At 38.6% G+C, this 72,089-nt stretch overlaps 2 non-coding genes across 2 annotated transcripts; both read right to left on the bottom strand.

Moving 5' to 3' along the window:
- Positions 1-33,468: 33,468 nt before the first annotated feature.
- Positions 33,469-33,576, bottom strand: LOC112787261 (small nucleolar RNA R71). Its single transcript, XR_003194682.1, has one exon. It is a non-coding gene; the product is annotated as a small nucleolar RNA R71 (small nucleolar RNA).
- Positions 33,577-50,107: 16,531 nt separating this feature from the next.
- LOC112787248 (small nucleolar RNA R71) lies at positions 50,108-50,214 on the bottom strand. The gene has a single exon (XR_003194670.1). It is a non-coding gene; the product is annotated as a small nucleolar RNA R71 (small nucleolar RNA).
- Positions 50,215-72,089: the final 21,875 nt, after the last annotated feature.

Genomic DNA, 72,089 nt, shown 5'->3' with positions numbered 1-72,089 from the left:
CATATTAAGGAAGACTCCGCTCCTATCAATGATACTTTCCCATTTGATAGTTTGCAAGCAGTATCCGAAGTAGTTCCTTGGTATGCACTTGTAGCTAATTATCTGGTTAGCCATACTTTCCCTCCCAATTTTACTAAGCATCAAAGGGACAAGCTAAAAAGCGAGTCTAAATACTATATATGGGATGACCCATATTTGTGGAGGTGTGGTGCTGACCAGGTAATCAGAAGGTGTGTGCCCCAATCAGAATTTCAGTCCATTTTAGAGGCCTGCCACTCTTCTGAGAGTGGAGGACACTTTGGCCCTCAAAGAACAGCTAGAAAAATTTTAGAATGTGGATTCTGGTGGCCTACTCTTTTTAAAAATGCTACTGCTTTTTGTAAATCTTGTTCACCATGCCAAAGATTTGGTAATATATCCAAGAGGGATGAGATGCCTCAATAGATCATGATTTTCTGTAAAATTTTTCATGTTTGGGGCATTAACTTTATGGGTCCATTTCCAAACTCTAATGGTTACTTTTATATACTGTTAGCTGTAGATTATGATTCTAAATGGGTGGAAGCAATTCCTACCCGTACTGATGATGCTAACACTGTTGTTTCCTTTGTTAAAAACCATATTATTTGTCGCTTTGGATCACCACGAGCAATCGTGAGTGATCCAAGCACTCACTTTTGTAATAGGAGACTGACAGGATTACTGAAGAAGCATGGGATTGTTCATAAAGTAGAAACAGCTTATCATCCCCAAACCAATGGACAAGCAGAAGTGTCTAACAGGGAGATTAAACGCATTTTGGAGAAGATAGTAAAGCCTCATAGAAAGGACTAGAGTGCTAGGCTACAGTATGCACTCTAGGCATATAGAACAACATACAAGACACCCATTGGGATGAGCCCCTTCCGCTTAGTATACGAAAAGGCTTGCCACCTTCCAGTAGAGGTGGAACACAAGGCTTTCTGGGCTATAAGGGAATGCAACATGAATTTTGAAGAAGCTGGTGCTGAAAGGAAGCTACAACTAGCAGAATTGGAGAATATTTGCCTAGAAGCATATGACAACTCCAGGTGATACAAAGAGAAGATGAAGGCTGTCCATGACAAGCATATAAAAAGGAGAGAATTCAGACCAGGGGAGTTAGTTTTTCTTTATAATTCCAGACTGAGGCTTATGCCAAGCAAACTAAGATCAAGATGGGAAGGTCCCTACAGAGTAGAAAAGGCAGAGCCATACGGAGTTTTTCACCTGCGTCATCCTTCTAGCTCCAAATTCATCAAGGTCAACGGACATTGCCTAAAGCTTTATCATGGATAGAAGATTAAGGATCACAAAGAACTAGAGGTCTTCCTCTTGGAAGACCCACCAACAGAAGCAGAATGAGCTTAAAGAACGTCCAACTTAAGGACGTAAAAGCAAAGTGCTAGGTGGGAAACAATCCACCATGGTATGATCGTTCCGTTTCAGTCTTAATTTTGTTTTGTTTTATTTTACTTTATTTTCTTAAGTGACTCTTCTCATAATCTCTGCATATAGTCTGCATTTGCATTTGCATTCTGCATAAAAAAAAATTTTGCACGCGACGCGCAAGCATCGCTAACGCGTCCGCGTTGTAGGTGCATTCGAAACAAGGAAGAAAAGAAGCAGAGAGTCACGCGGGAGCGTGGCTGGAGGCGTGTCTTAGGCACAAACATGCCCACACGGGACGCGTCCGCGTCATTTGAAAAATAGCCTACCCATGTGCACGCGTGACCCTGCAAAATCGACGTAAAGAGGTATATGGCAGAGAGTTATGATGGAGTGGGGCTGGAATGGTGCTGGAAGCACAAGCCCTATCACGTGAACACGTCACCCACGCATCCGCGTCATTTTTCAAAAAGATGCCATTCACACGTGCGCAGCACCCACGCGCACGCGTCACCCAGAATTTTTGCAATATGCGAACGAAACAGAGAGTTGCGCGTGCACGTCACCTATGCATCCGCGTCATCTGAAAACTGTGCCAACCGCGCGAACGCGTGCTCCATGCGTCCGCGTCACCTGTGCCGCACAGCCTATCCAGATCAGCATCAGATATCTTATCTTTTCTTCCCCAATCCTAATCTTTTCTTTTCCTTCTTATTTCTTTCTTCTTCCTTCTTTCTTCTTTATTCGTTCTTACTTTTTACCTTTTTTCTCCCCTCTCTTTCACATTCATTCTCAAGGTTCTTTTCTTTTATTCTTCCCTTTTTACTTTTCCATTATTATTATTATTATTATTTATGTTTTCTTCTTCTTTTAATTTTTACTTTCATACTCTATGTTTCTTTTTTCTTTATTTTTCTTTTTCCATTATTTTAATTGGTGTTAGAAATTTATTTTTGTGATTGTTTTCTTCTATATTTTGCTTATGAGTTATTAAGGAAATGTTTAACAATTAATATTACTTCTTAAGGGTTGTTTTCATGTTCAAATTCAATACTTTTAATAACATATTTACCATGCATGCTAAGTGTTTGTAAAAAAGCCCGTATGGCATTGTGCACTATTTTTAATTAATTCTACTACTCTAATGCCTGTTTTTCACAAAATCACTTTTCATATATTATTGATTGAATATAATTGTCAATACAAATAGATTGTTAGTTTGAAAGAGTTAATAATCAAATTGGGCAATTAATGCTTGATCTATGCTACTCATGCCTTTGCCAGCATGACAATAAACATCTTGCATCTACTTGCCATAACATGCACTTGCTATATTTCCATTGATGAACTTCTCACATGTAGTCGCGACCATGTGTTAACGACATCCTTCTTTACCGTGCATTGATTATCACTTATACTATCCTCTTCCTTGCTTGAACCCTTAGTTTTACATATTACTTTCCTTTTCCTTTTTTAGGATGGCCACCAAGAAAGGTAAAGAGAAAGCTACTCCCAAACCATCAGCAAGGAAAGGAACAAAAAGAGCACTAGCGGCAGAGCCATCTTCAATAGCCGTAAAACCCTCAACAAAGAGAATTAAGAGGATCACCAAGGTTGATGAAAAAGAGAAAGCCTTTCCAGCAAAGGACACTGCGCGGTTCACTAACCGCTACTGTGAGCAGATGTCCCCCATCCTGGCTGACCGAAACTATAATAATGAGTACCTTCTCCTCCTCCCGACCAACATTATTGAATTTGTTGAGCCCCAAATTAAACGAAGACAATGGGGATTCCTACGGAAACAGCCACGGCAGGTTAACCTTTCATGGGTAGTTGATTTCTACTCCAATCTTCACATGCCAACTATGCATTCTGTCTATGTCCGTCAGAAGCAAGTCCCCATAACTGAAGAAGCCATTCAGCGAGCTTTAGATCTTCCCCCTGCTCCAGAAGGATTGGACGCATTCCAAAAAGTCTCTTTCAAGTGCCAGACATACCAATTTGACTGGGACGCAGTTCTCCGAGTTATAGCACAACATGGCAGCAAATGGATCTATGGATACCATCGATCCCGACCTAAGAGCATATTGGCTTCAGAACTCACCTTGGAGGCTCGAGTATGGGCACAGATTATGTCCCATTACGTCTTTCCGAGCACTCACGAGTCTTCCTTCACTGCAGACATGGCTGTTTTACTTTGGGGTATCCTTACAGACCAACCTCTCAATTTACCAAGACACATCCGGAATGCTCTGAGACACGTACAGATTATGGACAACCTATCTTTTCCCGCCTTGGTTTCAGATCTAGTCTCAGCAGCCGAAGTCTCCTACAGAGTTGGGGACACCAAGACCATGCTTCTACGGGATGATCAGTACGTCCCCAACGGGAAGTATATCAGACCTCCAGTAGCCACTATCAACCGGAGCACAGAACCAACAGAAGATATCCCTTCTCCTACCACATCACAAGCACCTTCAACAAACCAACTGCTTCATTAGATACTTGAGAGATTGGACCGGTTTGACCGGCAAGGAAAGCAAAGAGAGCGCCGTAACAAGCACAGATTTACATACCTCAAGGAGCTACTTGTTGGTAACCATCCACATGAAGAAAATCCAGACACCCCGGACTCCACTTTATTTACAAGCACAGGTAGCCATAACAGTCCCGATTGTGGAGATGCTGCTACCAGTCCCCCTTTTTTTTTACTGATGGCACCGAGGACGGTGCCAAGCTTTAAGTGTGGGGAGGTCGGTCAGTACCTGACTTTTGGAGGTAACTGCTCTTTCTTAATACCAATAGGTTATTTTTTTCTTTTGTTAGGATAGGATAAATTACATAATAATAGGTTATTTGCATGCATGTTCTATTTGGTTGAAAAGCAATAAGTTTCCTTTCAAGACCCTATTTTTTAAAATTTCACTAATTTAAATCAAAATTTTTTGTGTTAAACTTGTTTGAAGATTGTAATTTGGAACATAGTTTAAAACTAAGAACACATAACCTGTGAGAATTGAGCTTAATTACATGGTTACATTATTTAACCATAATATTTTATTCTTGTGTTTTTGCTTCTTTATGATTGTAATCTATATTTTGTTCCATCCTATATGTCCAATATTTAATGTGTTATATGCATGCATATGATTGAGGCCATTACTTGATTATTAGCTCACTTATCCCAAATAGCCTACCCTTTCGTTTACCTTTGTTAGCCACCTTGAGCTTTTTAAATCCCATTTGTTCTATATTTTACCACATCACTAGCCTTAAGCAGAAAAACAAGTAATACCCCAAATTGAATCTTTGGTTAGCTTAAGATAGAGATTGTGTGTCAATAAAATGTGGGAAAGCTGTGGGAACATGGGTTAACAAGGAAATATGTTATGTTTCTACATTGATGAATTAACTAGGAATTTGGGTACCTACTCATGTTAGACCAGAAAATAAAAAATTCAGGTGCATTGATAATGTTATGTATATTTTTACGCTTCAAAAAAAAATTAAAAAAAAATCCAAAAATATTCAAGTAATTAAGTAATTAAATAAATGAATAAGGGGACAAAATTACCCCAATGTTAAGTTTAATGAAAAATTAATGCATATGTGATACAAGTTAAAGGGAAAAGTTGATGCATGAGTATGTAATGTAAAAGTAAAAATTTTGGGTAGCTGGGCATGATTCTAAAAGTATAAAGAGTGTATGTAGAGGTAAGAGCTTAGGTTAATCAAGGATTCAATTTATAGCCCACTTAGCCATATATATACCATCACCTTTACCTTGGCTCCATTACAACCTTGAAAAGACCTCATGATGTTTACATTAGTACATTAAATACTTGTTAATTGGTTAGGTGAAGAACAAAATCTAGAAAGCATGACTAGAGAAGAGTAGAGTGATTACCCTATACACTTGAGTGATTAGAGTGTACATATACTATTAGTGAGGGTTCAATGCTTAATTCTATGTTCCCTGCTTTCATGAGTTGTCTTCCTACAAGTTTACTTGTTTCTACTGTATAGTTTGAATTAGTGGAATTTGAGTTATTTTTGTCTTGAAGAACTTATCTATTTTTAACCAAGTAGGCAAAATCATCTTAGCATATAGCTGCATTCATATACATAGGTTGCATTGCATTGCATGAGTCTTAATTTTCCCTATTCATTTATTTTATCTCTTTAAGCTAAGCATGAGGACATGCTAATGTTTAAGTGTGGGGAGGTTGATAAACCACTATTTTATTGTTTATCTTGTGTTTAATTCAGTGGTTTTCATCAAGCCTTTACCCACTTATTCATATGATTTGCATGATTTTATAATCCCTTCCTAATGTTGTTTTATGATTGAAAACTTGCTTCCTAGAGATCTTTAATTAGTATATTTTAATTCTCCTTTATACCATTCGATGCCGTGATCCGTGTGTTAAGTGTTTCAGGCTTTATAGGGTAGGAATGACATAGAAAATGGAGAGGAAACTTGCAAAAAAGGAGGAACACAAGAAACTAAGGAGATGACTAGCGAGCACCAACGCGCACGCATGGCTCACGCGAGCGCGCAGAATGGAGAAATTTACATTGACGCGTGCGCGAGCCTGATGCGTATGCGTGGATTAGAGTCTCCATAAAAGATGCACACGCGTGGATGACGCATACGCGTGACAAGCGCGATCTGTAGAATTAACAGAAAATGCTGGCGGCGATTTTGGGCCACGTTTCGACCAAGTTTTCGGCCCAGAAACCCAGTTTTCAAGAGACATACGGAGACACATTCACATATTCTCATTAGGATAGTTTTTAGGTTTTTAGATCTGAATCTAGAGAGAGAATTACTCTTCCTCTAATTTTTCTTTACATTCATAGTTTATTAGTTTTATGCTTTTGCTTTTGGATATTGAAGAGTCATCACCTTCGTTGAAGATACTATTCTAGTTTGTTTCATTCTTGCTCTTTTATTTTCCATATTCTTAATTCTTGTTTAAAGTGGTAATTGGATTATTTTCATGGATTGTTAATGCAAAGGATTACTTTCACTTTTAATTAATTTTTAATCGCTACTTTATTTAAATTATTATGTCTTTTTTCTATTCCAAACTCCCAATAACGAAGATGGTATCCATGTCAATAGAGTATATTCCCTACTTGACATGGGGGTTAATTAAGAGGAGACACTTGAGTTAGAATGCTCAAGTAATTAGTTAAATTGGAAGTTGTTGGCTAGTTCTGTATTTACTAACGCTAGACCTTCCTAAAGGAGAGGACTAGGATTTGCGAATAAGAGTTAGCTCAATCACTTGACTTTCCTTTATTTAGTAAGGGTTAACTAAGTGAAAATAACAACCTCTTTATACTACACTTGAGAAAATTCCAACAAGGATAGAACTTCCAATTAATCATTCCCCCATTCAAGGCTTTTTATTTTCAATAATATAAAATTCCTTTTTATTTTCGTTGCACTAAATTACAATTGTCTATTTTCTGTTATTCAACTCTCAAAAATCTCTCGGAAACTCCTGATTGATAACTTAGCACCTTTTTCTAGCAACTCATTGGGAGACGACCTGTGACTCATACCCCCAGTATTTTTATTCTAAACTTTTTATGACAACCTTACTAAATTGATGAGGCAGATTTTTGCTTGTTAAGGGCTATACTCGCAACGCTATTCTATTATATTATAATCTCTTAATTGGTCTAACTTCTGCCGTGTATCAAGAACCAACAAGGAGTTGAATTCCAACCAAATCTCCTAAACTTCATTTATATCTTTTCATATCACATTTTTTTATTCACCCGAAAAATTCTCAATTATTTAAATCTCTCTACATCCCTATTATTTCCATAACATATCTTCACATATTCTGCTCTTATCTTTTAACCTCATCTACCCATCAATCAAATATTTACTCCATTTTTTTTTTCAAAACCCCCCATGACCAAAATTGCCACTTTTCCACCCCTATAATACCACCTCAATTCTTACATCTCCGCACACCTTCTTCTTACTCCTCTTTCATCTTATCACCTCACTTTCTATCTCTTTCTTTTCTTTTCTCTTTGCACAAGAACGAGAAAATGTTTTAAGTTTGGTGTTGTAGTGTCCCACTTTTTAACTTCTTCATACCCTCCATGGCATCAAGAGTTGGAGAATTCTCTTCAAGAAAAAGGAAGGAGAAAGCCCCCTCTACAATCCCACATGAGCTCTACTGGTTCTACACTAAGCTTCATGAGGAGCACTACTACAAGATTGTGAGAAAAAAGAAGGTGATACCGGAAGTGAAATTTGAGTTAAAAGCTTATGAGTATCCTGAAATTCAAGAGCAAATTCCAAACAGGGGTTGAAAAGTTCTGGCTAACCCTATAACTGAAGTGGGAGCTCTAAAGGTCAGAGAGTTCTATGCAAATCTATGGATGACTGACAAGCATAGAAAGGAGCACCCCGAGTTCAAGACTTGGCACACTATGGTCTGAGGGAAGACCCTGCAGTTCAGAATAAAAAAAGTGAGGGAAACACTTAAGCTGCCTCCATCAAAAGATGTCCCTTTCTTCTACAACAGGAGAGTCATAGTTGACCTGAGGTTAGATCAAGTCCTCAAGGACATATGCCTCCCTAGAAAACAGTGGAAGAAGGATATTGGTGCACGAATTGTAAATCACACTTTTCACAACTTGTAGCACTAACCAGCAAGTGCACTGGGTCGTCCAAGTAATACCTTACGTGAGTAAGGGTCGATCACACGGAGATTGTCATCTTGAAGCAAGCTATGGTTATTTTGTAATTCTTAGTTAGGAAATTAATAATAAAAATGGTTGGGTTTATGAAAAGTAATTAACATAAAATAAATAATACTTGCTATGCAGTAATGGAGAACAGATTGAGGTTTTGGAGATGCTCTGTCTTCTGAATCTCTGCTTTCCTACTGTCTTCTTCTTCACGCACGCAGGTCTCCTTCCTAATGGCTGGGTTGCCTCCCAGCAAGCGCTTCTTTATTGTCTTTAGCTGGACCTTGCTGAGCTTTTAATCTAGTCTCAGCTTTGAGCACTCTTGCTCAAAATTGCCTTCAAGATAATGCTTGACTCTCTGTCCATTAACAATGAACTTCTTATTATAATCAATGTCTTGAAGCTCCACATAGCCATATGGTGACACATTAGTAATCACATATGGTTCTTTCCACCGGGATTTCAATTTCCCAGGGAATAATCTAAGCCTAGAGTTAAACAGCAGAACCTTTTGTCTTGGTTCAAAGACTCTGGGTGATAGTTTCTTATCATGCCACCTTTTTGCTTTCTATTTGTAAATCTTAGCATTTTCGAAAGCATTGAGTCTGAATTCCTCTAGCTCATTCAGTTGGAGCAATCTTTTCTCTTCAGCTAATTTGGCATCAAAGTTTAGGAATCTGGTTGCCCAGTAGGCCTTATGCTCCAGTTCCACGGGCAAATGACAGGCCTTACCATACACAGGCTGGTATAGAGAGGTCTCTATAGGAGTCTTGAATGCTGTTATGTATGCCCACAGAGCCTCATCCAAGCTTCTTGCCCAATTCCTTCTACGGATACTTACAGTCCGTTCCAGGATTCTTTTTCATTCTCTATTAGAGACTTCAGCCTGCCCATTTTGTCTGTCGATGATATGGAGTTGCTACTTTGTGGCTAATTCCATATCGGACCATAGCAGAGTAAAGCTGTTTATTGCAGAAGTGAGTGCCCCCATCACTGATTAGTGCTCTAGGGACACCAAACTTGCTAAAGATATGTTTTTGGAGGAACTTTAGCACTGTCTTAGTATCATTGGTGGGTGTTACAATGGCCTCTACCCATTTGGATACATAGTCGAGTGCCACCAGAATATAAGTGTTTGAGTATGATGGTGGGAAAGGCCCCATGAAGTCAATACCCCATACGTCAAACAACTCAATCTATAAGATCCCTTGCTGAGGCATGGCGTAACCATGAGGCAGATTACCAGCTCTCTGGCAGCTGTCACAGTTACGCACAAACTCTCGGGAGTCTTTATAGAGAGTAGGCCAGTAGAAGCCACATTGGAGGACTTTTGTGGCTGTTCGCTCACCTCCAAAATATCCTCCATACTGTGATCCATGACAATGCCATAGGATCTTCTGTGCTTCTTCTCTAGGCACACACCTACGGATTATTCCGTCTGCATATCTCTTGAAGAGATATGGTTCATCCCACAAGTAGTACTTTGCATCAGTAATTAAATTTTTTGTTTGTTGCCTGCTGTACTCTTTGGGTATGAATCTTGAAGCTTTATAGTTTGCAATATTTGCAAACCATGGTGTTTCCTGAATGGCAAACAATTGCTCATCGGAAAGGTTTTAGAGATCTCAATAGAGGGAAAGGACGCCCCTTCTACTAGTTCTATCCGGAACAGATGATCAGCCACTTGGTTCTCTGTCCCTTTTCTGTCTCTTATTTCTATATTAAACTCTTGCAGAAGCAACACCCATCTTACGAGCCTGGGTTTTGAATCCTTCTTTGAGAGTAGATATTTAAGAGCAGCATGGTCATTGTACACAATCACTTTTGATCCTACTAAGTATGATCTAAACTTGTCAATGGCATAAACCAATGCAAGCAATTATTTTTCTATGGTTGTGTAATTTTTCTGGGCATCATTTAAAACATGGCTAGCATAATAAATGACATGCAGAAGCTTGTTATGACTCTGTCTCAATACTGCACCAATGGCATGGTCACTGGCATCACACATTAGTTCAAATGGTAATGTCTAGTCTGGTGCAGAAATAACTGGTGTTGTGATCAGCTTAGCTTTCAGGGTTTCAAAAGCCTGCAGACATTCTGTGTCAAACACAAATGGTGTATCATCAGCTAGCAGATTGCTCAGAGGTTTTGCAATTTTTGAAAAATCCTTTATAAACCTCCTATAGAATCCTGCATGCCCCAGAAAGCTTCTGATTGCCTTAACATTGGCAGGTGTTGGTAATTTTTCAATTACTTCAACTTTAGCTTGATCCACCTCTATTTCCTTATTTGAAATTTTATGCCCAAGGACAATCCCTTCAGTCACTATAAAGTGACATTTTTCCCAGTTTAAAACTAGGTTGGTCTCTTGGCATCTTTCAGAACAAGTGCTAAATGGTTAAGGCAGGAGCTGAATAAGTCTCCAAATACTGAAAAGTCATCCATGAAGACTTCCAGAAATTTCACTACCATATCAGAGAAGATAGAGAGCATGCACCTCTGAAAGGTTGCAGGTGTATTGCACAGACTAAAAGGCATCCTTCTATAGGCAAACACTCCAGAAGGACATGTGAATGCTGTTTTTTCTTGGTCCTGAGGATCTACTGCAATTTGGTTATAACTTGAATAGCCATCCAAAAATAGTAGTATTCATGACCTGCTAGTCCTTCTAGCATCTGGTCTATGAATGGTAAAGGAAAGTGATCCTTCCTAGTGGCTGTATTGAGCCTTCTGTAATCAATACACATACGCCACCATGTAACAGTTCTTGTAGGAACCAGTTCATTTTTTTCATTATGAACCACTATCATGCCTCTCTTCTTAGGGACAACTTGGACAGGGCTCACCCAGGGGCTATCAGAAATAGGATAAATAATCCCAGGCTCTAGTAACTTGGTGACCTCTTTCTGCACCACCTCCTTCATGGCTGGATTTAGCCGCCTCTGTGGTTGAACCACTGGCTTAGCATCATTTTCCAATAGGATCTTGTGCATGTATCTTGCTGGGCTGATGCCCTTAAGATCACTTATGGACCACCCAAGAGCTGCCATGTGTGTCCTTAGCACTTGAAGTAGTGCTTTCTCTTCCTGTGGATTTAAAGTAGAGCTTATGATCACCGAAAAAGTGTCACCTTCTCCCAGAAATGCATATTTCAGGGATGGTGGTCGTGGTTTGAGCTCGGGTTTAGGAGGTTTATCCTCTTCCTGAGGAATTTTCAGAGGCTCTTTTATTTTCTCTGATTCCTCCAGATCAGGCTGAACATCTTTAAAGATGTCTTCTAGCTCTGATTCGAGACTCTCAACACGCATGCAGTCTTTTGATGTGTCTGGATGCTTCATTGCCTCAACAGCATTCAGCCTGAACTCATCCTCATTGACTCTTAAGATCACTTCCCCTTTTGGGCATCAATGAGGATTCGTCCAGTTGCTAGGAAAGGTCTTCCTAGAATAAAAGTTGCACTCTTGTGCTCCTCCATCTCCAGCACTACAAAGTCAGTGGGAAAGGCAAATGGCCCAACCTTGACAATCATGTCCTCAATTATGCTTGATGGATATTTAATGGAGCCATCAGCAAGTTGAAGACATATCCGGGTTGGTTTGACCTCTTCAATCAAGCCAAGCTTTCTGATAGTGGATGCAAAGATTAGATTGATACTTGTCCCAAGGTCACATAAAGTTGTCTTGGTACAAGTACCCTCTAATGTGCATGGTATCATAAAGCTTCCGGGATCCTTAAGCTTTTCTGGTAAGCTTGTTAGGATGACTGTACTGCATTCATCAATGAGAAAAACTTTTTCTGTTTCTCTCCAATCCTTCTTATGACTTAAGATCTCTTTCATGAACTTAGCATATGAGGGTATTTGCTCAAGTGCCTCTGCAAACAGAATCTTTATTTCAAGAGTCCTGAGATAGTCTGCAAAGCGGGCAAATTGCTTTATATTCTTCAACCTTAGTTGCTGCAGGTTTATTTCCTACAGAGGCAGGTTGAGAAGCCTTCTTGAGGGTGTTATTGTCATCACTTGCAGGTGTCAGCTCCCTCACTGGCATTTGAATGCCAGAACTGGACATGGATTGGGCATTTAACGCCAGATTCCTACCCTTTTCTGGCGTTTGAATGCCAGAACTAGACATGGATTGGGAGTTTAATGCCAATTTTTCACCTGTTTCTGGCATTTGATCGCCAGACTTATTCCTCTCTGGGCTCTTACTATCCTCAGAGGGATTTTGGGTAGCATGTTGTTCATCCTCTGTCAGTTGTTCCTTTCTTGGCTTTCTACTGCTTTGAGTTGAGATATTTAATGTTTTTCCACTTCTTAATTGAACCGCTTGGCACTCCTCTGTTATCTGTTTTGATAAATACTATTTTGTCTAATTCAATTGTGATTCCATATCCTTGTTAGCATTTTTGGTTTCTTGTAGCATCTCCTTAAATTCTTCTAACTGCCTTGTTATAGAGGATAGTTGCCGATTGAGTTCAGCAACTTGTTCCTGAGGACTAAAGTCAGTTGATACTGCCTTAGCTTCTTCTTTCATGGAGGACTCATCACTTATGTACAGTTGCTGATTTCTGGCAACTATATCAATGAGCTCTTGAGCCTCTTCAATGGTCTTTCTCATGTGTATAGATCCACCAGCTGAGTGGTCTAGAGACGTCTGAGCTTTTTCTGTAAGCCCATAGTAGAAGATATCTAATTGTACCCACTCTGAAAACATTTTAGAGGGGCATTTCCTTAGCATCCCTCTATACCTCTCCTAGGCATTATAAAGGGATTCATCATCCTCTTGTTTAAATCCTTGGATGTTGATGAGCGGATAATTTATACGCTTTTTGGCATTGTTTTTACATAGTTTTTAGTATGATTTAGTTAGTTTGTAATATATTTTTATTAGTTTTTAAATAAAAATCACATTTCTGGACTTTACTGTGAGTTTATGTGTTTTTCTGTGATTTCAGGTAATTTCTGGCTGAAATTGAGGGACTTGAGCAAAAATCAAATTCTGAGGTTGAAAAAGGACTGCAGATGCATTGGATTCTGACCTGCCTACACTCAAAGTGAATTTTCTGAAGCTACAAGAGTCCAAATGGTGCGCTCTCAATTGCGTTGGAAAGTAGACATCCAGGGCTTTCCAAAAATATATAATATTCTATACTTTGCCCGAGTTTAGATGACGCAAACTGGCGTTCAACGCCAGCCTTCTGCCTTATTCTGGAGTTAAACGCCAGAAACAAGTTGCAAAGCAGAGTTAAACGCCAGAAACAGGTTACAAACTGGCGTTTAACTCCAAGAAAGACCTCTACACGTGAAAGCTTCAATTCTCAGCCCAAGCAGACACCAAGTGGGACCGGAAGTGGATTTCTGCATCATTTACTCATTTCTGTAAACCCTAGTAACTAGTTTAGTATAAATAGGACTTTTTACTATTGTTTTTACATCTTTAGTTTTATCTTTGGATTATCTTTTTGATCCTCGAATTACATTTTGGGTGCTGGCCATTCGGCCATGCCTGGACCTTATTCTTATGTATTTTCAACGGTAGAGTTTCTACACACCATAGATTAAGGTGTGGAGCTCTACTGTTCCTTATGAATTAATGCAAAGTACTACTGTTTTTCTATTCAATTCAAGCCTATTTCTTCTCTAAGATATTCATTCGCACTCAAGAACATGATGAATGTGATGATTATGTGACGTTCATCATCATTCTCACTTATGAACGCGTGCCTAACAAACACTTCCGTTCTACATGCAAACAAGCTTGAATGTGTATCTCTTAGCCTTCTGATCGTGAGATCAAAGTCTTCGTGGTATAGGCTAGAACTATTGGCGGCCATTCTTGAGGTCCGAAAAGTCTAAACCTTGTCTGTGGTATTCCGAGTAGGATCCAGGAAGGGATGGCTGTGATGAGCTTCAAACTCGCGAGTGCTGGGCATAGTGACAGATGCAAAAGGATTACTAAATCCTATTCCAGTATGATCGAGAACCGACAGATGAATAGCTGTGCGGTGACAGCACATCTTGGACCATTTTCACTGAGAGGATGTGAAGTAGCCATTGACAACAGTGATGCCCTACACAAAGCTTGCCATAGAAAGGACTATGAATGATTGGATGAAGACAGTAGGAAAGTAGAGGTTCAGGAGGAACAAAAGCATCTCTATACGCTTATCTGAAATTCTCACCAATGAATTACATAAGTATCTCTATCCCATTTTACGTTTTATTTATCTTTTAATTATTAAAACTCTATAACCATTTGAATCCGTCTGACTGAGATTTACAAGGTGACCATAGCTTGCTTCAAGCCGACAATCTCCGTGGGATCGACCCTTACTCACGTAAGGTTTATTACTTGGACGACCCAGTGCACTTGCTGGTTAGTTGTGCGAAGTTGTGACAAAGTATGTGAATTACGCTCCGAGCACCAAGTTTTTGGCGCCGTTGTTAAGGATCACAATTTCGTGCACCAAGTTTTTGGCGCCGCTGCCGGGGATTGTTCGAGTTTGGACAACAGACGGTTCATCTTGTTGCTCAGATTAGGTAATTTTATTTTATCCTTAAGCTTTTTTATTTCTTATTTTTGAAAATAATTAAAAAAAATTTCAAAAATAAATTATTTTATGTTCTTCAGAATTTTTAAAAAGGAATTCTAGAGTTTCATGAAACATGTTGAAGCATGGCTGGCTGTAAAGCCATGTTTAATTCTTTTGGACCGAGGCTTCCACTCATCAGCACAGAAGCAAGTTGAATGAAGTATCAGCTGTTGTATGTCTTATTTGTATCTGCCAAAGCTTGGCTAGCCATTGGCCATGTCTAGTGTTTTAGACCAGAGCTTTCACTGAAAGCTTGGCTGGCTAGTAAGCCATGTCTAATTCCTGGACTGGAGCTTTAGACTAACATTGCAAGATTCCTAGAATTCCTATTAAAAATTTTGAAATCCTTATTTTGCTTTTTCCAAATAATTTTCAAAAAATGCCAAAAATTTTAATAAAATCATAAAATCAAAAATAATTTGATGTTTCTTGTTTAAGTCTTGTGTCAGTTTGTAAGTTTGGTGTCAATTGCATGTTTATCTCTTTCTTGCATTTTTCAAAAATCCATGCATTGCATTCCTCATGATCTTCAAGTTGTTCTTGATGAATCGTCTTGTTTGATCTTCATATTTTCTTGTTGTGTATTGCATCTTGTTTTTCATATGCATTCTTGCATTCATAGTGTCTAAAAAATTAAAAATTTCTAAGTTGGGTGTCTTGCATGTTTCTTTTCTTGAAGATTTTTCAAAAATAAGTTCTTGATGTTCATCATGATCTTCAAAGTGTTCTTGATGTTCATCTTGACATTCATATTGTTCTTGCATGTATCATTTGTTTTAATCCAAAATTTTCATGCATTGAGTCTTTTTGATGTTTCTCTCTCTCATCATTAAAATTCAAAAATAAAAAAAATATCTTTTCCTCATTCTCTCATAAATTTTCAAAATATTGGTTTGATTTAGTCAAAAAGTTTTTAAATTTAGTTGTTTCTTATGAGTCAAATCAAATTTTCAATTTAAAAATCCTATCTTTTTCAAATCTTTTTCAAAAATCAAATCTTTTTCTTTTTTTCTTTCATATTTTCGAAAATTTCAAATTGATTTTCAAAAATCATTTTCTTATTTTGTTTCATAATTTCAAAACCTTTACTAACAATTAATGTGATTTATTAAAAAAAAAAGAGTTTGTTACTTGCCTATTAAGAAAGGTTCAATCTTTAAATTTTAAAATCATATCTTTTTGTTTCTTGTTAGTCAAGTAATCAACTTTAATTTTCAAAATCAAATCTTTTTTAAATTTCTTTTTCAAATCTTTTTCAAAATCAATTTCAAAATCAATTTCAAAATCTTTTCTAACTTCTTATCTTTTCAAAAATTGATATTCAAATCTTTTTCAATTAACTACTTGTCTTTTTGTTTGATTTTAAAAGTGTACTATTTCAATCATATATTTTTCAAAACTACCTAACTAATTCTCTCTCTGATTTTCAAAAATCACCTTCCTCTCTTTTCAAAATTCCTTTTTAATTAACAATTTGTTTTAAATTTTAATTTGATTTAGTTTTATTTTCCTTTATTAATTTTCGAATTTTAACTTTAATTTTAAATTAAAAAAAAAACAAAAATATTTTTGGTGCACGAATTGTGAATCACACTTTTCACAACTCGTACCACTAACCAGCAAGTGCACTGGGTCGTCCAAGTAATACCTTACGTGAGTAAAGGTCGATCCTACGGAGATTGTTGGTTTAAAGCAAGCTATGGTTATCTTACAACTCTTAGTCAGGATATTAATTAGTGGTTATCAATTGACTTGCAAATGAACAAGAGAGCATGAAGTAACGGTTACTTGTTATGCAGTAATGGATAATATGTTGGGGTTTTGGAGATGCTTTGTCTTTTGAATTTCAGCTTTTCTCTTGTATTCCTCTTCCCTCATGTATGCAAAAGTGCAAAGTTTCTTCCATGGCAAGCTGTGTGTTGGTGGATCACCGTTGTCAATGGCTACCATCTGTCCTCTCAATGAAAAGGGGGCACGTGCGCTGTCACTACACGGCTAATCATCTGTCAGTTCACACTCATGCTGGAATAGGATCCATTAATCCTTTTGCGTCTATCAATACGCCTAACACTCGCGAGTTTGAAGCTCGTCACAGCCATCCAGTCCCAGAATCCTACTCGAAATACCACAGACAAGGTTTAGACTTTCTGGATTCTCATGAATGCTGCCATCAATCTAGCTTATACCACAAAGATTCTGATTAAGGAATCTAAGAGATACTCATTCAATCTGATGTAGAACGGAGGTGGTTGTCAGACACACGTTCATGAATTGAGAAAGGTGATGAGTGTCACGGATCATCACCTTCTCTATAATTAAGCGCGAATGAATATCTTAGATAGGAACACGCATGTTTGAATGGAAAACAGAAATAGTTGCATTAATTCATCGGAACACAGCAGAGCTCCTCACCCCCAACAATGGAGTTTAGAGACTCATGCCGTCAGAGATTACAAAGTTCAGATCTAAAATGTCATGAGATACAAAATAGATCTCTAAAAGTTGTTTAAATACTAAACCAGTAACCTAGGTTTACAGAAAATGAGTAAACTATGATAGATAGTGCAGAAATCAACTTCTGGGGCCCACTTGGTGTGTGCTGGGGCTGAGACTTAAGCTTCTCACGTGCCTGGGCTGTTTTGGGCATTCAACTCCAGGTTGTAACCTATTTCTGGCGTTGAACTCCAACTTGTAACCTGTTTCTGGCGCTGGACGCCAGACTGCAACATGGAACTGGCGTTGAACGCCAGTTTACGTCATCTATCCTTGAGCAAAGTATGGACTATTATATATTGCTGGAAAGCCCTGGATGTCTACTTTCAACGCAATTGGAAGCGCGCCAATTGGACTCCTGTAGCTCCAGAAAATCCATTCCGAGTGCAGAGAGGTCAGAATCTAACAGCATCAGCAATCCTTTTTCAGCCCGAATCAGATTTTTGCTCAGCTCCCTCAATTTCAGCCAGAAAATACCTGAAATTACAGAAAAACACACAAACTCATAGTAAAGTCCAGAGATATGAATTTTTCCTAGAAACTAATGAAAATATACTAAAAACTTAACTAAAACATCCTAAAAACTACATGAAATTAACCCCAAAAAGTGTATAAAATATCCGCTCATCACAACACCAAACTTAAACTGTTGCTTGCCCCCAAGCAACTTGACAAATAAAATAGAATACAGATAAGTCACGAAGCAATAATATCTCAGAGTTCTTGAGTGAAGCTCAGATTCTAATTAGATGAGCGGGACTAGTAGCTTTTTGCTTCCGAACAGTTTTGGCATCTCACTTTATCCATTGAAGCTCAGAATGATTGGCATCTATAGGAACTTAGAATTAAGATAATGTTATTGATTCTCCTAGTTCAGTATGTTGATTCTTGAACACAGCTACTTTATGAGTCTTGGCCGTGGCCCTAAGCACTTTGTTTTCCAGTATTACCACCGGATACATAAATGCCACAGACACATAATTGGGTGAACCTTTTCAGATTGTGACTCAGCTTTGCTAAAGTCCCCAATTAGAGGTGTCCAGAGATCTTAAGCACACTCTTCTTTTTGCTTTGGACCTCGACTTTAACCGCTCAGTCTCAAGTTTTCACTTGACACCTTCACGCCACAAGCACATGGTTAGGGACAACTTGATTTAGCCGCTTAGACCAGTATTTGATTCCCTTAGGTCCTCCTATCCACTGATGCTCAAAGCCTTGGATCCTTTTTATTACCCTTGGCTTTTGGTTTTAAGGGCTATTGGCTTTTTCTGCTTGCTCTTTTTTTTTTTTTTTGCAAGCTTTGTGTTCACTGCTTTTTCTTGCTTCAAGAATCATTTTTATGATTTTTCAGATTATCAATAACATGTCTCATGTTCATCATTCTTTCAAGAGCCAACATATTTAACATTCAAGAACATCAAATTCCAAAGATATATGCTCTGTTCAGGCATTCATTCAGAAGGCATAAAGCATTGCCACCACATGTAAACAATTAGAATTTGTTTTATTAAAGACTCGAAAAATATTGCCTCCTTATTCTAAAGAAAATCTTCTATTTTATTCATGTTTAATGATGATGAGAAAAATAAATTATAGCTTAATTAGAGATGAAATCACTACTAATTACTACTATAACTTCTAAGGTAAAACTCAAATAAGAACAATTATCACAGAGTTAAGGCTAAGATTAGAACTCAACAACCTTGAGTTTGGGATGTGGATGTTCCTCTAGTCTGTGGGGTGCTTGGTCCTTCAAGAGATAACTTCTGACGCTTCAGTTCCTTTAAGTCACGGCCTTGCTCTTCTTGTTCCCTGAGCAGTTTGCAGAGCATACTATTTTGATTTTGCTGTTCTTCTTTTATTTGGTCCATAGATTCTTGCAACTTGGTAACAGATGCTTCAAGCTGTTCCCAATATTCAAATTGAGGGACTTCCGGGTGAAATTCTTGCGCCCTCCTCTTGATGGGGTCATCCTGTACTTGTTGTTTTTCCATTGTGGTTTTAGTGATTGGTTGTGTAACGACCCAATTTTCAGTACGCCTAGGACATACCAGAAACCGAGTGCTACCAATTTGTCATCCTAATTATTATCTATTATTTATTATATGAGCCTAATTCGTTGTTAAAAGCGTAGTTAGTTAGTGAGGTACTTTCTTTTCTGAAAACGTTTGGATTAATAAACATAATCATTTATAATCAATTCACAAATAAAAACAGATAAAACAGTTATAAACAATCACACATAAATACATCACAAGCAGCTAACAACATTCAGTGATCCAGCCTTTATTAGAGTATAGACTTTTAGTTAGAACACCCCTAGATATAGCTAGATAATAACTATATACATGTACATACATACAACATCCCAGGTCCTGACCTGTTCAAGAGGTCCCTAAGCTGGCACCCAGACTAGCCTAGACTCTATACTCACCTAGTCCCTCTAAACTACTAAAGCGAGGGAAAGTACGTTCTAAGTCTTCAAAACTCAAGTCAGGTGGAACTTCATCAAAAGGTAGTACATCATCTGCTACTCCTCTGCACGATCAGACATTGCCATAGGACATCTCTCTGGTACCCCATCAAGTAGCCACACAACAGGAGTCTCGTACACAGGATTTAAGTTAAAGTTCGCATACAAACGGGGTACAGACATTGGCTGGTCTCACAGTATATACATATAAACAGAGAACGGGATTCACCCTAGACTCAGAAGACTATCTAGAGCAGAATCCTCTTCTTCCGAACGGTCATCAGTGAACTATGGTAAGGTACTCTTACTTCCATCTGAAGGGGGAAGGGAGAGAGAAGGGGTAAGAACTGGGGAGTTCTTAGTAGGGTCGGGGTTATTAGTTAAGTTCATTAATTTTGTGTTGTTTAGCAGATAAATAGCAGAATACCGAGAAGCAGTAGACAGAAGAAACAGATAAATAGAGAAAATAAAGAAAATAGAAAGCAAAACACAAACAAAAGAATACAAGAAAACAAAACACAGACACAGTGAATAGAATACAAACAAAGAAGGCATACATTCAAACAACAATCATAACAGAGGAAATGCGCAACCAAGTATGATGCATGTCTGTCCTATGCAGGCCATGAGCTCACGTGTCGGTTTACACCCTGCATCCCGACATTACCTAGGAACTAGTCCTAGATATGGCTTTATCTCTGTAGGTGAACTTCGGCCTACAGAAACAGCACTCCCATAAGTGAACTTCGGCTTACAGGAATAGTTTAATCACAATACAACAACTTTCTGTAGGTGAACTTCGGCCTACAGAAATAACACCTCTGTAAGTGAACTTCGGCTTACAGAAATGGTTTAATCACAACAACTTTCTGTAGGTGAACTTTGGCCTACAGAAATAGCACCTCTGTAAGTGAACTTCGGCTTACAGAAATAGCACCCCTGTAAGTGAACTTCGGCTTACAGGTATCATAACTCTCTGTAGGTGAACTTCGGCCTACAGGAGGAATTCCCTGAGATACACAATTGATATTCTCTGCAGGTGAACTTTGGCCTACAGGAACAACAACTCACTGTAGGTGAACTTGGGCCTACAGGACCTCTAGGGCCAATGGAAAAGCAGCAGATGAACATACAACAGAACATCATACCACAAGGCTTAACTCTTTATTCTTATACTCTTCTCCTCTCTTCTTTTTGTTATATTACTCTTTTCTCATTATCATCATTCATTATCATTCTCGTCATTCATCATCACTTTCACATTCTTATGCAGTACCTCTTTCTTTCTCTGTATCTCTTTACTCTGTTTTAATTACTCTGTTCTCTGTATCTCTTTTCTCTTCTCTGATTACTCTTTTCATCTGTATCTATATTACTCTTTCTCTTTATCTCTTTACTTTACTCTGGTTACTCTGTTCTCTGTTTATCTTTACTTTTCTCTGGTTACTCTATTCTCTGTGTTTCTCTACTCTGTTCTGATTTCTCTGTTTAACGTATGTATTTAAAGCTTATGAAAATTTCGGTATGAATAGTTAGTCTGTCCCAAGTATAGGTTCATTAAGTCTATACTGAAACAGTTTAACTTTTCATATAATACCTAACCCTATTCGCAATTCCAGGACTAGCTATGTTGCCCTAGTTCGTTCACTAGTCTCTCTCTGTTTTTCTATCATTAAAACTTTACAGACTTTTTCTTTGATTTTTTTATCTTTTCTTCAACTTTTTATCTTTTATTTATCTTTGCCTCACTAATATGTTTTTACCACTCCCTAAGTGTTTTATGAAAGTAATTATGAGATTCTGTGCTTAAAGTTGTCTTTCTAAAACTTTTACAGAAAACTGCCTTTTCCGCATTATTTTATTATTTTTATTAAAATATTATTTTTAATTAAATATTTTATTATTATTTATTATTTTATTAATATATTTTAAAAAATTACCCCTTTTTAACTTTTAACCTTTCAAAATTCACTTTTTACCACCCGTAACTTTTAATATTTCTACTTTAACCACCCTAACTTTCAGAAATTACAAAATAACCCCCCAAACACCAAATTAATTACTTCCTTGCCCTTTTATGAATCAAAAAGGTGTTCTTCATTGTTCTTCACCACACTCAAAGTGTTCTTCATGTTCTTCACAAATTCTTCAGATTCTTTCTCTGTTTTTACCCGTTTTTCAGTCTTTTCAGCAACCAATTTTTACCATAATTCAAAATAAAATTGCAGCCACTAAAACCCCATCTTTTCTACATGATTTTAACACAAATTGAACCCCAATTTAAGGTCTAGGGTTCGTTTTTCCAGCAGCCATGAAGAACACAAATTCAAAGTTGAATATCATCAAATTTCATCAAATTTTCACCAAAATTTCAACAAGAATTACTCATATAAACAATCAATTTCAAGCATAACCAAACCATATCATAATCACACAACTCAAACACAATTAATCAAGATTAAATTCGTCAATCCCTACCTTGATTTGCTGCTCCAAATTCGGTTAGACTTTCAGGTGGTCCTTAAGCACTTTTTCCTCCTAAAACACATCAAGAACAACTTTAAATCCACAAACTCTCAACTGACCAAATCTCCCTCAGCACGTTAGGAAGAGATATCTCACCTTATACTTGCTGAAAATTAATGTTTCTTGGCCTTCAAGTCAAGTTAAGCATGATTCCTAAGGAAAAACATCAAGAAAACACATGTTTTGCATGGTTTTCCTTGAAAACCGAATTGAAGAGGGAGGGAGACAGCCATCTCACCTTATTTCCAGCCTTGATAAGTCACATGGTTATGTAGAGGAAGAAGAGAGGATCATTTTGGTGAAATCGGAGTTTTGATTTGAGTTTTGGTTCAGAAGAAATCAAGATTTGAAGATTAAGTGTTCATGAAGTTTTCTCTCTTTTCTCTCCTTTCAATTTCGGCCAAAATGATGAAATGAGACAGCCTTGGAGGTCTTGGGGGTGTAAGGTGAGTTGTGATTGGTTGGCTTGGAGGTGGGTTAAAATAATATTAAAATATCTCAGGTTTATAACTACTAAAACTAGGTGTATCGGAACACTCGTAAAAACATCTCTAAAAATTATTTTCTGAGCTACTAGCATAAATGACACTAGTAACATATTTATTATGAGAATAGAACATATATAATGAGGCCTTAGCATTGCTAAAGTCACCAGAGAGTGCTGGTGCTAAGCTGCACCAGTAAACCGTAAACCCGGTTAAACCGATTTTCTGTTTTTAACTAAAACAGACCAGGTAACCTTATAATATCATTCAAGAATTTTCTAATACTAATATAATGATAATATTATACTATTATCTCTCTCCTCTCATAAATCGAGTCTGGTTTGTCAAACTGAGACTATTTACGAAAAACCGAATCAAAACCCCTAACTGATACGGTTCAAAAACTAGGTTCTTCGTGACCGCGTTATCGAGCTTGTCTTAACTAAGGTCCTGAGTTAAAGATAATATAATGACAATGAGGATTGAGATTCTTGATGATACAGAAGAGGTATTCCCTTTACTGATCTTTCGGAGAAATCCGTGTATTCAGAAACGATCTCGCGTACTCGAAAATCAGGGTTGTTACAGGTTGCTCCACTGAGATGTACTCCGTTATTCCCATCCTTACTCCAGCATCCTTGGAGTTCTTGTTTGCAAGTATGTAAAATTTAGATGGAATCAATTGATGAACTTCCACTTCTTTTCCCAACATAATGAAATGGATCATCACTGCTCTTTTAATGGTGACTTCAAAACAGTTGCTAGTGGGCAATATAGAACGCCCAATGAAGTCCAGCCATCCTCTGGCGACTGGTTTGAGATCTTCTCTCTTGAGTTGATTTGGGACACCCTTGCTGCTGGTGGTCTACCTGGCTCCAAGGATGCATATATCCTCTAGAATCTTATCCAGGCCCTTGTTTGTTCTCATCATTCACCTATTGAAGGAGTCTGGGTCATCTTTCAGCTGAGGTAGCTTAAAGATCTCCCTGATTTTGTCAGGGTGGATGTGAACAATCTTTCCTCTGACCATAGTCCGATAGTCATAGAGGGAAGTTCCAGATATTCTCTGCCTGTCTGTTTGCCACAAATTAGCGTAGAATTCCTGAACCATATTCCTTCCCACTTTTGTTTTAGGATTAGCTAGGACTTCCCAGTTCCTGTTTCGAATCTGCTCTTGGATCTCCGGATATTCATCTTCCTTCAGATCGAACTTGACTTCCGGGATCACTGATCTTAGACCCATTATTTTGTAGTAATGGTCTGAATGTTCTTTGGTTAAGAACTTCCCTTGATTCCAAAGTGGTTTTGGAATACTCTCTTTCTTGCCTCTTGGAGTGGTTTGTTTTCCTTTAGGAGCCATGATCTTAGTGGGTATAATTTAGTGTTCACGGATAAACACACCAAACTTAGAGGTTTGCTTGTCCTCAAGCAAAAGAATAGAAAAGAGAGGGATAGAAGGAGAGCTAGTGTCGAATGGTGGATGAGAGGAGGGAGGCCGAATGTGGATTTAAAAGGGAGGGGGGGTGGGTTTTCGAAAATTTTAAAAAAGATAAGATAGAAGATATGATTTATAAAAAAAATTAAGTATGATATGAAAAGACGTGATTAAAAATTGAAAAGATATGAAAGATATTTGAAAAAGATAAATTTGGATTTTGAAAAAAATAATGTGGAGATTTGAAAAAGATATTGATGAGTTGAAAAGATTTTAGAAGGAAAAGATATAGATTTGTTTTGGAAATTTTGAAAAAGAGTTGGATTGGATTGAAAAAGAATTTGTATTTATGGATTAAGATACATTTGATATTTTTAAAGTAGGGTTTTTAGAAATTAGGGATTTTAGAAATCAGGGTTTGTAACATGTTTATGCAAGAAATCATGAATTGAAACATGAAAATTAAAATTAAAATGAAAAATATGAAGTAAAAACGAATTTACCTCCTCCCCACCATCCTGGCCTTAAACACCCAAACGCTGCATGTTTTGGGCGTTTAATGCCCAATTGCTGCTTCTCCTGGGCGTTCAATGCCCAGCTGTTGCTTCTTTCTGGCGTTGAACACCAGGAACTCCTTTGTCACTGGGCGTTTTTCTAAACGCCCAGGACGCTGTAAATCTGGCGTTAAACACCCAGAAGATGCTTCTTTCTGGCGTTTAACGCCCAGATAGCTATCCTTACTGGCGTTCAACGCCCAGTGATGCTTCTTTTGGGCGTTGAACGCCCAAAACAGACTTTTACTGGCGTTTTCTTGCCAGTGAGCTCTCTTTCTCTGTTTTGTGTGCTGAATCCTTCTGTAACCCTGTGAACTTATACAATTGATTCTTTACCTTAGTAGCAATGAAATTTATATAAACAAATAAAATTAAGAATAGGGCAAAATAACAGAAAAAGTCTTCCCAATGGCTGGGTTGCCTCCCAGCAAGCGCTTCTTTATTGTCTTTAGCTGGACCTTGCTGAGCTTTTAATCTAGCTTCAGCCTTGAGCACTCTTGCTCAATATTGCCTTCAAGATAGTGCTTGATTCTATGTCCATTAACAATGAACTTCTTATCAGAATCAATGTCTTGAAGCTCCACATAACCATATGGTGATACACTTGTAATCATTTATGGTCCCCTCCACCGGGATTTCAGTTTCCCTGGGAATAGCCTGAGTCTAGAGTTAAACAACAGAACCTTTTGTCCTGGTTCAAAGATTCTAGATGACAGCTTTCTGTCATGCCACCTTTTAGATTTCTCTTTATAAAGCTTGGCATTTTCGAAAGCAGTGAATCTGAATTCCTCTAGCTCATTCAACTGGAGCAATCTTTTTTCTCCAGCTAATTTGGCATCAAAGTTTAGGAATCTAGTTGCCCAGTAGGCCTTATGTTCCAGTTCCACGGGCAGATGATAGGCCTTACCATACACAAGCTGGTATGGAGAGGTTCCTATAGGAGTCTTGAATGCTGTTCTGTAAGCCCACAGAGCATCATCCATCCCTCTTGCCCAATCCTTTCTACGGGTACTGACAGTCCGTTCCAAGATTCTTTTTAGTTCTCTATTAGAGACTTCAGCTTGCCCATTTGTCTGTGGATGATATGGAGTGTCCACCTTGTGGCTAATTCCATACCGGACCATGGCAGAGTAAAGCTGTTTGTTGCAGAAGTGAGTGCCCCCATCACTGATTAGTACTCTAGGGACACCAAACCTGCTGAAGATATGTTTCTAGAGGAATTTGAGCACTGTTTTAGTATCATTAGTGGGTGTGGCAATGGCCTCTACCCATTTTGATACATAATCGACTGCCACCAGAATATAAGTGTTTGAGTATGATGGTGGGAAAGGCCCCATGAAGTCAATTCCCCATACATCAAATAACTCAATCCCCAAGATCCCTTGTTGAGGCATGGCGTAACCATGAGGCAGATTACCAGCTCTCTGGCAACTGTCACAGTTACGTACAAACTCTCGGGAATCTCTATAGAGGGTAGGCCAGTAGAAGCCACATTGGAGGACCTTGGTGGCTGTTCGCTCACCTCTGAAATGGCCTCCATATTGTGATCCATGGCAATGCCATAAGATCCTCTGTGCTTCTTCTCTAGGCACACACCTACGGATTATTCCGTCTATACATCTCTTAAAGAGATAGGGTTCATCCCACAAGTAGTACTTTGCATCAGTAATTAATTTTTTCTTTTGTTGCCTGCTGTACTCCTTGGGTATGAACCTTGCAGCTTTATAGTTTGCTATGTCTGTAAACCATGGTGTTTCCTGAATGGCGAATAAATGCTCATCCGGAAAGGTTTCAGAGATCTTAAAAGAGGGGGGAGACGCCCCTTTTATTGGCTCTATCCGGGACAGATGATCAGCCACTTGGTTCTCTGTCCCTTTTCTGTCTCTTATTTCTATATCAAACTCTTGCAGCAGCAACACCCATCTTATAAGCCTGGGTTTTAAATCCTGCTTTGTGAGTAGATATTTAAGAGCAGCATGGTCAGTGTAAACAATCACTTTTGATCCTACCAAGTATGATCTAAACTTGTCAATGACATAGACCACTGCAAGTAATTCCTTTTCTGTGGTTGTGTAATTTTTTTGGGCATCATTTAAAACACGGCTAGCATAATAAATGACATGCAGAAGCTTGTCATGCCTCTGCCCCAGTACTGCACCAATGGCGTGATCACTGGCATCACACATTAATTCGAATGGTAATGTCCAGTCTGGTGCAGAGATAACTGGTGCTGTGACCAGCTTAGCTTTCAGAGTTTCAAACGCGTGCAGGCATTCTGTGTCAAACACAAATGGCGTTTCAGCAGCTAGCAGGTTGCTTAGAGATTTTGCAATTTTTGAAAAATCCTTTATAAACCTCCTATAGAATCCTGCATGCCCCAGAAAGCTTCTGATTGCCTTAACATTTGCAGGTCGTGGTAATTTCTCAATTACCTCTATTTTAGCTTGATCCACCTCTATTCCCTTGTTTGAAATTTTATGCCCAAGGACAATCCCTTCAGTCACCATAAAGTGACATTTTTCCCAGTTTAAAACCAGGTTGGTCTCTTGGCATCTTTTTAAAACCAATGCCAGGTGATCAAGACAGGAGCTGAATGAGTCTCCATATACTGAGAAGTCATCCATGAAGACTTCCAGAAATTTTTCCACCATATTAGAGAAAATAGAGAGCATGCATCTCTGAAAGGTTACAGGCGCATTACACAGCCCAAATGGCATCCTTCTGTAAGCAAACACTCCAGATGGACATGTGAATGCTGTTTTCTCTTTATCCTGGGGGTCTACTACAATTTGGTTGTAGCCTGAATAGCCATCCAAAAAACAGTAATAATCATGACCTGCTAGTCTTTCTAGCATCTGGTCTATGAATGGTAAAGGAAAATGATCCTTTTTGGTGGCTGTATTGAGCCTTCTGTAGTCAATACACATGCGCCACCCTGTAACTGTTCTTGTAGGAACCAGTTCATTTTTTTCATTATGAACCACTGTCATGCCTCCCTTTTTGGGGACAACTTGGACAGGGCTCACCCAGGGGCTATCAGAAATAGGATAAATAATCCCAGTCTCCAATAATTTGGTGACCTCTTTCTGCACCACTTCCTTCATGGCTGGATTTAGCCGCCTCTGTGGTTGAACCACTGGCTTAGCATTGTCCTCCAATAAGATCTTGTGCATGCATCTAGCTGGGCTTATGCCCTTAAGGTCACCTATGGACCACCCAAGAGCTGTCTTGTGTATCCTTAGCACTTGAATTAGTGCTTCCTCTTCCTGTGGATTTAAAGCAGAGCTTATGATCACTGGAAAAGTGTCACCTTCTCCCAGAAATGCATATTTCAGGGATGGTGGTAATGGTTTGAGCTCGGGTTTAGGAGGTTTTTCCTCTTCCTGAGGAAATTTCAGATGCTCTTTCAATTCCTCTGAATCCTCAAAATCAGGCTGAACATCTTTAAAGATATCTTCCAACTCTGATTCGAGACTCTCATCCATGTTGATCTCCTCTACCAAAGAGTCAATAAGATCAACTTTCATGCAGTCTTTTGGTGTGTCTGGATGCTGCATGGCATTGACAGTATTCAACTTAAACTCATCCTCATTGACTCTCAGGGTGACTTTCCCCTTTTGGACATCAATGAGAGTTTGTCCAGTTGCTAGGAAAGGTCTTCCTAGGATGAGAGTAGCACTCTTATGCTCCTCTATTTCCAGCACTACAAAGTCAGTGGGAAAGGCGAATGGCCCAACCCTGACAATCATGTCCTCAATCACGCCTGATGGATATTTAATGGAGCCATCAGCAAGTTGGAGACATATCCGGGTTGGTTTGACTTCTTCAGTTAAACCAAGCTTTCTGATAGTGGATGCAGGTATTAGATTGATGCTTACTCCAAGATCACATAAAGCTGTCTTGGTGCAATTACCCTCTAGTGTGCATGGTATCAGAAAGCTCCCGAGATCCTTAAGCTTTTCTAGAAAGCTTTTCAGAATGACTGTACTACATTCTTCAGTGAGGAGAACTCTTTCAGTTTCTCTCCAATCCTTCTTATGACTCAAGATTTCTTTCATGAACTTGGCATAAGAAGGTCTTTGCTCAGGTGCCTCTGCAAACGGAATTTTTATTTCAAGAGTCCGAAGATAGTCTACAAAGCGAGCAAATTGCTTATCCTGCTCCTCTTTGTGGAGTTTTTGAGGATAAGGCATCTTGGCTTTGTATTCATCAACCTTAGTTCCTGCAGGTTTACGTCCCACAGAGGTGGTTGGAGAAGCCTTTTTAGAGGGGTTGTTATTAGCACTGGTGTGTGTCTGATCCCTCACTGGCATTTGATTGCCAGAGTCAAAAGCTGGAGTGGCGTTGGACGCCAAGTCCTTACTTGTTCCTGGCGTTTGAACGCCAGAACTTTGCTTCTTTTGGGCGTTCAACGCCAATTCCATGCTTGTTTCTGGCATTGAATGCCAGGACTGAGCATGGTTTGGGCGTTCAATGCCAGCTTTCCACCCAATTTCTGGCGTTTGATTGCCAGAATTATTCCTCTCCGGGCTCTTACTATCCTCAGATAGATTTTGGGTAGTTTTCTCATTTCTTGGCTTCCTGCTACCTTGAGGTGGGGCATCTAATGTTTTCCCACTTCTCAATTGAACTACTTGGCACTCTTCTGTTATTTGTTTTGACAGCTGTTGCTTTGTTTGTTTTAATTGTACTTCCATATTTATATTGGCCATTCTTGTCTCTTGTAGTCTCTCCTTGAATTCAGCTAACTGTTTTGTTAGAAAATCCAATTGCTGATTGAATTCAGTAGCTTGTTCTGCAGGACTCAGCTCAGCAGTCACTATTTAAGCCTCTTCTTTCATAGAAGGTTCACTGCTTAGGTACAGATGCTGATTTCTGGCAACTGTATCAATGAGTTCTTGAGCTTCTTTAATTGTCTTTCTCATATGTATAGACCCACCGGCTGAGTGGTCTAGAGAAGTCTGAGCTCTCTCTGTAAGCCCATAATAGAAGATGTCTAACTGCACCCATTCTGAAAATATTTCAGAGGGGAATTTTCTTAGCATCTCTCTGTATCTCTCCCAAGCATCATAAAGAGATTCATTATCTCATTGTTTAAAGCCTTGGATGTCCAGCCTTAGCTGTGTCATCCGTTTGGGAGGGAAGTATTGATTCAGGAATTTTTCTGACAGCTGCTTCCATGTCTTTATGCTAGCTTTAGGTTCGTTATTTAACCACCTCTTAGCTTGATCTTTTACAGTAAATTAAAACAGTAATAGTCTGTAGACATCCTGATCTACTTCCTTGTTATGTACTGTGTCAGCAATCTGTAAAAACTGTGCCAGAAACTCTGTAGGTTCTTCCTGTGGAAGACCGGAATACTGGCAACTTTGTTGCACCATGATAATGAGCTGAGGATTCAACTCAAAGCTACTAACTCCAATGGAGGGTATACTGATACTACTCCCATATAAAGCAGTAGTGGGGTTAGCATATGACCCCAGAGTCCTTCTGGACTGTTCATTTCCACTTAGATTCATGACGGAGAAAGGGAGATGATGTAAAATAAAAAAAAATACTTTTATTTATTTATTTATTTATTTATTTCAAAAATAAAATAAATTAAAATAAAATAAATAAAAAATGGGTGAGGATTATCGAAAAGTGGAGAGAAAGAAAGAAAAAAATTATGGTTGGGAAGTTTTGAAAAAGATATGATTGAAAGGATTTGATTGGAAAAGATATGATTTGAAAAAGATATGATTTTTAAATTTGATGACTAATTTAATGCTAATTTTTTCGAAATTTATGAGTGGAATGAAGAAAAGATATTTTTTTTATTTTTGAATTTTATGATGAAAGAGAAAAACACACAAAAGACACACAACTTAAAATTTTTAAATCTAAAGCTCCTTGTTTTCGAAAATTTTTGGAGAGAAAACACCAAGGAACACCAAACTTAAAAATTTTAAGATCAAAACACAAGAAAGACTCAAGAACACCTTGAAGAATCACAAGAACAACAAGAACATGAAGGTAGAACACCAAACTTAAAATTTTTAGAAAACCAAAATAAAATTTTCGAAAACCAAAGAGAAATCAACAAGAAAACACCAAACTTAAAGTTTGGCACAAGATTTAATAGAAAAATTATTTTTGAAAAAAAGAATTTAAAAAGAAGATTCCCAATTACCAAGAACATAGACCAACGCTCTAGCCAATTGGGCAGTAAATGTAACACTTATTTTGAAGAAGTATTTTTAATAACTAAGAATAAAATTTTTTTGAAAACTAATATTTTGAAAAGGCACACGAAAAACAAGAAAAGAAACAGAATAGGAAAAACTAAAGATCAAACAAAAAAAATAAACAAGAACAACTTGAAGATGAAGGAAGAACAAAGAACACAAATTTCAAAAATTTTAAAAGAAAAATTTTTTCCGAATCTAAGCAACAAAATAAACCGTCAGTTGTCCAAACTCGAACAATCCCTGGCAACGGCGCCAAAAACTTGGTGCACGAATTGTGAATCACACTTTTCACAACTCGTACCACTAACCAGCAAGTGCACTGGGTCGTCCAAGTAATACCTTACGTGAGTAAGGGTCGATCCCACGGAGATTGTTGGTTTGAAGCAAGCTATGGTTATCTTACAACTCTTAGTCAGGATATTAATTAGTGGTTATCAATTGACTTGCAAATGAACAAGAGAGCATGAAGTAAAGGTTACTTGTTATGCAGTAATGGAGAATATGTTGGGGTTTTGGAGATGCTTTGTCTTCTGAATTTCAGCTTTTCTCTTGTATTCCTCTTCCCTCATGCATCAAAAAGTGCAAAGTTCCTTCCATGGCAAGCTGTGTGTTGGTGGATCACCGTTGTCAATGGCTACCATCTGTCCTCTCAGTGAAAAGGGTCCACGTGTGCTGTCACTACACGGCTAATCATCTATCGGTTTCCACTCATGCTGGAATAGGATCCATTGATCTTTTTGCGTCTGTCACTACGCCCAACACTCGCGAGTTTGAAGCTCGTCACAGCCATCCAGTCCCAGAATCCTACTCGGAATACCATAGACAAGGTTTAGACTTTCCGGATTCTCATGAATGCTGCCATCAATCTAGCTTATACCACAAAGATTCTGATTAAGGAATCTAAGAGATACTCATTCAATCTGATGTAGAACGGAGGTGGTTGTCAGACACACGTTCATGAATTGAGGAAGGTGATGAGTGTCATGGATCATCACCTTCTCTATAATTAAGCGCGAATGAATATCTTAGATAGGAACACGCATGTTTGAATGGAAAATAGAAATAGTTGCATTAATTCATCGGAACACAGCAGAACTCCTCACCCCCAACAATGGAGTTTAGAGACTCATGCCGTCAGAGATTACAAAGTTCAGATCTAAAATGTCATGAGATACAAAATTGATCTCTAAAAGTTGTTTAAATACTAAACCAGTAACCTAGGTTTACAGAAAATAAGTAAACTATGATAGATAGTGCAGAAATCCACTTCTGGGGCCCACTTGATGTGTGCTGGGGCTGAGACTTAAGCTTCTCACGTGCCTGGGCTGTTTTGGGCGTTCAACTCCAGGTTGTAACCTGTTTCTGGCGTTGAACTCCAACTTGTAACCTGTTTCTGGCGCTGGACGCCAGACTGCAACATGGAACTGGCGTTGAACGCCAGTTTACGTCATCTATCCTTGAGCAAAGTATGGACTATTAAATATTGCTGGAAAGCCCTGGATGTCTACTTTCCAACGCAATTAGAAGCGCGCCAATTGGACTTCTGTAGCTCCAGAAAATCCATTTCGAGTGCAGAGAGGTCAGAATCCAACAACATCAGCAGTCCTTTTTCAGCCCGAATCAGATTTTTGCTCAGCTCCCTCAATTTCTGCCAGAAAATACCTGAAATTATAGAAAAACACACAAACTCATAGTAAAGTCCAGAGATATGAATTTTTCCTAGAAACTAATGAAAATATACTAAAAACTTAACTAAAACATCCTAAAAACTACATGAAATTAACCCCAAAAAGCGTATAAAATATTCGCTCATCAATTTTTCTTTTCTTTTCAATTATTCTTCTCTCTCACCTCCTTCTAATTATTTATTTATCTACTAACATTTCTCTTTCCTAAAAATTCGAACCCCCTCCCTCTTTCTGTGTTCGAATTTCTTTTCTTCTTCTACTCACATAAAAGAATCTCTATACTATGACATAGAGGATTCTATATTTTCTTTTGTGTTCTCTTCTTTTTCATGAGCAGGAACAAGGATAAGAACATTCTTGTTGAAGCTGATCCTGAACCTGAAAGGACTCTGAAGAGGAAGCTAAGGGAAGCTAAAGCACAACTCTCTGGAGAAAATCTGACAGAAATTTTTGAAAAAGAAGGAGACATGGCCGAAAATAATAACAATGCAAGGAAGATGCTTGGTGACTTTACTATACCAAATTCCAATTTACATGGAAGAAGTATCTCAATCCCTGCCATTGGAGCAAACAATTTTGAGCTAAAGCCTCAATTAGTTTCTCTGATGCAACAGAACTGCAAGTTTCATGGACTTCCATCAGAAGATCCTTTTCAGTTCTTAACTGAATTCTTGCAGATCTGTGATACTGTTAAGACCAATGGGGTTGACTCCGAGGTCTATAGGCTTATGCTTTTCCCATTTGCTGTAAGAGACAGAGCTAGAATATGGTTGGACTCTCAACCTAAAGATAGCCTGAACTCTTGGGATAAGCTGGTCACGGCTTTCTTAGCCAAGTTCTTTCCTCCCCAAAAGCTTAGCAAGCTTAGAGTGGATGTTCAAACCTTCAAACAGAAAGAAGGTGAATCCCTCTATGAAGCTTGGGAGAGATATAAGCAACTGACCAAAAAGTGTCCTTCTGACATGCTTTCAGAATGGACCATCCTGGATATATTCTATGATGGTCTGTCTGAATTATCTAAGATGTCATTGGACCATTCTGTAGGTGGATCCATTCACCTAAAGAAAATGCCTGCAGAAGCTCAAGAACTCATTGACATGGTTGAAAATAACCAGTTCATGTACACTTCTGAAAGGAATCCTGTGAGTAATGGGACGCCTCAAAGGAAGGGAGTTCTTGAAATTGATACTCTGAATGCCATATTGGCTCAGAACAAAATATTGACTCAGCAAGTCAATATAATTTCTCAGAGTCTGAATGGATTGCAAGTTGCATCCAACAGTACTCAAGAGGCATCTTCTGAAGAAGAAGCTTATGATCCTGAGAACCCTGCAATAGCAGAGGTGAATTACATGGGTGAACCCTATGAAAACACCTATAATCCCTCATGGAGAAATCATCCAAATTTCTCATGGAAGGATCAACAAAAGCCTCAACAAGGCTTTAATAATGGTGGAAGAAATAGGTTTAGCAATAGCAAGCCTTTTCCATCATCCACTCAGCAACAGACAGAGAATTCTGAGTAGAATCCATCTAGCTTAGCAAATATAGTCTCTGATCTATCTAAGGCCACTTTAAGTTTCATGAATGAAACAAGGTCCTCCATTAGAAATTTGGAGGCACATGATGCATGGAAACTTGTCTCTCAACAAATTTCCTTCAGCAAGTATACCAAATTGTCGTCAAGTAATAGCTCACAATAGAGTGAGGTCGAATCCCACAGGGATTGATTGGTCAAGCAACTTTAATTGGAGGAATGTTCTAGTTGAGCTAAGCAGAAATTGGGTTGAGAATTGCAGGAAATTAAATGGCGGAAAAGTAAATTACAAAAAATAAATAACGAAAGGTAAATTGCAGAATTTTAAATGGGGAAGGGGAGTTTAGCATGAAAGTAAATAGCAGAAAGTAAAGAGAATGGGTAAGATCAGAAATGGGGAGTTCATTGGGCTTAGGAGATGTTGCATTCTCCGGATAAAGTTCATTTTCATCTCTTCCTCAATCAATGCATTCATTGATCTCCTTGGCAATCTTAAGTGATTGAATTCCAATTCCTTGGTAATTCAATCTCTCAAATCAGATCAATAGCCAATTCCTTGGTCTAATTGCTCATGAGAAGAGATGAAGTGTGGTCACTGATTATACCACATGTATTTCCAAATCAAAGTATTGGGAGAATTATATGTCACCATATCCGCCCAAACCCCAATTTGGTCCAACATGAGAAAGCAATTTTAGCATGATCTCTTCATTCCTCTTCCAAGGTTCAGAAGAGATCCAAGTATGAATAGCTTCTTTTCCAAGATAACTACTCAATTGGATGAAGATTGAAAGCTTTCTAGTAAAATCAAGAGAAAAAAGAGAAGAAGGATAATGAAAACTATTATTGATCTATCAAATTACAACAGAGCTCCCTAACCCAATGAAAGGGGTTTAGTTGTTCATAGCTCTGGGAAATGAAAGCAGAGATGGAGAGTACATTCTGAAAGTTAAACTAGAAGTGCAGAGAAAGTAAAATACAGAGAGTAATTATAATAATGCCAAAAAGCTCCCCTCTAGTTCAAAGCTCTCCCTATTTATTCTATTCTTCTGATCTTCTAGTTGGCTCTTCAAGTCTTGGATATAGGCCTTTGGATCTTGAGTTGAAGCAGTTATCTTCTTCAGTGGGCTTAGCTTTACTTGCAGAGAGAAAGTGTGAAGTAGGCAGGGATTCTAGCTTAGGACGTTAGTGGCGTTAACGTTAAGTGAAAGTGTGGGTTCGAGAACGTTAGCGACAATCACCTTTTTTACTAACGTTCCTAACCCAAGGATGCTCCACGTTAACTTCAACGTTAGTGGCATCAATGTGACCACTAACGTTGCCTCTTGGTCCTTCGCACACGTTATTGGGACTTACTTTTTCCAATAACGTTGAGAATCCTCCTTTCTCCCTACGTTAGAGTTCACGTTAGTGTGGCTAACGTGACCTTTAACGTAGGCTTGCCACATCTTCGAGAATGTTAGTGACACTTACCTTTGTCACTAACGTTCCAAAATGCCCCTACTTCCCATATTAGAGTTCACGTTAACTAGGTTAACGTGGCTTCTAACGTGGTATTGCTAGCCATCTCCAACGATAGTGACAAAGGTGAGTGTCACTTACGTTGGCTCATTATCCCTTTTACAAACGTTAGCTTCCATGTTAATGTAGTTAACGTGGGAGTTAACGTGGCTCATAGTGGCTCATCCCAACGTTAGTGACAAAGGTGAGTGTCACTAACGTTGGCAATTCTTTGCTCCCTCCACGTTAGAGTCCACGTTAACTGAGTTAACGTGGCTCTTAACGTGGCCAATATGAGCTTGGTCCAACGTTAGTGACAAAGGTGAGTGTCACTAACGTTGGCTTCATTTTCTTCTTCCACATTAACTACCACGTTAATGTAGTTAACGTGGCAATTAACGTGGGCTATGATGGCTTCGAGGACGTTATTGGCGATTACTTTTCTCATTAACGTTGCAAGCTAGCTCCCCTTCCACGTTAGAGGTCACGTTAGTTAGACTAACGTGGCTGCTAACGTGGTTCTTCCTTGCTTCCTTTGTCCTGAAATCAAGCAATAAAGTGCATCAAAGTTCTAGTCCAAGTTATGAGACATACATCATCCAATTTGTCATTCAATTCATGCATAATTCTCATGAATTCATATAAAATTCACAATGTTAGCTTGAATCAATATGTAAGTGAAATTTTACCCAAAACTTGCTTATTTCCTAAGAAAGTGCATGAAACTACCCTAAAACCATAAAGAAAAGGTCAGTGAAACTGGCCAAAATGCCCTGGCATCACAACACCAAACTTAAAGCTTGCTTGTCCCTAAGCAAGTACTGGAACAAGAGAATGATGAATGAAATGACAAGAGGAATGAATCATTATTGTGGAAGTCATGTTCTTGGTTTTATGGGGTTTCATGCATAGCAACTTAGGTTCATTCCTTTACTGGCTATCAGACCTTTATCATGCCTTGGAATACTCACTTGATTGCACCCTTTGAGACTTTTATTTATTGATCCCTTTGTCTTTCCAAGGTTTATTTCTTCCTTAGGCTAAGTGTTCTGTGAGGGGGCGACTCTTTAAGATAAGCTTTCAGCCAACACTCCCGAACCAGTTGGTTCAAGGTGCTAGGTGTTGAAACACCCCTAAGGACTTACTCCCTCAAGTCTTTCTCCCCCATACATGCACACCACAGGCACATGGTTTGTTATTTTCTTTCCTTGAGGTCTTGGTGTCTAGCACCTCTTTGAGTTACTAAATGTTCTGTAGCAAGGTTGCTCTTGATAGTGGATTTTCAGTTGATAATCCCGGGTTAGTTAACCCAAGTTACCAAGTGATGAAGCACTCCTAAGAACTTATTCATCCAAGCAGATCCTTGGTACAAGAGCACCACAGACACATCCCTCAATATTCAAGCCCTTGGTGCCTAGCCTTATTGTTTATTAACTTTTCTTTCTTTTTCAACCCTTATTGTTTTTTCCTTTTTCTTATTAGGATCTTATTATTTAGCCAGTCTCATGGGGTGTGTTTCAAGCATATGATTCAAGACAGATAGTTGCCTTCCCACCTTGTTGGTGAACCAACTTAGCTAAGTGATTACTACACCACAAATTTAAGGACCTACTCCACAACTTGAACATCACTCTGGTCTTTCATAACATCTCTTTTTATTGGACTTAAAAGGACAAGTATACAATAAATAAGATGAAAATGAAGGCAGGCAATTTGACTAGCAAGCATAGACCTAGGCAAAAGCAAACTTAAAGACAGAATTGAAAATTCCTAAGCTACGGAAGCATATTCTATTTCATACATGATTTTCCTTATTTAAAAAAAAGAACTTGAAAAAGAAAGATGGAACAATGAGGGAACTCCACCACCTTTTACTCTTGGGGGTGCTCATGCTCTCCTTCCTGTTTGTCCTCCTTGTGTTTTTCTTGAGTGCTTGCACTCCCACTTCCCTTGGTTTTTCCAATCAACTTCTTCCAGAAGCCAGCATCTTCCATCTTCTTTTTCAATGTTTCCTTCTGCTGTTTCACCTTCCTTTCCTCTTGTTCTGTGAGATCTTTTTGGATCTCATCATACCTAGGGATTGCAGAGTGTAGATTATGCATATGGCTAGACATATAGTTCAACTTGGCTTGAGTGTTTATGTTGAACTCCTCCCTATGTAGTTGCCGTCTTTCATTCAGTATGCTGAACTCATTGAATGCCTTCGTCTGAGCTAGCTGGCGTTGGTTGAGTTTTTGAAGGCGTTTATCTTGACGCTCTTGCCTTTCAGTCACTTGATTGATGGCTTGAGTGAGCTAGGAATAATGTTCCATTTGCTATTTCAGCCACTCCCCTTGTTGATTCATCCAATTAGAAAGGAGTTCTTCTTGACGATCCATCCTTTGGGCTTGAACGTGCAGTTGTTGTTCTTGTCCCTCCATATAACTTCTCGCTAGCTCCTCAATGGCTCCGTGAATGTGATTCAAGTTGATGTTAGTTGGATCATACACTGCAAGAAAAACACCCATTCAGGTACACTTGAAAAGTGTACCCAAAAGTAAAAAAAAGTGATGCCTTAGGCTACGGCTACGCTTTTTGGGCTACGGCTATGCTTTTTGGGGTGATTCCTATTCGGCCGTTGTCTATTCTCAAAGGCTACGCTTTTCTGCACCAAGGGCTACGCTTTTGACGTTTAGGAATAGGGTACGTTTTTCAAGTGATGCTGTCCAGGACCAAAGGCTACGCTTTTCAGCTTCCATTTTTGCCAGAATAGGCTACGGTTTTCAACGCTACTGCATCACCTGTAAAGCGTAGCCACATTGTATACCATGGCTACTTTTTATAAGTGTAGCCTTAGGTCCCACTTTTTTTTTTGTATACTATAGCTACTCTATATAAGTGTAGCCTTAGGTCCTTCATTGTTTTTTTTTAATTTTCTATATATATATATATATATATATATATATATATATATATATAATATTCTAATAATTTTTTGTACAACATAATATTTAATAATAAGATTATATATATAATTATGTATTTTTAATTAAATAAATTAAATATTATAAAATAAAAATAAATACACAATTATACTAAACTAAAAATTATTCTAGCAAAACACAGCAAATACATTCTAAAGATTCACAAGCACTGTGTAATGTTACAATATATTAGTACATAAAATAATGGATCCAACTATCCAATTGAACAATCATTCAACAATAGAGTAAAAAAAATGAAACATGTCTAAACTACTACTTTCCATGTATCAATGAATATAAAGAGGATTACAAATTAAATCTATTATTAAAATAAATAAAAGAAAAGAGAATAAACAAAGACCTTAGTGCCCTGGGTACCAAGTCCCTGAGTTGTGTGCCCGAAAATCATTTGAATGTACCCCACAAAGAAAGAGAATTTTTTTTGTTGGAGCCACTTATGTTGCCTCCTAGTGCCTTCGTAAAGTGTTGAATAAATTTAGGGTGCCCTTCATAAGTGGTGGCAGTAATGAGATTACCATCGTTTGCTGCCATGGTGTCTGATTCAACCCAATGAGTACCGGAGGCAACCAATGCCGGTTTAACAGGAGGAAAAGCAGTGCACTTGCGATCTTTAGCTACACCTGCAGCCGCCAGAATCAACTGTCCAAAGAGAATTCTGGAGGTGATTCCTAATTCCTCGTGCCAAGAATTCATTCTAAACAAACATGGTCTCATAAAGGACATGGCCTGTCTCATTATCACACATGTTTCTTTGAAGACTACACATAATGTGATATGAGTAGCTGAAAAAGAAATAAATTGATATAAATTGATAACAATTTAAGTGTCATCAAACTGAAAATCTGAGCCTAAAAATATAAACATTTTAACCTAATAAAACTGTCACATGGAAATAAATTGATAACAATTTAAAATATAAGATTATAAGCAAATAAACTGAAAATCTGAGCCTAAAAATATAAACATTTTAACCTAGCAACTAAGAATAGTGACATAAGTTTGAATTAAATGCTGTTTTGAAGATTAAATGATACCTAATTCCATGTCCTGGTCCACAAAAAATTCAGCTCTGGGTTGTAAACCAGTTTTTTCTTCATTTGTTCAGATTCTTCAACTGTGGTAGTGTTTAGCTTTATCCCAAGTTCAGCTGCAGTTGTCACAATCTCCATGGGAAACAATAACCTGTTTATAGATCAGTCAACTACAAAACTTCATTTAATATCAGCTCAAACCTTGACAATTATTTCCATCATAAGGTACAAAATTCTTCTTGCTTATTTTCATACAAAAATAAAAATAGCAATAATCAACATCATTATCATGCAGGAAAAAGTTGATAGCATTATTTGGTAAGCTTCTCCCTTGGAGTTCATGGGCTTGATACCTTAAACCATATTAAATCTGTAGCCCCACCATGCTTGATCAGGTTAGGAGAAGCTATGAATACATTTTAGTCTATTGGCAATCCCTCAATCTCACAAACTTTGATCTTCTACATGTAAAACACTAATATGTATTATGCAAGTCACTCAAGAAGAATAAACCACGGAATCAAAAAGAAACTATTTCCTAAGTGTGCATTATTTGACTGCCTATGCAATTGGGTAGGGAAAAAAATCATATATATTCTTAATATATTTCAAGAGTCCATATAGTTGAACCAATTAAATGCTAACTAAACCATGCATATCCAAAGAATTCAACGCCCATTTGCATGCAGGTATAGCATATATAGATAAAGGTACAAAATGAATTACCCTTTAACTTAATCCAAATGGAAGCATGCATTTCGCATCACAGTTAGTCTGTAATGGTAAAGTTTAGTACTTGCCGTCCAAACATGAATATAAAGATGAAGAGAAGCTCTTGAGTTACCCTGAAATACCACATGAAGAGAAGCTCTTTAGCAGAAGCTACACTTACTAATAGTTTCTCCTCTTTTCCGATTAAATGTCACTAAGAGAAAATGAAAGTCTGCTGCGCGAATCAGTATAATGCTAAAACCCCCAATTCCTATTAGTGGTATATCCAGTAGCTAACACCCCCACAACACAGTAGAAATTAGAACTATATGAACTTCTAAATTTACTAGCAAACATGTTGATTAGCAAAATCTCACAGCACTGAATACAAGTAGGACCGGCAATTTACTGCACTGAACACAAGTATCGAAATCTCCACCAGTGCACATAACACATAATTCAAGAATACATCAAGTTACACAAGTAAATTGAAGCAAAAGGTTTAAAAAATTGAAGACAAATTAAGGAATAAAACTTCATAAATTAGTGCATCAATCAGAAACTTTTTCACCTCCAAATTTTGAGAAATACAGTGCTGCTTACCTTTGGAATGGTCTGTCGGATTACATATTCCATGGCAACACAAATTAAAATCCTCCAAGTGATCTTGCACTACCTATTGAAGACTAATAATAAGAATTGAAAGTATTTCAAAACTCAAATGTCCCTGTACTGTTTTGGATTCCATTAATACAAATTACATAACAAGAACAGGAACTCTATAGCACAAATTCAATCGTACACAATAGAAGAACAAAAAAGCTTTGCCCCTAATGCAATAATAAAACCAGAGAGAATACAGAGCAAAGCATACAAATAAATTGAAATTAAACAAGAATACCAATAAATTGTTAGGACCATCAGCCATCCACGGACGACAAATTGCCTCAATTTTAGAAATGAACCTACAAAATAAATTTATTAAGTAACATAAAAGAATAATGTTATCATGACAGTAGAGTAGCATCATTTCAACACAAAGAACCATTTCTCTTACAGTAATGCTATAAAGTGTCCTTGTAATTGAGATTTCATGCAAATTTGAACGAAGAGGGCTCAAAAAATAAACAAACCTTTCCCATGAAGAAGCTATAGTGAAATCATCAAAATGCTCAAACTGCATTGACATTTGAAGGAGGTAGCAAAATTAGCACTACCCCTAATACCATCATCACACACAATAAGGAATCCACCAATTAATTAAGAAATAAGAATTTTGATTCAGTGGTGAAAGGGCTATAAAAAGCTCACCTTATCGAAATTATCAACGTGAACAGAACCAGGAGAACTTGTTTGATTACTTACTTTAACTGAGATAAAAGTTGAATCTGAATTATATATCAGCAGAAAAACCACAAGAGGAGGACAGGTCAGAAAAGTCTATACTTGTTAACAATAATTTAGAAACAAGTTAATCAGATTTATATTTTGTAACTCATAAACATAGATATCTAACTGATTTGGATATCTATGTGCATTGTGTATTGTGTATTGTGTATTGTGTCTCTATCAGTGCAAATATTTCCTTTACTTAGTAGCTAAATACTAGTTAGTTTTGAACTGACATACTGCAAAAACAGCAGCTATTGCATAAACTAGTGCCCCAATGAATGAGGCTGGTACCATGACCTGACAGGATAAGTTAGCTGCTTTTGATCTCTATTAATCTTGCCAAGTCCTTGATAAATTGTTTAGAATTTGATGCTTAATCTCTCCCTTTAACAAAAGAGGAACATTATTCTTGAAAATCTTACAAAAGAAATGAAACAATCACATCCTACAATAAGTAGGAAGGGGAAAAAAGTGGGAAGGAGGATCAGAAAAAATTTAAGTTAAATGCAAAAATTGTTTAAAGGAAATATTTAAATAGCACATTTTGATATCAGCATATAGTTATCCTACTCTTTAGTCCAATCAATGATTATCACACATATCATAACCAAAGTGGGATATTACTCACTATACAAGTAAATTAATTTAGCAGATCAACGTTGCAATCAAATCAAATTCTATTTGAATGCACGTCTTCAACCATTTATTTGCAGCTTAGCAGCTATCGAATGTAGAAATTAAATAAGGAAACACAAAATTATTATGTCATACCTTTCAATACATATATATATATATATATATATATATATATATATATAACTGGGATTAGTTTACGACATCAAACACAAAAATCAACCCAAACTCCAACAGCAACTAAATTCAGAAACCAAAGCTATAAGATAAGATACCAATACACCAAAAACACTAGAAAAACTTGAAATGTTGAAGCTGCTTGTTTTATTCCATGTTTCCATGTCTTAGTTTAATTTTGATCCGTAAAAATCAGTTTGGTGTTAGCAACAACCACTTTTAACATTTATTACGTTAAATCACTGGCACTGAATTATACAAATATTTTATAAAATCATACAAGCATCTCTAATAAAATATTTTTAGAGTATTAATTTTGATATTTTTTAAAAGATAAATTAATTTATAATTAAAATTTACATTAGAATTAATTTATGAAATGAAATTAGTCTTATATGAGAAATATCGTATTATCTTAAATTTGAGCAGGTGGTCTCAGATAGCACAAAATTTGCTAGGAAGAACTGAAAATGAGATAATGAACTACTGGCATCCATAGTTGAAACAGAGAGTGATGTCCAGTATGCTAAGGAAATGGAATCTCATGAACAAGTTCAGTATGCTACCTCAAGTTCAGAAACCATGGATTCTTCTCCAGCTTGCAATAAAGTAATCTGATAATCAAGTGCTGGCAATGGATTCTTCTCCGCCTTGGTCTTCCTCCTGGTCTTCAGAACATGCAGTAGTCTACACAAAAAGCAGAAACGTAGTCAATGAGGGTACGAGAGTTCACCCGCACCGCAACATATCCAAACCCCCAAATTGAAAACCCTTAAATCGGAATCCTAACCCTCTGAAATTTTAGAACCCTAAAAATAAATACCTTCACCACCACGATGGTGAGTGACAGGAGGACGATGCTGACGAGCAATGTGAGCAACTGAGCACGCATCGAAACGTATTTGGGGTTAGCGTCGAGTGGTTGGTGCTGACGATGCTGACAACCAAAGCTGACGATGCTGACTACCAATGCTGACGACTGATGGCTCTCGAGTGGGGACGAGGAGCGGTGAGTGTGGAAGAGGAGCTGTGGTTCTGGAGTGGCGACACCGATGGATCTCGAGTGGTAGGTACGACGACGGCGAAACGTATTTGGGTTGTGAGAGGCACGAAGTGGTGGTGGTGAGAGGCACGAAGTGGTTCTTCGATAACGACGAGATCAGAGTGTTGGTGGTGAGAGCTGAGAGGCACCAATTTGGCGTGTGCTGGTGTGAAGTATGGTTGAAAAGGAAAAAAAAAATACCAAGTCCCGCAGGGATTTGGGCTTACATAGATTAGGCAACAATTATGAAGCGCACCCAAAACTTAACAAACAGGTTACGTTTTAAAAGCGCTTCTTTTAATCAAAAAAGTGTATCTATAGCTTTTTAGATTCGACTACGCTTTATAAGTGATATTTAAAATATCTAAGGAGACGCTTTTGAAGTGATGCCTCAACAGTGTTTCCTTTTCTTTTATAAAAGGGCACCATGCAAAAAAGCGTAGCCTATTCTGAGAATAGGCTACGCTTTTCAAATGTAGCTTAAAAAAAGTGTGGCTGAATGGGTGTTTTTCTTGTAGTGATAGTACTCTTCTTGCTGATATTCTTCCTGTTGAGGTTCTTCTTGGTGAGGTTCTTCTTGTGGTGTTCTTCTCCCTAATTGAGGCCTTCTTTGTTGTTGGGCGGGTGTCACATACGTTATACGCTGGAGTGTAACCATCCTTCCAGGGTTTACCCAAGTTGGGTTGCTGTCCTCGAAGACTACCTTGGCTTTCGTACACAGCCTAAGGATGGTGCTGGGGAACCAAAGTCTAGCACCTGGATCATTCTTCTCGGCTGATTCTTGAATCCCCTCAGCTATAATTTCGTTCACATTAATGCTTCCACCCTTTACTAAGCAGTGTACCATAGTAGCTCGAGTTACGTTGACCTCAGAATTGTGTGCAGCTGGGAGGATAGATCTCCTCACAAGTTCAAACCATCCCTTGGATTCCGGGATGAGGTCTCCTCTCCTGATGAACCGAGGTCTTCTATCTGAATACCTTTCCCAGTCAGATCCTATAACACACATATCATTCACAATTTCTTCAAGTTCATCATTGTCGGGGCCATTACTTATTCTCACGTGATAACTGGGCTCATCAAAATTTGGTGATTTCAGCTGAAGAACCCATGTTATGGCATTGGTGCTGAAGTCCACCTCTGTTCCTCTCACGTAACTTTTGAAGGTGGGTGTAACAACCCCGGTTTTTGAGAACACGAAATCTTCTCTGAAAGTACGGATTTCTCCGGAAGATCAGTAATGGGAAAACCTTTGACATATCATCAAGTATCTCAATCCTCATTGTCATTATGTCATCTTTAAGTTAGAACCTTTTCCGAGACAAGCTCAATAACGCGGTCACGAAGAACTTGGTTTTTGAACCATATCGGTTAGAAATTTTAATTTGGTTTTTTGTAAATAGTCTCAGTTTGACGAACCAGACTCGATTTATGAGAGAAGAGAGATAATAGGATGATATTATCATTATATTAGTATTAGAAGCTTCTTGAATAATATTATAAGGTTACCTGGTCAGTTTTAGTTAAAAACAGAAAATCGGTTTAACCGGGTTTACGGTTTACTGGTGCAGCTTAGCACCAACACTCTCTGATGAATTTAGCAATGCTAAGGCCTCATTATACATGTACTATTCTCATAATAAATATGTTACTAGTGTCATTTATGCTAGTAGCTCAGAAAATAATTTTTAGAGATGTTTTTACGAGTGTTCCGATACACCTAGTTTTAGTAGTTGTACACCAGAGATATTTTAATATTATTTTAATCCACCTCCAAGCCAACCAATCACAACTCACCTTACACCCCCAAGATCTACAAGGCTGTCTCATTTCATCATTTTGGCCGAAAATAACAAGAGAGAAAAGAGAGAAACTTTCATGAACACTTAATCTTCAAAGCTTGATTTCTTCTGAACTAAAACTCAAATCAAAACTCCGATTTCACCAAAATGATCCTCTCTTCTTCCTCTACATAACCATGTAACTTATCAAGGATGGAAATAAGGTGAGATAGCTGTCTCCCTCCCATTTCAATTCGGTTTTCAAGGAAACATGCTTAAACATGTGTTTTCTTGATGTTCTTCCTTAGGAATCATGCTTAACTTCACTTGAGGGCCAAGAAACGTGAATTTCCAGAAAGTATAAGGTGATATATCTCTTCCTAATATACTGAGTGAGATTTGGTCAGTTGAGAGTTTTTGCATTTAAAGATGTTCTTGATGTGATTTAGGAGGAAAAAGTGCTTAAGGACCACCTGAAAGTTTAACCGAATTAGGAGCAGCAAAACCAGGTAGGGTGTCACAAAATTAATCTTGATTATTTGTGTTTGAGTTGTGTGAATGTTGTATTATTTGTCTGTGCTAAAAATTGGTTGCATATATGATTGATTCTTGGTGAAAATTTGGTGAAATTTTGATGAAATTTGATGAAATTCAAGCTTTAAAGTTCATGTTCTTGGGGCAGCTGGAAAAACGAAACCCTAAGCTTAAATTGAGGTTCAATTTGTGTTTAAACAATGTAGAAAATATGGGGTTTTAGTGGCTGCTAATTTATTATGAATTATAGTAAAAATCGGTTCCTGAAAAGACTGAAAAACGGGTAAAAACAGAGAAGGAATCTGAAGAATTTATGAAGAACATGAAGAACACTTTGAGTGTGATGAAGAACAATGAAGAACACCTTTTTGATTCATAAAAGGGCAAGGAAGTAATTAATTTGGTGTTTGGGGGTTATTTAGTAATTTCAGAAAGTTAGGGTGGTAAAAGTAGAAATATTAAAAGTTACGGGTGGTAAAAAGTGAATTTTAAAGGTTAAAAGTAAAAGTAAGTTAATTTTCGAAAATTTAATGATAAAATAATAAAAAAATAATAAAATATTAAATAATAATATTTAATTAAAAATAATATTTTAATAAAAATAATAAAATAATGCAGAAAAGGCAGTTTTCTGTAAAAGTTTTAGAAAGACAACTTTAAGCACAGAATCTGATAATTACTTTCATAAAACACTTAGGGAGTGGTAAAAACATATTAGTGAGGCAAAGATAAATAAAAGATAAAAAGTTGAAGAAAAGATAAAAATCGAAGAAAAAGTCTGTAAAGTTTTAATGATAGAAAAACAGACAGAGACTAGTGAACGAAATAGGGCAACATAGTTAGTCCTGGAATTGCGAAAAGGTGATGCCAGGGTATTTTGGCCAGTTTCACTGACCTTTTCTTTACTGTTTTTAGGGTAGTTTCATGCATTTTCTTAGGAAATAAGCTAGTTTTGGGTAGATATTCACTTACATCTTGATTCAAGCATACATTGTGCATTTTACATGATTTCATGAGGATTTTGCATGAATTTAAGGACAAAATAGATGTTGCATTTCCCATGACTTGGACTAGAAATTTGATGCACTTTATTGCTTAATTTCAGGTCAAAGGAAGCAAAGAAGAACCACATTAGTGGCTACATTAGTTGCACTAACGTTAACACTAACGTGGAATGGGAGTAACTTGCAAAGTTAATAAGAAAAGTGATTGCCAATAACGCTCTTGAAGCCATCATTGCCCACGTTAAGAAATAGAGCCAACATTAGTGACACTTAACATTATCACTAACGTTGAACCAAGATCATGAGTGGCCACGTTAGAGTCCACGTTAACCTAGTTAACGTGGCCTCTAACGTTAAGAAGGAAGGGGGGAGCCAACGTTAGTGACACTCAACATTGTCACTAACGTTGGCCAAAGCACATTAAGCCACGTTAACTCCCACGTTAACCTAGTTAACATGGAAGGTAACGTGAAGGAACAAAGTGGTCGACAACGTTAGTGACACCCAACATTGTCACTAACGTTGGAAGAACACAAGCCCCCAATGAGCCACGTTGACTCCCACGATAACCTAGTTAACGTGGAAGCTAACGTGAAGAAAGAAGGTGATCGCCAACGTTAGTGACACCCAACATTGTCACTAACGTTGGAAGGAGCCACACATGCCACCATGAGCCACGTTAACTCCCACGTTAACTTAGTTAACGTGGAAGCTAACGTGGATAAGGGAAGGATGAGCCAACGTTAGTGACACTCAACTTTGTCACTAACGTTGGAGATGGCTAGCAAGGCCACGTTAGAAGCCACGTTAACCTAGTTAACGTGGACTCTAACGTGGAAAATAGGGGCAATTTGGAACGTTAGTGACAATGGTAAGTGTCACTAACGTTCTCGAAGGATGGCAAGCCTACGTTAAAAGAGCCACATTAACTAAGTTAACGTGGGCTCTAACGTAGGGAAGGGAGAGGCTTCTCAACGTTATTGGGAAAGTTGAGTCCCAACAACGTGTGCGAAGGACATAGTGGAAACGTTAGTGGCAACGTTTGTGCCACTAACGTTGAGGTTAACGTGGCCTTTAACTTTGTTGAGGAACGTTAGTAAAAAAAGGTGATTGTCACTAACGTTCTCGAACCCATATTTTCACTGAACGTTAACACCACTAACTTCCTGAGCCAAAGCCCCTGCCCACTTCATACTTTCTCTCTGCAAGTAAAAGCTAAGCCCAATGAAGAAGAGAACTGCTTCCAACTCAAGATCCAAAGGCCCAAGACTTGAAGAATCAACAAGAAGAACAGAAGAGTAGTATATATAGGAGTATCTTTGAAATATTTTAGGGAGTTGGAAATTATAGGGAGACTCTTAGCATAGAACTACTCTCTGTATTTACTTTCTCTGCACTTCTAAGTTTTCATCATGTATTCTCCATCTTTGTTTTCATTTTCCAGAGCTATGAACAACTAAACCCCTGTCATTGGGTTAGGGAGCTCTGTTGTAATTTGATGGATCAATACTAGTTTTCATTATTCTTCTTCTATCTTTTCTCTTAATTTTACTTGAAATTCGATCTTCATCCAATTGAGTAGTTATCTTGAAAAAGAAGCTATTCATACTTGGATCTCTTCTGAACCTTGAAAGAGGAATGAAGAGATCAAGCTAGAAATGCTTTCTCATGCTGGACCAAATTGGGTTTGAATGGATATGTGATTATAATCCTCTCAACACTTGGTTTGGGAAATGCATGTGGTATAATCAGTGACCATACTTCATCTCTTCTCATGAGCAATTGACCAAGGAATTGGCTATTGATCAAGATTTGAGAGATTGAATTACAAGAAATTGTAATTCAATCACTTAAGATTGCCAAGGAGATCAATGAGTGCATTGATTGAGGAAGAGATGAAAATGAAATTGATCCGGAGAATGCAACATCTCCTAAGCCCAATGAACTCCCCATTTCTGATCTTACCCATTCTCTTTAATTTCTGTTATTTACTTTAATGAGCAATTCCCCCATTCCCATTTACAATTCTGCAATTTACCTTCCGTCATTTACTTTCAGATCTATAATTCTAGCATTTACTTTCCTGTCAATTACCTTCCCGCCATTTTATTTTCTGCAATGCTCAACTCAAATTCTGGATTCGCTCAACTAGAACAGTCCTCTAATTAAAGTTGCTTGACCAATCAATCCTTGTGGGATTCAACCTCACTCTATTGTGAGTTTTTACTTGACGACAAATTCGGTACACTTGCCGAAGAGAATTTGTTGTGAGATAAGTTTTCCGTGCATCAAGTTTATGGCGCCGTTGCCGGGGATTGATTGTGCATCAACAATGATTAGATTGGAGGATAACTAGATTCAGCATTTTATTTTTGTTTGATTTAAATTTCTGTTTGAGTCATTTACTTTCCGTTTTAGATAACTTCTTCCCTTCCCCCTTACTTTTTCTTTGTTATTTACTATTCATCTCACTAACGCACTAACTGTTTGATATATTGCATCACTCATACTAACAGTAATTCTGACAGATATACTTTCTGCACCTATTCTCTTTGCTTGTACTTGTTGGTTGTATGACAGGGAGAAGAAGCGGGGCTTCAACTTCCTTTGATTCTGAACCTGGGAGAACCTTCCTTAGACTAAGGAAGGAGGCAAGAGAAAAACGTGTAGTTGGTGGTGAAGAAGAGGAGGAACACTTTGAGGAATACTTTGAACCAAACATGGAAGAAAACATGGAACACCATCATGAAGAAGAGGCTCACAACCATGGCAGAGGAGGTGGAGCCAATCATGCTGGGGAGGATAGAAGAGTTTTAGGCTCTTACATCAATCCAAACCCAGGGAACTGTTGAAGTAGCATTCAAAAGCCAACCATCCATGCCAACAATTTTGAACTGAAGCCAGAGCTCATCACCCTTGTTCAGAACAACTGTTCGTTCGGAAGGAGTGTCCAAGAGGACCCCAATCAACATCTAACCACCTTCCTGAGAATATGTGACACAGTGAAGTCTAATTGTGTTCATCCTGACGCCTATAGACTGCTCTTATTTCCATTCTCACTCAGGAATAAGGCAGCTAAGTGGCTGGAGTCTTTCCGAAGCGAGAGCTTGACAACTTGGGAAGACGTGGTGAAAAAATTCTTAGCAAGATTTTACCCTCCTCAACGAATCAATAGGCTGAGAGCTGAGGTCCAAACTTTCAGGCAACAAGATGGTGAGACTCTATATGAAGCATGGGAGAGGTTTAAAGACTTAACAAGGAGGTGCCCACCAGATATGTTCAACGAATGGGTGCAGCTGCACATTTTCTATAAAGGGCTCTCTTATGAGTCAAAGAAGGCCATAGACCATTCATCCGGAGGATCTTTAAACAAGAAGAAGACTATTGAGGAAGCCATAGATGTCATTGAAACAGTAGCAGAGAACGACTACTTCTATGCTTCCGAAAGAGGGAACACAAGAGGAGTAATGGAGCTAAACAATGTAGATGCTCTGCTGGCCCAAAACAAGCTCATTACCCAGCAGCTGGCTGACCTCACCAAGAAGATGGAGAGGAACCAAGTAGCAGCAGTCTCCACTTCATCAACAACCCAAGAAGGAGTGAATGAAGAAGCAGAGGGTAGTCAGGAGCAAGCCAACTACATTGGGAATTCACCTAGGCAAAACCATGATCCATACTCCAAGACCTACAACCCTGGATGGAGGAATCACCAAAACTTTGGGTGGAGAAATCAACAAGACCAAAGCCTTGATCAAAGATGCCCAAATCCAAACAATGCAGCCACCCAACACTTCACATCTAGACCATATCAACACCCCCATAACAACACCTCCCCACATTCATATCAAGGCCAGAATAACCCTACTCAGCCTGACCTATCATCATTTGATGAAAGAATCTCAAGGATTGAGAATCTACTTGAAGGCATAAGCAAAGAGATTCAAGATAGTAAAGCATTCCGAGAAGAGGTGATATCCAATATGTAGAATCAGGATGCTGCCATCAAGAAACTTGAGACACAAATTGGCTACTTATTCAAACAAATCCCCTGCCACAACCTTCGCAGCAAGACTAGCTCAACACAAAGGGAGGAGTGTCAGGCTATCACCCTTAGGAGTGGGAAGGAACTGAAGGAAACCCCCCAGAAACCACAAAAAGAGGACTCAACTAAAGAGGAAGAATAGCAGGACGAAGCTCGAGTTCCCACTTTAAATTTACAAAAAGGGGAAGGAGTGCTGAAGCCAGACACCCCAAGAGTCCCATACCCTCAGCAATTAAGGAAGAAAGGGGATGACAATCAGTTCTCGAGATTTCTGGAAATCTTCAAGAAACTGCAAATCAACATACCCTTTGCTGAAGCAATAGAACAAATGCCACTCTACGCCAAGTTCTTAAAGGAGCTCATGACTAAGAAGAGAAGCTGGAAGAACAACGAGACTGTGATACTAACCGAAGAATGTAGTGCTATCATTCAGCATAAACTACCCCAGAAATTGAAGGATCCCGGGAGTTTTCAAATCCCTTGTATTATAGGGGAAATCAAAGTGGAAAAGGCTCTGTGTGACTTAGGAGCCAGCATCAATTTGATGTCAGTAGCTATGATGAGAAAGATGAAGATTGAGGAAGCTAAACTAACAAAGATGCCCTTACAATTCGCAGACAGATCGTTCAAATTCCCGCATGGCATCGTAGAAGATTTGCTGGTGAAGGTGGGAGATTTTATCTTCCCAGCAGACTTTGTAGTGCTGGACATGCAGGAGGAAGCCAAGGCTTCCATTATTCTGGGAAGGCCATTCTTGACCACTGCTGGAGCTGTAATTGATGTACAAAAAGGAGATCTCACCCTGATATTACACAAGGAAAAGATGACGATCAATGTGTTCAAGGCCATGAGTTACCCACCAGAGCAAATGGGAGAATGTATGAGGTTGGACTCACTTCAAGACATAGTGCAGGAAAGTTTTGAAGAAGAAGAACCTGAAGGTATAATAGAGGAGGAGTCTACGTGTAGTGAAGAGGTTGCAACAGCAAAAAGTCAAATACAAGGTGCACCAAAGGAAGAGAACGAAAAGTCAGAAGCACCCAAACTTGAACTCAAAGCATTGCCACCCTCTCTCAAATATGCGTACTTAGGAGAAGATGAAAATTACCCAGTGATTATAAGCTCCTTCCTCAGCCAAGATCAAGAGGATGAACTGCTCAAAGTACTGCGAAACCACAAAGATGCTATTGGTTGGACTCTTGCTGACTTGAAGGGGATAAGTTTGGCCATATGTATGCACAAGATACTGCTAGAAGAAGATGCCAAACCATCCATTCAATCCCAAAGGAGGTTGAACCCAATCATGAAGGAAGTGGTACAGAAGGAAGTTATAAAGTTGTGGCAAGGGGGGGTAATTTACCCCAATCTCAGACAGCCCCTGGTTTAGCCCCGTGCATGTCGTCCTAAAAAAGGGAGGAATTTCCGTGGTTCCCAATGAAGAGAACGAACTAATTCCTACAAGGACAGTCACAAGATGGCGGATGTGCATAGACTACAGGAAGCTCAACGAGGCTACACAAAAATATCATTTCCCGCTTCCATTCATGGATCAGATGTTGGAAAGACTCGCAGGGCACGCTTATTATTGTTTTCTCGACGGTTATTCAGGATATAACCAAATAGTGGTTGATCTCAGAGATCAAGAGAAAACCTCATTCACTTGCCCATATGGAGTGTTTGCCTACAGGCGCATGCCATTTAGGCTATGTAATGCACCTGCAACTTTCCAACACTGCATGCTTTCTATCTTTTCAGATATGATAGAAAAATTCATTGAAGTTTTTATGGATGAATTCTCAGTATTCGGAGATTCATTTCCTAGCTGCCTACATCACCTTGCCTTGGTATTGAAAAGATGCCAAGAAACCAATCTGGTCTTGAACTGGGAAAAATGTCACTTTATGGTGACAGGAGGAATAGTCCTTAGTCACAAAGTTTCTAACCAAGGCATTGAGGTTGACAGAGCCAAAGTAGAACTTATTGAAAAACTGCCTCCACCCAGTGATGTCAGGGCAATTAGGAGCTTTTTAGGGCATGCTGGTTTTTACATAAGGTTTATTAAAGATTTTTCAAAGATAGCCAAGCCCTTAAGCAATCTGCTTGTATCAGATACACCATTTATCTTTGATGAAACATGCATGTTAGCCTTTGAAAATTTGAAAATGAGGTTGTCCTCTGCTCCTATCATTTCCCCACCTGATCGAAATTTACCGTTTGAATTGATGTGTGACGCATCGGATTTCACAGTTGGGGCAGTGTTGGGACAGAGGAAAGATAACTTAGTCCACGTGATATACTATGCTAGCAAGGTCCTTAATGATACTCAAAGAAATTATACCACTACTGAAAAGGAGTTGCTAGCAATAGCTTTTGCATTTGACAAGTTTAGATCATACCTCATTGGTGCGAAAGTGATTGTTTTTACAGACCACACAGCACTTAAATATTTGTTTGCCAAGCAAGAATCAAAACCAAGACTAATAAGATGGATCTTATTGTTGCAGGATTTCAATATTGAGATCAGAGACAAGAAAGGAGTAGAGAACAAGGTAGCAGATCACCTATCCAGGATTCCTCATAATGAAGGTAGAGCACATGATACAAGTGTAAACGAGCTCTTCCCTGATGAGCAGTTGATGACAGTTCATAAAGCATCATGGTTCGCAGACATTGCCAACTTCAAGGCATCTGGAGCATTACCTCCAGAGATCAATAAACATCAAAAAAGGAAGCTCATAAATGATGTAAAGTACTTTGTCTGGGATGAGCCATATCTCTTCAAGAAGGGTTCAGATGGAATCCTTAGACGATGTGTTTCGGAAGAAGAAGGACGAGAGGTCCTACAGAACTGCCACGGCTCATGTTATGGAGGCCACTTTGGAGGAGACAGAACAGCAGCAAAGGTGTTACAAAGCAGATTCTTTTGGCCCACCCTTTTCAAGGATGCAAAAGAACTGGTAAGGAGCTGCAATGAATGCCAAAGATATGGAAACTTGCCGAAAAGAAATGAGATGCCACAGAATTTTATCTTGGAACTGGAACTGTTTGATGTGTGGGGAATTGATTTCATGGGACCATTCCCAACCTCATATGCAAACAATTACATCTTGGTAGCAGTAGATTACGTCTCTAAGTGGGTAGAGGCTATTGCAACCCCAACAAACGATAACAAGGTGGTCATGAACTTCCTCAGGAAGAATATCTTTAGCCGGTTTGGAGTCCCACGAGCACTCATCAGTGATGGAGGAAGCCATTTTTGTAACAAACCACTAGAAGTTCTTCTCCTACGATATGGGATAAAACATAAGGTAGCCACACCATACCATCCCCAAACATGTGGACAAACTGAGATATCCAACAGAGAGCTAAAGAGGATTCTGGAAAAGACTGTGGGTACATCAAGAAAGGATTAGTCGAAGAAGCTAGATAATGCTCTTTGGGCATACAGAACAGCATTCAAAACACCACTTGGAATGTCCCCATATCAACTGGTGTATGGTAAGGCTTGTCATTTACCATTAGAGTTGGAACACAAAGCTCTCTGGGCTATCAAGATACTAAACTTCGACAGCATTGCCGCTGGTGCAAAGAGAATCTTACAGCTACAAGAGATGGAGGAATTCAGGTCACAAGCCTATGAAAATACCAGGATGTACAAAGAGAAGGCAAAGAGAAGACATGACTTGCGTCTTGCACCCAGAAGTTTCGAAAAGGGGCAGCGAGTACTTCTCTACAATTCCAAATTGAGACTGTTCCCAGGAAAACTTAAATCAAGGTGGTCCGGACCTTTTCTTGTCACAAAAGTATCGCCATATGGACACATCGAAGTCATGGATGAAGGTTCATAGAGGACTTTTACAGTTAATGGACAAAGACTCAAGCATTACCTGGGCAACATGGGGGAAAACCCCAGAGTAAACTATCATCTCAAGTGAAGGAGGAATCGTCAAGCTAGTGACGATAAAGAAGCGCTTTGTTGGGAGGCAACCCAACCTCATGTATTTTTCTTTTCACCTTTATTTCAATAAAGATCACAAGTTGTTTCCCCTGTATAGTAAGGAGCTAAGTTTGGTTTTCCACACCAGAACAATCCAAGAGTGATAGTGTAATTCTAAGTTTGGTGTTCCACCAAAGGACAGTAGTTAGAATTACACTCCACTCCCAAAACACATTGCTAGCTCCAACCAATCAAGGGAAACCACTTAGATGTAGTTAGACTTCAGTTAATAAGTGTTTTGTTAACAATAAGATATGAGGTTCTCAGCATATATGCAAGGTTTGGTACTAGGCACGGAACTAAGTTTGGTGTTCACACACCAGATTAAGTTCAGAAATCACAAGCATACATGCAAGCTAACTATTTCTCAAGTGCTTTGGGAACAAGCAACTTCAAATAACTTTGCAGGAATCTTATGAGGAAATGGTGCACTTTCACCCAAGGAAGTGAGGTAGCAAGGATTAGGATGGTGACAAAGAAAGAAGGAAACTAGAAATCATCACCAGAAGGTTGTATTGTTACTTAATACCATTGTACCCAGAATTGTTGAAAATTGGAATTCCGGATGCACTTTTGATTAATAGTTGCTCGTAGTTTGAACTTTATTTTTATTCTATCTTTTAAAGTTTTGATGCATAGGTCTTTTGTCGCTAGTCTTTATGCTACTGCATCATTTCTTTACTTACTTGTATGCTTGTCCCTTTTGAATCAAATGAAAAGAGAATGATTGTTTTCAAAAGACCAGAGTGGAGTTCATACTAGGGAGTAAGTCCATGAGTTTGTGGTGTGGTCATAAGTTAGCTAAGTTGATTCAACCATAAGGTGGGAAGACAACTATCTGTCATGAATACTATGCTTGAGACACACCCTATGAGACTAGATAAATAAGAAGATCCTAATAAGAAAAAGGGAAAGAACAATCAAAGTTAAAAAATAATAAAAGAAAAAAAAGAGTAAGTAATAAGGCTAGGCACCAATGGTTTTAATCTTCAGGCATGTGTCTGTGGTGCTCCTGTGTGAGGGATCTACTTGGATGAATAAGCTCCTAGGGGTGCCTTATCACTTGGTAACTTGGGTTAACTAACTCGGGATTATCAGCTGAAAGTCCACTATCAAGAGTAACCCTCACTACAGAACATTTAGTAACCCAAAGAGGTGCTGGACACCAAGGTCTTAAGAAAAGAAAATAAATAAACTATGTGCCTGTGGTTTGTATGTATGGGGGAGAGACTTGAGCAAGTAAGTCCTTAGGGGTGCTTCAACACCTAGCACCTTGAACCAACTGGTTCGGGAGTGTTGGCTGAAAGCTTATTTTAAAGAGTTGCCCACTTACAGAGCACTTAGCCTAGCAACGAAAATAAGCCCTGAAATAACAACAAAAGGATCAATGAATAAAAGTCTCATGGGATGCAATAACAAGTGAATATTCTAGGACATGATAAAGGTCTGAAAGCCAGGAATGAGCCTAAGTTGCTATGCATGAAACCTCCATAAAACCAGGACATGACTTCCACAAGAATGACTCATGTCTCTTGGCATTTCTTTCATCATTCTCTTGTTCCATTACTTGCTTGGGACAAGCAAGCTTTAAGTTTGGTGTTGTGATGCCAGGGCATTTTGGCCAGTTTCACTGACCTTTTCTTTACTGTTTTTAGGGTAGTTTCATGCATTTCCTTAGGAAATAAGCTAGTTTTGGGTAGATATTCACTTACATCTTGATTCAAGCATACATTGTGCATTTTACATGATTTCATGAGGATTTTGCATGAATTTAATGACAAATTGGATGTTGCATTTCCCATGACTTGGACTAGAACTTTGATGCACTTTATTGCTTAATTTCAGGACAAAGGAAGCAAAGAAGAACCACATTAGTGGCTACGTTACTTGCACTAGCGTTAACACTAACGTGGAATGGGAGTAACTTGCAAAGTTAATGAGAAAAGTGATTGCCAATAACGCTCTCGAAGCCATCATTGCCCACGTTAAGAAATAGAGCCAACGTTAGTGACACTTAACATTATCACTAACGTTGAACCAAGATCATGAGTGGCCATGCTAGAGTCGACGTTAACCTAGTTAACGTGGCCTCTAACGTTAAGAAGGAAGGGGGGAGCCAACGTTAGTGACACTCAACATTGTCACTAACGTTGGCCAAAGCACATTAAGCCACGTTAACTCCCACGTTAACATAGTTAACGTGGAAGCTAACGTGAAGGAACAAAGTGGTCGACAACGTTAGTGACACCCAACATTGTCACTAACGTTGGAAGAACACAAGCCCCCAATGAGCCACGTTGACTCCCACATTAACCTAGTTAACGTGGAAGCTAACGTGAAGAAAGAAGGTGATCGCCAACGTTAGTGACACCCAACATTGTCACTAACAATGGAAGGAGCCACACATGCCACCATGAGCCACGTTAACTCCCACGTTAACTTAGTTAACGTGGAAGCTAACGTGGATAAGGGAAGGATGAGCCAACGTTAGTGACACTTAACTTTGTCACTAACGTTGGAGATGGCTAGCAAGGCCACGTTAGAAGCCACGTTAACCTAGTTAACGTTGACTCTAACGTGGAAAATAGGGGCAATTTGGAACGTTAGTGACAATGGTAAGTGTCACTAACGTTCTCGAAGGATGGCAAGCCTACGTTAAAAGAGCCACGTTAACTAAGTTAACGTGGGCTCTAACGTAGGGAAGGGGGAGGCTTCTCAACGTTATTGGAAAAGTTGATTCCCAATAACGTGTGCGAAGGACATAGTGGAAACGTTAGTGGCAACGTTTGTGCCACTAAAGTTGAGGTTAACGTGGCCTTTAACTTTGGTGAGGAACATTAGTAAAAAAAGGTGATTGTCACTAACGTTCTCGAACCCATATTTTCACTGAACGTTATCACCACTAACTTCCTGAGCCAAAGCCCCTGCCCACTTCATACTTTCTCTCTGTAAGTAAAAGCTAAGCCCAATGAAGAAGAGAACTGCTTCCAACTCAAGATCCAAAGGCCCAAGACTTGAAGAATCAACTAGAAGAACAGAAGAGTAGTATATATAGGAGTATCTTTGAAATATTTTAGGGAGTTGGACATTATAGGGAGACTCTTAGCATAGAACTACTCTCTGTATTTACTTTCTCTGCACTTCTAAGTTTTCATCATGTATTCTCCTTCTTTGTTTTCATTTTCCAGAGCTATGAACAACTAAACCCCTGTCATTGGGTTAGGGAGCTCTGTTGTAATTTGATGGATCAATACTAGTTTTCATTATTCTTCTTCTATCTTTTCTCTTGATTTTACTTGAAAGCTTTTGATCTTCATCCAATTGAGTAGTTATCTTGAAAAAGAAGCTATTCATACTTGGATCTCTTCTGAACCTTGAAAGAGGAATGAAGAGATCAAGCTAGAAATGCTTTCTCATGCTGGATCAAATTGGGTTTGGATGGATATGTGACTATAATCCTCTCAACACTTGGTTTGGGAAATGCTTGTGGTATAATCAGTGACCATACTTCATCTCTTCTCATGAGCAATTGACCAAGGAATTGGCTATTGATCAAGATTTGAGAGATTGAATTACAAGAAATTGTAATTCAATCACTTAAGATTGCCAAGGAGATCAATGAGTGCATTGATTGAGGAAGAGATGAAAATGAAATTGATCCGGAGAATGCAACATCTCCTAAGCCCAATGAACTCCCCATTTTTGATCTTACCCATTCTCTTTAATTTCTGTTATTTACTTTAATGAGTAATTCCCCCATTCCCATTTACAATTCTGTAATTTACCTTCCGTCATTTACTTTCAGATCTATAATTCTAGCATTTACTTTCCTGTCAATTACCTTCCCACATTTTATTTTTTGCAATGCTCAACTCAAATTCTGGATTCGCTCAACTAGAACAGTCATCTAATTAAAGTTGCTTGATCAATCAATCCTTGTGGGATTCGACCTCACTCTATTATGAGTTTTTACTTGACGACAAATTCGGTATACTTGCCGAAGGGAATTTATTGTGAGACAAGTTTTTCGTGCATCAATAGGGTTAGGTATTATATGAAAAGTTAAACTGTTTCAGTATAGACTTAATGAACTTACACTTGGGACAGACTAACTATTCATACCGAAATTTACATAAGTTATAAATACATACGTTATACAGAGAAATCAGAGCAGAGTAAAGAAACACAGAGAACAGAGTAACCAGAGCAGAATAAAGGGATACAGAGAAAAGAGTAATTAGAGCAAAGTAAAAAGACAAAGAAAAAAGAGTAATGTGATAAAGAGAAATGGTTTAAATTAAGATGTTGTAAAAGTGAAAGATGTAAAGTTTGTACAGTATGATTAAACAGAGAAAGAAAGAGGTACTGCATAAAAATGTGAAAATGATGATGAATAATGAGAATGATGATGAATGATGATAATGAGAATGATTATGTGATGATTTGTTGCTTGAGGCAACCCAAGAGATATTTATTTGTTGCTTGAGGCAACCCAAGAGATGTGTTTATTCATTTGTTGTGTTAAGGCAACTCCAGATATACTTGTATGATCATCTGCTGCAGTGAGGCAGTCAGATAGATAATGGTGTGATCATTGAGAACGATTTCCTACGGTACATATCCATATTTTATTTCTGTAAGGCAGAGGGGTTATTTCCTACTACAAAAGTACCGTGACCACCTGTTCCATTTCTGTAGTGGCAGAGGGGTTATTTCCTGTATACAGAAGGTGTGTCGGCGTACATCCCTGCAATGGCAGATGTGTTATTTCCTGCGTGCAGTGGACCCTGTAGTGGCAGAAGGGTTATTTCCTGTACACAGGGGTACATCCAATAGGAAAGCCTTATCTAGACAGAGGTTGCTGGATAATGTCGGGAGCGACTTAGTAACCGACAGATGAGCTCATTACCTGCACTAGGGCTAGACATGCATCATACTTGGTTGCGCATTTCCTTTGTTATGTTTGTGGTATGAATGTATGCTTTACTTGTTTGTATTCCATTCTCTGCGCTTGTGATATTTTCTTGTATTCTTCTGTTTGTGTTCTGCTATCTGTTTTCTCTATCTTCTCTACTTATCTGTGTTTTTTAATTACTGCTTCCTTGTATTCTGCTAATAGTCTGCTAAACAACATAGAATTAATGAACGTAACTAATAACCCCGACCCTACTAAGAACTCCCCAGTTCTTACCCCTTCTCTCTCCCTTCCCCCTTCAGATGGAAGTAAGAGTACCTTACCATAGTTCACTGATGACCGTTCACAAGAAGAGGGTTCTGCTCTAGATAATCTTCTGAGTCTAGGATGAATATCGTTCTCTGATTATATGTAAATACTATGAGACCAGCCAACGTCTGCACCCCTTCGTATGCGCAATTTAACCTAAATCCTGTGTACGAGATTCCTATTTTGTGGATACTTCATGAGGTACCAGAGAAACGTCCTGTGGAAAAGTTGATGAGATATTTTGGAGGAAATATAAATCTCTCCCAAAACACCCAAAACTAACCGGCAAGTGTACCGGGTCGTATCAAGTAATAAAAACTCACGGGAGTGAGGTCGATCCCACAGGGATTGAAGGATTGAGCAATTTTAGTTTAGTGGTTGATTTAGTCAAGTGAATCAAGATTTGGTTGATGATTGTGTGACTTGCAGAATGTAATTTGCATTGAAGTAAAGAGAACAAGAAATAAATTGCTGAAACTTAAAGAACAAGAAATTAAATGGCAGAAACTTAAAGTGCAAGAAATGTAAATTGCGGAATCTTAAAGTGCAAGGAATATAAATTGCTTGAAATGTAAAGGGAATAGGGGAATGGATTTGCAGAATTTAAACAAGGAAAAACTAAATTGCATCAAACAGAAGAGGGAAAGGGAATTGGGATTGAACCGGATCTTGAAGCAGTAAAGTAAATGAACAGAAAAAGCAATAAATAGGGAATTGAAATGAGAAATTCAGATCTCAGGACCCAGAGACTAGAAAACCAAGTCTAGATCTCAATGCCTTCCTAGATCCAACAAGAACAATTGCAAGGGAATTGTAAATTGCAAAGAGAATAGATGAAGAGTAATGAACCGGAAATGAAATTCAATTAACAGTAAAGAAAACAGAGAGATCCAAGATTGAGATTGAAACAGAATTTCTTCAATTCTCCAATCCAAGATCCAAGACAAATGTAAAATGAAATTGAAAGCAATGGAAACAAAGAAATTAAAGTTCAAAAGCTCTCCGAAAACTATTATGAAAATTCCAAAAGGAAAGCTCTCTTAATAACTTGAATTCTATCCTATTTATACACTCTCAAAAATGATCTTCAAGCCTTGAGTTGGGCCTTTGTTCTTGATGGAATTGGGTTGAAAGAGGCCTTGGTTGATTGCTCTTGAAGTTTGAAGAAGAACCAAAGTGAACCAATTGAACCGGGTTTGAGGTTAGCCAAAGTTGGACCTAAAGTTTGAGCCAAAGTTAGGGGTCTAACTTTGGCCCCAACTTTTCATAGCAGCAAGCCAAATCCTTCTGGTATGGACGTTGGTGCCAACGTTAGGGGTCTAACTTTGACCCTAACGTTGGCCTTGTTTATATACTAGTGGCGCCAACTTTGTCCTCTTGTCATCTTGCCAATTTTATGCCCAATATAGACTATCATATATGGTTGGAAAGCTCTGAATGTCAGCTTTCTAACCCACTTGGAATCACTTCAATTGGACATCTACAACTCAAGTTATGATCATTTGAAGAGGGCATGGTCGCTGGCTTTAGTGTGCAGCGTTTGAGGTAACGTTAGCCCTCAAACATTGGCGAAAACGCCAGTTCTGGAGGCTCAAATGTATTGTCCACCCCATACTATTATACATTGTTGGAAAGCCCTGGATGTCTACTTTTCAATGCTGTTGGGAGCACATTATTTGGAGCTCTACAGCTCGAGTTATACTCCTTTGAAGGTGCAGAGGTCAGTTGGCCTCACTGCAGGTTGCCACCATGTTCGTTTATGCACATTGCGGGGCAGTTTTCTCCCTCAATTTTAGTGTCCACCATGCAGTGCCGTATATGCTTGGAAAGCTCTTGATTCCTACTTTCCAATGCTTCTTGAATCACCTCATTTGGAGCTTTGTAGCTCAAGTTATTCTTGTTGGAAGTATACCCCTTGTATGCCTTGTGGTGTGTGGCGCCAACGTTAGATGGCCAGGGAGGAATTCATGTGCCAACGTTAGCCTCCAAGTTAGGGGGCTAATGTTGGCGCAAACGTGGGATGGCCAGGGAGGAAATTTCAAGTTCCAACGTTAGCCTCCAAGTTAGGGGGCTAACGTTGAGGCTAACTTCTTGCTTCCTGGTTCAATTTTACTTATACCATTGTCCTCTCTTCACTCCTAGCCATTCCTCTTTGCTTCAACCTTTCTCCAAGCTTTCTTCACCTATCATTAATCAACCAAACACATCAAAGCTATGCTCAAAATCATGAGATATTCATTCTTTCATAATATGTGACAATTTTAGCATAAAACCTCATGAAATAGCATGAATTCATACATGGTTGATTAAATCAAAGGAAACATGAAAATCTACCCAATTGGCTTGCTTATGGCTCAAGAAAGTGCATAATTCAATTGAAAACAAAAGAAAAAGGCTAGTTAAAATAGGCTAAGATGACTTGTCATCAAAAGTCTGATCGTGCAGAGGAGTAGCAGATGATGTTCTATCTTTTGATGATGTTCCACCTGACTTGAGTTGTGAAGACTTAGAACGTACTTTCCCTCGCTTTAGTAGTTTAGAGGGACTAGGTGAGTATAGAGTCTAGGCTAGCCTAGGTGCTAGCTTAGGGACCTCTTGAACAGGTCAGGACCTGGGATGTTGTATGTATGTATATGTATATAGTTATTATCTAGCTATACCTAGGGGTGTTCTAACTAAAGGTCTATACTCTAATAAAGGCTGGATAACTGAATGTTGCTAGCTACTTGTGATATATTTATGTGTGGTTGCTTATAACTGTTTTATCTGTTATCAGCTGTGAGTTGATTATGAATGATTCCGTCTATTAATCCAAATGTTTTCAAAAAAAAAAAAGTACCTCGCTAACTAACTACGCTTTTAACAATGAATCAGGCTCATATAATAAATAATAGTTAATATATAGGATGAAAAATTGGTAGCACTCAGTTTCTGGTATGTCCTAGGCGTACTGAAAATTGGGTCGTTACAATTTGGTATCAGAGCAGTTCGTTCCCAGTAGAGCCTGGGGAGTGGACTGACTATGCTTCATTGCATACTCTGCTTGTGTGTCTCACGCCATTAGGGTATCTTTAAGATACATTTGGCATGAATGTCTATGAGTGCTCATTTTGGGAATGCTCGTGCCTTACTTGAAATATTAAGACTGATCACCTTAATATTGATTGTTTGGTGCGGATAGGACCTTAATGACTGCGAATAGACATTGTTTAATCGAGTTCCGAATGACGAATCGATGCGAGGCACAGCTATCCTCATAACTGTTATGATCTCCATGGTTATGGTTATGTTATATTTGGATGCTGTAAGGAACGAACGCTTATTTTACTTGTGAGGAATCTGGACACACAGCTAGGATGTACCCAAGAAAGTTTTTTCGGAATCTAGTGCGAACCCAGCAACAAGGTCGAGTGTTTGCCATGACTGCTGATGATGCTATGCAATCAGACGTCCTGATCCAAGGTCAGTGTATTGTCAAAGATCGATTTCTAACTGTACTGTATGACTCGGGTGCATCGCACTCCTTTGTTTCTTTAACTGTTGCTCGTGAGTTGGGACTAGATTTCTCTAAGTTGAACTTTGATCTGATTGTCCATACTCCTGCATCCCAAAATGCTTTGACTAGTTTAGTGTGCCTGCAAGTACTATTCACTATTATGAACAGAACTTTTATACATGATCTAATATGTTTGCCTCTATGTGGTTTAGAAGTTATTCTAGGGTTAGATTGGTTATCTAAGTATCATGTTTTCCTTGATTGCTATGAAAGAACTGTTGTTATTCCGTCTGATAGTTTAGATATTAAACCATTTCTGTCTCATACTTTATATCGGAATTCTGTAAGAGTTGCATTAGACGGGAGTGATTGTAAGGGGTACGTTCTGTTAGCGGCTAGCTCGAATGATAGTGAACTAAGCTTAGAACGAATCCAAGTGGTGAAGGAATTTCCTGATATTTTCCTGGACGACATACCTGAGTTTCCTCCTCAGCGAGAGATAGAATTCAGCATTGAACTTGTACTTGGAACCGGACCGATTTCCATAGCACCGTACCGGATGTCACCACTGGAACTTGCAGAGTTGAAGAAGCAGTTGGATGAGCTACTTGGAAAAAAATTTATTCGTCCCAGCGCATCACCTTGGGGAGCTCCGGTGTTGCTAGTAAAGAAGAAGGATGGTGGAATGTGACTTTGTGTAGATTACCGACAGTTAAATAAAGTCACTATCAAGAACAAGTACCCACTTCCACGAATAGATGATTTGATAGATTAGTTAAAAGGTGCAACTGTGTTTTCGAAGATTGATTTGCGATCGGGCTATCACTAGATTCGAGTGAAAGAGTCAGATATACCGAAGACTGCATTTAGAACTCGATATGGCCACTATACAGTTATGTCGTTTGGACTAACTAATGCTCCTGCGATTTTCATGGATTACATGAATCGTATTTTCCGTCCATACCTTGATCAGTTCATAGTAGTCTTCATAGACGATATTCTCATCTATTCGAAGACAGAAAGAGAGCATGAAGAGCATCTAAGGACTGTATTGCAGATACTAAGGACTTGGAAGTTATATGCTAAACTATCAAAGTGCGAGTTCTGGACAGAGAAGGTGGCATTTTTGGGACATGTTATATCACAGGGAGGAATTGCAGTGGATCCTTCAAAAATTGAAGCAGTAGTGCAATGGGAACCACCTACGACCGTTACAGAAGTTCGGAGTTTTCTCGGACTTGCTGGATATTACCGGAGGTTTATTAAAGGGTTTTCACAGATAGCCTTACCTCTGACTTACCTTACACGAAAGGAAGTTCCGTTCGTTTGGACGGCTGAGTGTGATAGAAGTTTCAAGATGCTTAAGGAGAAGTTAACAACTGCACCTGTATTAGTACTACCCGACCCGCAGAAACCTTTTGAAGTATACTGTGACGCCTCTCATAAAGGACTTGGATGTGTGCTGATCCAAGACAAAAATGTGGTGGCTTATGCTTTCCGGCAGCTGAGACCTCATGAACAAAATTATCCGACGCATGACTTGGAGTTTGCTACAGTAGTGTTTGCTCTGAAGATCTGGAGACACTATTTGTATGGCAGTCAACTAGAAGCTTTCTCTTACCACAAAAGTTTAAAGTATATCTTTGACCAGAAGGATCTTAATATGCGACAGCGAAGGTGGATGGAGTTCCTGAAGGACTATGATTTTAAGTTAAGTTATCACCCAGGAAAAGCGAACGTGGTGGCAGATGCTTTGAGCAAGAAGAATTTGAATATCTCTTGGATGATGATAAAGGAAGAAAAATTACTCATGGAATTTGAGGACCTTAAGTTGGCTATGACTGAGACATCAAGTGGGGTCCGTTTGGCCCAATTACATATAACACCAGATTTTAAGATTAGGATTCAGCAAGCACAAGCACAGGATTCAGAAATGATGACGATGCTGAGACGGATGAAAGTACAGGAACCAGAAGCTGTAAGACTAGATTGTAGCAGCCTCTAGAGATATAAGAATAGAATTTGTGTGCCTAGCTCTGGAGATTTGCGGCAATGGATTCTTGTAGAAGCTCATCAAAGTATATTTTCTATGCATCCTGGAGTAACAAAGATGTATCAAGGATTTGAAACAAATGTTCTGGTAGTCGGGCTTGAAGAAAGAGGTAGCTGCTTATGTCTCAAAATGTTTAACCTGCCAGAAGGTGAAGGTGGAACACCAGAAACCGTCAGGAACCCTGCAACCCTTGGAAATACCATAATGGAAATAGGAGCAGATCACTATGGATTTTGTCACGGGATTGCCAAGGACCTCAACAGGACACGATGCTATTTGGGTGATTGTAGACAGGTTAACAGAATCAACACATTTTCTTCTGATTTGAGTTGACTATACTTTAGAAAGGCTAGCACGGCTATATATTCAAGAAATCGTACAATTGCACGGGATACCTTCGTCAATTATTTCAGATCGAGATCCGAGGTTTACTTCTAGATTCTGGGGAGCTTTCCAGAAAACTTTAGGAACAGAATTGCATATGAGTACAACATACCATCCTCAGATAGACGGACAATCAGAGCGAACAATCTAGACATTGGAAGACATGTTAAGATCTTGTGTGATGGATAACCAGGGCAGTTGGGATAGGTATTTGCCATTGGTCGAGTTCGTCTACAACAACAGTTACCAACAAAGTATCAGGATGGCACCATATGAAGCTCTCTACGGAAGGAGATGTCAAACACCATTGTGTTGGAATGATGACGGAGAAGCTAGTGTCTTAGGTCCAGACTTAGTGCAAGAAACTACTGAGAAGATAAAGGGGATTCGCCAGAAGATCCAGACCGCACAGAGCCGTCAAAAGAGCTATGCCGATAATAGACGTAGACCCTTAGAGTTTAGTGAGGGAGATCATGTCTTTCTAGAAGTAACTTCGATTACTAGAATAGGTAGAGCCCTTAAGACTAAGAAGCTTAACCCACGATACATAGAACCTTTCCAAATACTTAAAAGAGTCGGTCTAGTAGCTTATCAAATAGCCCTTCCTCTTATTTATCAAACCTTCATGATGTTTTTTTTATGTCTCGCAACTTAAGAAATATGTTCCCGATGATAGTCACGTTTCACAACCAGAAACAGTACAGTTATAAAATGATTTGACATATCAAGCATCACCAGTTCAGATCGTAGAAAGAAGTGATAAGCAGCTAAGAGGCAAGACTGTTCGCTTAGTCAAAGTACCATAGGAACCAAGAGGAGAAGAAGAGCACACTTGGGAATTGGAAGATAATATGAGAACTGATTACTCGCATCTATTCTCAGGTAACTGAAATTTTGAGGGCAAAATTTTCTTTTAGGAGGGTAGAATGTAACAACCTCAGTTTTCGAGAACGCGAAATCTTTTCTGAAAGTACGGATTTCTCCGGAAGATCAGTAAGGGGAAAACCTTTGACATATCATCAAGTATCTCAATCCTCATTGTCATTATGTCATCTTTAAGTTAGAACCTTTTCCGAGACAAGCTCGATAACGCGGTCACGAAGAACCTGGTTTTTGAACCATATCGGTTAGAAGTTTTGATTTGGTTTTTTGTAAATAGTCTCAGTTTGACGAACCGGACTCGATTTATGAGAGAAGAGAGATAATAGGATGATATTATCATTATATTAGTATTAGAATCTTCTTGAATAATATTATAAGGTTACCTGGTCAGTTTTAGTTAAAAACAGAAAATCGGTTTAACCGGGTTTACAGTTTACTGGTGCAGCTTAGCACCAACACTCTCTGATGAATTTAGGAATGCTAAGGCCTCATTATACATGTACTATTCTCATAATAAATATGTTACTAGTGTCATTTATGCTAGTAGCTCAGAAAATAATTTTTAGAGATGTTTTTACGAGTGTTCTGATACACCTAGTTTTAGTAGTTATACACCAGAGATATTTTAATATTATTTTAATCCACCTCCAAGCCAACCAATCACAACTCACCTTACACCCCCAAGACCTCCAAGGCTGTCTCATTTCATCATTTTGGCCGAAAATAACAAGAGAGAAAAGAGAGAAACTTTCATGAACACTTAATCTTCAAAGCTTGATTTCTTCTGAACTAAAACTCAAATCAAAACTCCGATTTCACCAAAATGATCCTCTCTTATTCCTCTACATAACCATATAACTTATCAAGGATGGAAATAAGGTGAGATAGCTATCTCCCTCCCATTTCAATTCGGTTTTCAAGGAAACATGCTTAAACATGTGTTTTCTGGATGTTCTTCCTTAGGAATCATGCTTAACTTGACTTGAGGGCCAAGAAACGTGAATTTCTAGCAAGTCTAAGGTGAGATATCTCTTCCTAACATACTGAGTGAGATTTGGTCAGTTGAGAGTTTTTGGATTTAAAGTTGTTCTTGATGTGATTTAGGAGGAAAAAGTGCTTAAGCACCACCTGAAAGTTTAACCGAATTAGGAGCAGCAAAACCAGGTAGGGTGTCACAAAATTAATCTTGATTATTTGTGTTTGAGTTGTGTGAATGTTGTTGGTGGATGAAATTGTGATTACACTTTGATTATGTAAAATTCATTACTCTTTCTTTCCCTGGCAATGGCACCAAAAACATGATGCCAATACCATGGTTCACAACTTCGCACAACTAACCAGCAAGTGCACTGGGTCGTCCAAGTAATACCTTACGTGAGTAAGGGTCAAATCCTACGGAGATTGTTGGTATGAAGCAAGCTATGGTCACCTTGTAAATCTCAGTCGGGCGGATATAAAATAGTGATGGGGTTTTCGAAATTAATTAATAAAATAAGGAAAGAAATACGTATGTAACTCATTGGTGAGAATTTCAGATAAGCGTATGGAGATGCATTCGTTCCTCTGAACCTCTGCTTTCCTGCTGTCTTCATCCAATCAATCTTACTCCTTTCTATGGCTGGCTTTATGTAAGGATGTCACCGGTGCCAATGGCTACTTTCGATCTCTCTCGGGAAAATGGTCCAAATGCTCTGTCACAGCACGGCTAATCGTCTGGAGGCATCACCCTTGTCGTTGGTTGCATCCTATTCCTCTATGTGAAAATGGTCCGATGCGCTGTCACTGCATGGCTAATCATCTTGGAGGTTCTCGATCATACTTGAATAGGATTTACTATCCTTTTGCGTCTGTCACTACACCCAGCACTCGCGAGTTTGGAGTTCGTCACAGTCATTCAATCCCAGAGTCCTACTCGGAATACCACGGATAAGGTTTAGACTTTCCGGACCCTCATGAATGCCGCCATCAATCTAGCTTATACCACAAAGATTCTGATTAAGAGATCTAAGAGATACTCATTCAATCTAATGTAGAACGGAAGTGGTTGTCAGGCACGCGTTCATAGGGAATGATGATGATTGTCACGTTCATCACATTCAGGTTGAAGTGCGAATGAATATCTTAGAAGCGGAACAAGTGAATTGAATAGAAAACAGTAGTACTTTGCATTAATCTTTGAGGAACAGCAGAGCTCCACACCTTAATCTATGGAGTGTAAAAACTCTACCGTTAAAAATACATAAGTGAAAGATCCAAGCATGGCCGAATGGCAAGCCCCTCTGGTCTAAGAACCAGGCGTCCAAATATGATCCAAAGATTCAAAGATGTCTAATACAATAGTAAAAGGTCCTATTTATAATAAACTAGCTACTAGGGTTTACAGAAGTAAGTAATTGATGCATAAATCCACTTCTGGGGCCCACTTGGTGTGTGCTTGGGCTGAGCTTGAATGTTACACGTGCAGAGGCTCTTTCTGGAGTTGAACGCCAGCTTTTGTGCCATTTTGGGCGTTGAACTCCACTTTGCAACTTGTTTCTGGCGCTGGACGCCAGAATTGGGCAGAGAGCTGGCATTGAACGCCAGTTTGCGTCATCTAAACTTGGGCAAAGTATGGACTATTATACATTGCTGGAAAGCCCTGGATGTCTAATTTTTAACGCAATTGGAAGTGCGCCATTTGGAGTTCTGTAACTCCAGAAAATCCACTTTGAGTGCAAGGAGGTCAGAATCCAACAGCATCAGCAGTCCTTCTTCAACCTCTGAATCTGATTTTTGCTCAAGTCCCTCAATTTCAGCCAGAACTTACCTGAAATCATAGAAAAACACACAAACTCATAGTAAAGTCCAGAAATGTTAATTTAACATAAAAACTAATGAAAACATCCCTAAAAGTAACTAGATCCTACTAAATACATACTAAAAATAATGTCAAAAAGCGTATAAATTATCCGCTCATCACAACACCAAACTTAAATTGTTGCTTGTCCCCAAGCAACTGAAAATCAAATAGGATAAAAAGAAGAGAATATACTATAAATTCCAAACTAACAATGAAACATAGCTTCAATCATATGACCGGGACTTATAGCTTTTTGCCTCTTGAATAGTTTTGGCATCTCACTTTATCCATTGAGGTTCAGGATGATTGGCATCTATAGGAACTCAGAGTTCAGATAGTGTTATTGATTCTCCTAGTTCAGTATGATGATTCTTGAACACAGCTATTTTATGAGTCTTGGCTGTGGCCCTAAGCACTTTGTTTTCCAGTATTACCACCGGATACATAAATGCCACAGACACATAATTGGGTGAACCTTTTCAGATTGTGACTCAACTTTGCTAAAGTCCCCAATTAGTGGTGTCCAGGGTTCTTAAGCACACTCTTTTTTTTTTGCTTTGGACCTTGACTTTAACCGCTCAGTCTCAAGTTTTCACTTGACACCTACACGCCACAAGGACATGGTTAGGGACAGCTTGGTTTAGCCGTTTAGACCAGGATTTTATTCCTTTAGGCCCTCCTATCCACTGATGCTCAAGCCTGGGATCCTTTTTATTTGCCCTTGCCTTTTGGTTTTAAGGATTATTGGCTTTTTGCTCTTGCCTCTTGGTTTTAAGAGCTTTGGCTTTTTCTGCTTGCTTTTTTTTTCTTTCTAATTTTTTTTCGCTATTTTTTTTTCTCTTTTTTTTTTCTGCAAGCTTTGTTCTTTGCTGCTTTTTCTTGCTTCAAGAATCATTTTTATGATTTTTCAGATTATCAAATAACATGTCTCCTTGTCATCATTCTTTCAAGAGCCAACATATTTAACATTCTTAAACAACAACTTCAAAAGACATATGCATTGTTCAAGCATACATTCAGAAAACAAGAAGCATTGTCACCACTTCAATATAATTAAGCTAAGTTCAAGGATAAATTCGAAACTCATGTACTTCTTGTTCTTTTGAATTAAAACATTTTTCATTTAAGAGAGGTGATGGATTCATGGGACATTCATAACTTTAAACAAAGTTACTAACTACTAATGATCATGTAATGAAGACACAAACATAGATTAGCACATAACATAGAAAATGAAAAACAGAAGAAATAAGAACAAGGAATGAATCCTCCTTAGTGATGGTGGCGTTTCCTTCTTGAGGAACCAATGATGTCCTTGAGCTCTTCTATGTCTTTTCCTTGTCTTTGTTGCTCCTCCCTCATTGCTTTTTGATCTTCTCTTATTTCATGAAGGATGATGGAGTGCTCTTGATGTTCCACCCTTAGTTGTCCCATATTGGAACTCAATTCTCCCTGGGAGGTGTTGATTTGCTCCCAATAGTTTTGTGGAGGAAAATGCATTTGAGGCATCTCCGGGATCTCATGGTGATGAGCTTCATACACCTCTTGAGCTCCATGAATGAGCTCTCTTGCTTGCTCCATCTTTTTCTTAGTGATGGACTTGTCCTCTTTAATGAGGATATCTCCCTCTATGTCAACCCCAGCCGAATTGCATAGGTGGCAAATGAGGTGAGGAAAGGCTAACCTTGCTGGTGCACGAATTATGAATCACACTTTTCACAACTCGTACCACTGACCAGCAAGTGCACTGGGTCGTCCAAGTAATACTTCACGTGAGTAAGGGTCGAATCCCACGGAGATTGTTGGTTTGAAGCAATCTATGGTTATCTTGTAAATCTTAGTCAGGAAGTCACTTATGTTTATCAGTTGAATTGCAAATAAACAAGAGAGCATGGATTAAAGGTTACTTGTTATGCAGTAATGAAGAATATGTTGGAGTTTTGGAGATGCTTTGTCTTCTGAATCTCTGCTTCCTCTCTCTTCTTGTTCACGCACGCATGTCCTCCTATGGCAAGCTGTGTGTTGGTGGATCACCGTTGTCAATGGCTACCTTCCATCCTTCCAGTGAAAACTACGCTCACGCGCTCTGTCACAGCACGGCTAATCACCGGTTGGTTCTCGATCCGGTTGGAATAGAATCCCTTGATTCCTTTGCGTTTGTCACTAACGCCCAGCCTTCAGGAGTTTGAAGCTCGTCACAGTCATTCAATCCTTGAATCCTACTCAGAATACCACAGA

Source organism: Arachis hypogaea, chromosome 20 (genome assembly GCF_003086295.3).
Source record: "Arachis hypogaea cultivar Tifrunner chromosome 20, arahy.Tifrunner.gnm2.J5K5, whole genome shotgun sequence".
Taxonomy (NCBI): domain Eukaryota; kingdom Viridiplantae; phylum Streptophyta; class Magnoliopsida; order Fabales; family Fabaceae; genus Arachis; species Arachis hypogaea.
This window is presented reverse-complemented; position numbering and strand designations above follow the sequence as displayed.